The 52345-nt window shown below is 39.7% G+C and overlaps 1 protein-coding gene across 1 annotated transcript; it reads left to right on the forward strand.

Annotated features, from left to right (window-relative positions):
• Positions 1-2732: 2732 nt before the first annotated feature.
• Positions 2733-49849, forward strand: LOC113448505 (rho guanine nucleotide exchange factor 40). Its single transcript, XM_026719222.2, has 19 exons — positions 2733-3223; positions 12706-12903; positions 14404-16135; positions 22749-22869; positions 24480-24585; positions 25492-25590; positions 26975-27091; positions 27392-27490; positions 34471-34598; positions 37506-37623; positions 38312-38919; positions 40801-41047; positions 43077-43163; positions 43526-43750; positions 45550-45711; positions 46000-46162; positions 46990-47142; positions 47229-47335; positions 48740-49849. The coding sequence occupies exons 1-19, from the start codon at positions 3221-3223 to the stop codon at positions 48833-48835; spliced, it is 4569 nt and encodes a 1522-aa protein (XP_026575007.1). The 5' UTR covers positions 2733-3220; the 3' UTR covers positions 48836-49849.
• Positions 49850-52345: the final 2496 nt, after the last annotated feature.

The raw sequence follows: 52345 nt of genomic DNA on the forward strand, positions 1-52345 counted from the left end.
TATCATTGCCAAATATTTAGGATAAACAAAAAATAAATTTATAGACAATCTGGAGAGAGGCAGATGGCAACTATTAGGACTAAATGCCTGGTTAAAAGAAACCCCTGCCTTCGTCCTTCAGGGTTGATGCTTTGTATGTTACCTAGGTATCAATAGTTCTGGTATAAATACAACAAATATGATTATGGATTTGTAAATGTGCATTAAATCCACTTAATCAAAGTGTAACATATATCAAACATCCTGTAACTGTGGTCTAAATAAACAGTTAACAAAAGTGGATTCCAGCCAATTAAACACCATTCCACAGATTTTTTGCCTTTAAGGTTTTTTTCCCCACCCACAAATAAGTAACGATTGTGCACTTCTTTCCATCCCTTCCATTTTTAAAGACCCTTTAAAACTAAATCATTCCTTGAAAATTATTTATTTACCAATTGAATTATTTTATGTACTTCATGCCACTGTATTACTATTATTCATCTACTACTAGATTATAATAACACTTCCTAGTACCTATCTTCCCACTTATGACTATAACCATGTTACTTGTATCTTTACAATTTATATTGTTTTATTTGTTTCCAATATGGCTTGATTGCTTATTAGTAACTTATGACTATCACTAAGTGTTGCATTTTATGATTCTTTACATTTTTTTTCCTTTATGTACACTGACAGCATATGCACCAAATTCCTTATGTCCAATCACACTTGGCCAATAAATAATTCTATTCTATCCTATCCTATCCTATCCTATCCTATCCTATCCTATCCTATTCTATTCTATTCTATTCTATTCTATTCTATTCTATTGTTAATTCTTAACACAGATTTGCTGGCTGGAGCGCAAAAGGCCTTGCAACAAGAAATCCCAATTTCTCATAAAAGCCAATTTTTAGACATTTATCACAGTACCTCCCAGTTTGATTTTTCTTTGTGGGATTATTCTATGGGATTACACCTGGGACAACACAGTCAAGATCTGTTCAGTACTTCAGTTTTCTAAATATTAGTAAGGTAGCTACTAGCACTGTTCTGTTTTATTGAGCCACTTTTAAAGCCATGATCCATTTTTCACAAACCAATTGAACTGCTGGGCACCTAAGGAGGGAGAGTTTGAGAGGTCCATAGGGGTGATCTAAAAATCAGCATGGTGATTGTAACTGCACTATTGAATACTGTTTAGCTAAAAGCAAGGTAGGACTTTGACTGCAGTTGTGTGGGTGTGTGTGTGTGTGTGTGTGTGTTTACCCTGACACCTTTGTGAATGGGTCCTATCCAGCTGCCTCTTGGCATGTGCAGATTTATGAGTGAGCAACTAGTGAGCAAGCCAACCATCTGGTTCACTTCCCCAGACCCCTGGTCCCTAATAGTTCTTTGGAAATCCCTACTTTGATAATTTGAAGATTGCCCCATTTTATGATCTTTCTTCCCAGTTGTTAAGTGAATCAATGCAGTTATTAAGTTAATCACAGAGTTGTTAAGTGAATCTGACTTCTCCTTTGACTTTGCTTGTCAGAAGTTTACAAAAACTAATCACATGACGCCAGGGCACTGCAACTGTCATAAATATGAGTCAGTTGCCAAGTGTTCAAATTTTGGTCACATGACCATGGGGATGCTGCAACGGTTATAAGTGTGATAAACGGTCATATGTCACCTTTTTTAGTGCCACTGTAATTTTGAACAGACACTAAATGAATGTTGTAACTCGAGGACTCACTGTATTGTCCAGTTTTAGTAATGAAACTGATAAATAGGATTAGGGATTAAATAATTGTGGTAGTGGTTATTGATACTGTATTTTAAAAGAAGACAAATTACATTTTTGTTTAAGTAGATGGTCCCCAGCATGCTTCTTGTTGCTAAGAAGTAAATCCTGGTTTGCACACTCCGGCATCAACCTCATTTAGCATGCACGTTAAAGTGTTCCTGTTTTTTTTACACAACTATTAGAGGTGCAGTAACCTGTCCTTTTTTACATGCTGCCCAGTCTTCTAACAACTGTAACCAAGGAGACAGCCACCTCTGGCTTACAGTAATTCAAATACTACCTAAAAGCAACATGAACCAGCAATTTTCAAAGTTGCTCCACTTAAGAACATTTCTTTATGATTACGTTTATATTTCATCTCTCTTCCAATAATGAAATATAGAATACACAATGCTGGTCTCTGCTATATCCTCTCAACATCTTTGCAAAGTACAATAGATTGGACTGAAAGATGTTGGTTTTGTTACACAATAATCTAAATCATGGTTTTGCTGGTATTTACAACAAAAACTGTTCATATCACACATCTTAACAATAGAAAGACTGGGTTCAAACTAAGTTCTCAACCATAGTTTGTTGTCTGGATTTTGCTCACAACCAGCTGATATAAAGGCCTGGCTGCTGCTTTAGAGCAGCTATATGTGTGCCTTTCAGATGTTTTAATTATTCAGGTTGAGTTTGGCTTGAGTTAAATTACGATTCATTGCAGAAACCCACAAATGAATTAAGTAACCAGGTTAAGTTGTTGTGAGTCCAGTCACTGACAGCATCAAGGTGATTTGGTTTCCCCTCCTAATTCAATCCTCTAATTACTGCATCGCACTGACTCTCCAAAGATACGATTTATTTAAAACGTTTTTTTTAATATATTTCTTTCACAGAGAAAACAAAGTTTGGGTTTCAAAAAAATGCCAGAATGCAATCTACCTGGCGTGATACAGACAGTTGTTTTAACTTTGCTTGCCGAACACGGAGGTATGGATTATCGTTTTCTTTGATTCAAGAGAAATACACTCTGCACAAGCTCAGAAGCACTTCCCTAACTACTTCCGATGCAATATAAAGCGCCGAGTGAACCGTCTGGAGGGGCGACTCCCAATCGAGCTGAGATATTCTCGAAGGACTCGCGGCTCTCTTCTCAAGGGTACTTGTAGGAGGCGGAGAGCAAAAGCGACGTCCGAGTCTGTTTTCCCCCTCCTCTCCTTTCCCCATTCACTCAGTGCTGCCGCAGTCGCTTCTCCACGTGCCCTTACCCGGGCTCCAGCGGGGACTGCAGCTATAGGCAGCCGCGGTGTCGGGGGCCGGGATTTTTGCCAGGGGGTGGCTCCAGGCTGGGCTAGCAGGCCGAGGCGGGGAAGGGGACGCAACGCGCGGAATCTCGACTGGAGGCGGCAGCCACAGATAGGCGAGCCCGTCCCGTCTGTGCGTCCGCCTGACTGCGCCATGGTGAGTTGAGCTTTTGCGCGGTTTTCCTGGGCAGAGGGGGAGTGCGGGTGGGGGGAAGGTAACGCGGTCTGCTGGCTATCGTAAAGAGGTGGACATTGTGATGCCTTGTGGGGAGAGCAGCTATGGGAAAGGAATTCCGCCCGGTCACCTTCAAGGACTAAGATGAGCGCTGGACAAGAACTGTGGGACATCGTTGGTGGAATGAAGACGCCGGGCGAGTGTTCTAGGCTCGGCACCTATAAGAAACCATTAGCTCCTAAAGGAATTGGATGGAGTTATTATCTTGGGGCAATATACCGCCGAAGGTTAATTAACCATGTTTAATTGTAGGTAAGTAAGGACTAGTGATGGGACTGACTCAAGCGGATGGTAGCAATTCAGCTTTTTCATCAAAATAAACATCAGAGTAGGCTTATGTGAATGAAAAGATGAAGCTCAGACTATCTTGTAGTTCTGAATAGGGAACTAGAAATTACCACGGATTAATTAACCAGCAATACAGAAGTATAATTTTTGAGTTAGGTTGAAGCCTTTTCTTCACACTGGTGATTTGCAAGCAATATCTCTCTGTTTGTACATCTTTAATATCAGATGAAATCAGATATTACCTATATTATTTGTCTGTTGGCTTTATTTATATTCTGCCTGTACTTTGGAAGCTCAAGTGGTATGCTTTAGGCCTTTTTATCCCCCCCAACAATAACCCTATGAGGTAGATTGACCTGAAAGATAATGACTGTCTTCAGACCAGTGAGCTCATGGATCTTGAGCTTGTTTCTCCCCCTTTAAACAACACCAGGCTGTCTAATTTGATTTAATGCTGGGTTTTGCTTTTGTGTTTTCCTCCACTGTTTCTTAACCTCCTTAAGTTTATTGATTGCACTCATGAAGAAAAAATACTTTTCTGTTTTGGAGTGGGGTAAATCAAGCATTTGAAAAGCTGGATTTAGGAGAGAGGGGATCTCACCACTGAGTCTTGACCAGGCTATTCTTTTAGTTGAACTACAGTTGGATGGTTTAAACAGAATAGTTTTAAACCCTTTGGGATGTAGATAAACTGTTTGATTCAGGGGAAGGTTGAAAACTGAAGTCATGTTGAAAAAAATTACAAGAAGATTGATATGGAGTTGGAGTGAATTTTCATTCAGTATTTTCAAAAAAAGAACAAATCTCTGGAAGACATAAATTATTTCAAATGAATACTTTGGAAGCAAAACAAACATTTTTTTCTTCCCTCTCATTTCATACTTCTTTATTACAGATCCCTACCAGCTGTTTTCTCAGTTCTGGGAACTGGAGTGCATGGGTGAGATAATCTTGGGGCCTAATAGTGATGGGAAAGAAAATATTTTGGGGAGAGAGAGCTAGAACCACTGAAATGGTTGGTGGGAAATGGATCAGGAATGTCTTCACTCTGCTTTGTCTCCAGTTTGTACTCCCTTCACCCCAGTATGCATAGACCAAACTGCCTAACTATTGAAGAAGAGCTTTGGTTTTCTTTCACATGTTTGGTAGTGCTTCAGTTGTGGTCCTACTAACCAAATTCTTTTTGGTTAGCCAGGCACAGTTATCTATATTGTGACTTGTGTGCTTAGGCTGTGCTCATAGACTGTTTACAGGACTGCCCCTTGTTTCAATGTTTGAGGTGTCAAAAACAAAAAACAACCTATATAGCAGACCCTATTAGGTCTTGAAGGAAGAAAGGGCCAAGTTGCAACCAAGACGAAAAGGGGCAGAGGATAGAACACATAGAAAAAGCAATATGTATGTATACCTGAGGGTTGAGAGTGCTATTTCAAGTCAGGAAAGACAACACTGAGTAAATTAATAAATAATCTGGGTTAACACATATTTATCCAAAAAGTGATTAGCTTGTTGCATAAGCACAATCACTGGTTTGTATACTATGATATACTGCAGCCTGCCTATTTTGCAAACCATAGGGATTGACTTTATCCAAAATGCTAAATTCAAATTAAACAAAATGTATCATGGCTTATTGTAATGCATGCCCACTATATATTTGTCCAGATATAAAAGAATTTCCAATAATTTTGTGCATATTTTGGTTATTATGGTGGCAGTTCAGATACCCGAAATATCTAAGGGACTGAATTTATTGTGGAGATTTTTTAAGGAAAAAAGCACTACAATTATTCAACTAGGGAAGTTCATAGGTAATTTTTCAAGGTTTCTTTTTCACCATGGAAACCACTTCTGAGTATGCAAATGTTTGAGAAATGTAATCATGATAACCAATGGTGCATGAATACCCCAACCACATATTTGAGTTTAAGGTGATGCTTTCCAAAGATGAGTGAGCCAGAAATATATTTGGAAAGAAAGAGTAATTTAAAGAAAAAATAACAGATCCTGTTGCATTAATAGCAAATGTATTCTTCCTTGGGGATATCTGTTTAATAATATATTAATAACTAAATAATATATTAATAATTAAAAATGAACATGATTTTAGATTTATAAAATTTGTTGCATTCTAAAACATTTACAAAGCAAATTCATGAAATCAAATATGATTTATCAGCAATATGTCTAGCATTCGTAAGAGTAGAAATGAATTGTTTTTACCTGGACATTTGGCTGACAAGCCTACAGTGTTTTTTGAACTCCAGGCCAATGGAGATAAGCAATTTAAATAATTTCTGTTTAGAACAGTAGTCAATATTTATGAATAAGAAGAAAGTTGCCTAAAGTCAGGCTAAGAAGCTAAATCGGCTCTAGTCTGATTTATAGAAAGAATACTTTGCAACTTTTAAATCAAATGAAATATATATTTTGGGTAATACAAATAAAGAGTAAGATACCCACTTGCTCATTCTACTGTCATTCTCTGGGCTTAAGATATTATTTTTAAGAACAAAATGCAGGCGTAGAATCCTGATCTGATGAAAGGTAGTTCTTAAAAAAGATCATGGTTACTGTTCTTATCTAAGAAGGGAGCAAAAGATGATCTGAGAAGTGAAAGATCATCATGCTCTGAGCAGTTTTGCATCATGCTTTGAGCAGTTTTGCACCATCCAGCAAAGTTTACAGTGCTTTGCCCCCATTGAAAATTGTTACTGTGCTTGAAATGACATTAAGCTTGAGAAATGGGTGGTAGCAATGGACCTCTGAGAGAGAATTTATTTGCAGAAACAAAATTGTCTCCGCGTACTTTAAACTACAGTGGACAAAGTTGGAAATAATCAGAAACACATTTTTTTTGGTATGTGGAAGGAAGTTAAACAATTCAGTTCTGTAATCAATTTGTGGACATGAAATTCTTCTTTTTAAATGCATGTGTTTTATACCTGTGTCCTGGGTATTTTTTTAGAAAAAGAAAAGTAAACTTTGCAAATCTGAAGTAATCTCTCTATTTCTTCAACAAACCAGCAGTGCGATTTTTCAATGGTTATTTGTGTGATTTTTCATCAGTGTCAAATGAACACACTGTGTGAAGTCACTGAGGAGGTAAAGTGGTGAACAATAATATGCCCATTATTCAACTAAGTTCACTAGCAAACCATTTTAATTAAGAGGTTCTCTCTCAGCCTCTCCTGCTTATGTGTCATGGGAATAATAATTGAAAAGACTGTTGTGAGGATTGTTGAGGTAATAATGCTTTTGAATATTCTAGGAATGACACTAAAGATGTATCCCTCCTCCTTTTAATATAGTAAAGAGGAAATTGGTTGCAGGTAGTCCTTGACTTATAACCACAATTGAGAGAGGAACTTCTAGTGAGGTGGTCATTAAGTGAGTCACACCTGTTTTTATGAGCTTTTACATGAGAACTAGTTTAAAAACGTGCTGCTTGACTTTGGAGCATTTTGTGGCTGGGCACACTGAGCTGTATAAATCAAAACAACCATAGTTTAACCTAGCAGATTGTGCAATGGCAATCTGTATGATTACTTTCCAGACAAACATGTTATGGAAATCCGGTCCTTTGAATTGGTGAGCAAACCATGGATAAGTTCAATATGGGTAAATATGTTATGCAAACTCAGTGATTGTTTTTCTCTTAGATAAAACTGTCTCCCAGGATGCTATCAAAGAATGTCTGTATGGGGAATGAGGAAAATGTCTTTTTGTCCTTCATTTCAAACAGTAAAATGTCTTTGAACAATCTCCAGCAATTAGGAATCAAGCTTGTAAGTTAAAAGACTAGACTTCAGATCAGTCCTCGTGTCACAGGCGTGTGTGGAGAAGCTAGTTTGACTTACATTAATAATCATACTGACAGAAATATGTATGTCTGTGTGTGGCCATGATTCCAGTATAATTATTCTAAAATAAGACAGTTGCTTTTGGCAAAAGCCATTTTTTTTCATCAAGCATTTCATTTTGTATCTGCCCATTTTATATTTTGTAGCTGCCTTCCTTTCTCCAGGAAGGCAGACAGGATCCTCTGTCATTCAAAAGCTAGTTGCTATAATGACACTATCTTACCCTAATAAAAAATAAAATAAAGTGAGTCTCTGTGGTATAATGGGCGATATCTTGAGTAGGTTCAGAGAAAGCCAGGTTCTCATCCACCATCCTCAGTGATGGAAGTTCATCAGGTTTTTATTTATTTAGTGTATGGCAAATACATACAGTGATTAATGTTCAGTCTACCCAGCCATTCAAGGACAGGGTGGTCTATGTTGAAAAAATCAGACATATGGCCCGTGTAAGCTCTTGATGGACATTCGGACATGGATATTTTGCCAAAGTGCACCACAGTCACACTGAGGGGTAGAGAAAAGCCCCCACTTAAACAATGCATCCTGGCAGATACCATGTTGGTTCAGAGTTCAGAGTTGACCAATGGTGAGGAAGTTCAAAACCTGGCACCTTTTGTGTAGGATCATCTACATAACTGCCTGTATCACCTATTTATCAGATGACTTGGGATCAGAAACATTCTTGGCCCAAACTATCTCTTAGGGTTGTTATAAGGAAAAATGGGTAGTGGTTGAGCTGCGTATATTGCCTTGAGCTCCTGAAGGAAAGGCAGCATAGATATCTAATCAATTGATTAAATCTATTTAATATGTACAGTGGCTCAATTAAGAAATTCACTAGTAGGCTTCCCTCTCCAAAGTTTTATCCAGGATATAAAGAAAAACTCCTTTGAGCATGGCTGTCTGGTGAGATCTGCCATATGGCATATGGATTGCTCCTATGCTCGGAATATTTCGTTCTGTTCTCCTTCTCCAACTTTCTGTTTCCTATCAATGATCCACCAACAATTGGGGCTATTGAGCATACTTAGTCCTAATTTCTTCCCTCCCCCACCTCCACCCCACCAAAATTTTAATCCTGCACATCTTGGGGTTTCACAGAATTTTTCTCCTCTGCAGGGGTAGTATCTTTTGCCTGCCAAGAAATTCACTGGGGGGAATAACCACTGGTAATAGTAGATGGAAATACAGAGCATCTGTTTCTCAGTGTGTGAGTGAAAGGGGGCTGGATATTGGCAGTAATGCTAGGGGAAGATCTGTCTGTGTTTCCAACAGCCACGCTTCTCACGTGGATCTGTCTGCCTTGCACCCCCTCCAGGACTCAGAGCCAAGAAGGGGCCTCCCCACTCTTCCTGCCAGTGTCTGGGTCTGAAGGGGAGGGGAATTGCCTCTTCCTGTCAGGGATATAAAACTCAAGCTTGGCTGACTGCAAGTCGGTATTTTCCTTCCCCTTTGCCAGAAAGTAGCAAAAGAGAGAGGTTTGCGTGTGCATTGGGCTGGGGCTGGAATTGTGGGACCTTTGTGCCCTCCACCTTTTTTACAAAATAGTTTCTTTCGACTCAACTTTCAGTTAAGGGAGGGAGAATCCCAAAAAAGCAATCAGGTTCTTGACTTTGAACTTCCTGGTGGGAAGAATACCACTTGCCTAAGTGTGTGTGTGGGGGGGGGAGGGCTCTTTGGGAGGGACTTTCCTCCCCCCCCATGGCAGAACACCTGTTTTGCATGTAAAAATACTGGAGTATCGCCTTGCCTTCCAGTTAAATAATCTGAAATGGCAGAAGGTTTCTCAAGAGCTTTCTATATCAACAAATGAGCTATCTAATTGGGAACAGCAGACTCTACATCAAGCCAATTCAGGGTTGACAAAATACATTTAGTCAGATAACATATAACAATCAGAGTTGGAAGGGACCTTGTAAGTCATCTAGTCCAAGCCCCTGCCCAAGCGGGTGACCCTATACCATTTCTGACAGATGGCAGTCCAATCTCTTCTTGAAAGTCTCAAATGATGGCGCTCCCACAATTTCCGAGGGCAAGCTGTTCCATTGGTTGATTGTTCTCACTGTCAGAAAGTTTCTCCTTATTTCCAGTTAAATCTCTCCTTGTTCAGTTTCCATCCATTATTCCTTGTCTGGCCTACAGGTGCTTTAGAAAATAGCTTGACCCCTTCCTCCCTGTGGCAGCCGCTCAAATATTGGAAGACTGCTATCATGTCTCCCCTGGTCCTTCCCTTTAGTAGACTAGCCATGCCCAGTTCCTGTAACCGTTCTTCATATGTTTTAGTCTCCAGTCCCCTAATCATCCTGGTTGCTCTTCTCTGTACCTTTTCTAGGGTCTCAACATCTTTTTTTATAATGTGGTGATCAAAACTGGATGCAGTACTATAGGTGTGAACTTACTAAGGCTTTATAGAGTGGTATTAGTACCTCCCTTGATCTTGATTATATCCCTCTGTTAATGCAACTTAGGATTGCATTAGTTTTTCTGGCAGCTGCTGCACACTGCTGGCTCATATTTAGCTGGTTGTCCACTAAGACTCCAAGATTCCTCTCACAGTTACTGCTATTGAACCTGGTTTCATCCAGTCTATATGTGTACTTTTGGTTTTTCTTGCCTAAGTGTAGGACTTTACTTTTCTCTACATTGAATTTCATTTTGTTAGATATGGCTCAGTGTTCTAGTCTGTCAAGATCCATCTGGATCTTGAGCCTATCTTCTTTGATGTTAGCTATTCCTGCCAGCTTATTATCATCTGCAAATTTGGTAAGTTCCCCTTCGATTCGCTCATCTAAGTTGTTAATGAAGATATTGAAGAGTACTGGGCCTAAGATGGAACCTTGTGGCACCCCACTGCTTACTTCCCTCCATGTAGACTTAAAGTTGAGTACAGTTTGTCAGCCAGTTGCGAGTCCATCTAGTGGTGGTGCTATCTATTCCACTTTTTTCTAGCTTAGTAAGAAGTAGGTTGTGGTCTACTTTGTTGAATGCCTTGCTGAAATCTAAATATATTATGTCCACAGTATTTTGCTGGTCTACTAATTTAGTCCCTGACTTAACACTATTCGTTTAGCCATTGTTTGAAGTTTTTACTGAGAAAAGTATGACAGGTTCTCGCACTTACAACTATCACAGCATCCCCACAGACACGCGATCAAAATTGCGATCCTTGGCAACCGTCATGTATTTATGAAGGTTGCAGCATCCCTGGGTCATGTGATTGCCATTTTCAACCTTTCCACATGATTTTTGGCAAGCAAAGTCAATGGGGGAAGCTGTATTCGCTTAATGACCTCACACTCAATGGCTGCATGATTCATTTAATTGATCCCAATTGTGGTTGTACGCTGAGGACTGTAGTGTGTAAATTCTCAGGTCTTCATCAGAAGTTAAAACACCAGGACACCAATAGAACTGGAAGAAAACTTGTAGGTGATGTTTAAGCCATGCCAAAAGTAGGTTATTCCCAGGCTGCATTAAATACCTTCCTGTGCAGACATAGTTTAACTATTGGTCATATTGTTACCTCCAATGTTTTTTAATTACTCTGCCCAATGAAAAAGTTCTTGAACCTTGAAACTTTGCTCATAATTTCTGAACCTTGAGTGAGCTCTAGCATGCTAGTTTGTACAGATTCGATTGGTTTAATAATAAAATATTGCCTTATTACAGATGTTTTCCCTTATGACCAATCTGACTGCATTTGTTTTGGGAATATTACTGGGTTTTCCAGATACCTGAATTATTGGCTTGAATCCATTAAATGTTGTTTTTATTTCTGTATATCCCTGATATACCGTGTACACCTGCCTGTAACTTCTGTAAGCAGAAATTAAGTGGCCTCTATTTATCTCTGATAGATGAAAGGCTGAATTTTAGTTCAACATTTCTTATTTTGGAAAGTGTTGGTATAAAGTACTCCAGTCTCCCATACAAGGCTGGATACTTGCATTTTGCAGCCTAAGACTTAAGAATAATGATGCTTCCTTCCTTCACCAAATAAGGTGCTTAGTTACCCAATAATGGTTGTGTTATTTCTAAAAACATGGCAAAATAATAACTGTTCCTTCTTCCCCCAAACAAAACAGTACATAACAAAAATATTTAAATGAGCTGATTTTTAAAAAAATTCAAATTAGTTGCTTGAAGTTGCTTTCTTACCACTTCCTAATGGCGAAACTAGTTCTACTATTACAATAAAGGACTCTTTAAAATTTTTGTAATTTTTTTAAAGCCTTGCTGATGGATATTAGGTAAGATAGTGGTAAAAGGTGCAAAGTTAGGCAAGATTAACAGTTGTTTTGCTTCCCTCTCTCTAAGGAGCTTTTTGAAGTATAATTGCTACAAAAGACAACCACATCTTTTCAAGCCCTTAGTTTAATAAGATTTTCTTTGTCTAATCACCACATCAAGGTCCAGCTTAACTTTGTAGCATTTGGAATGCTCAAGAACAAAGAAACAATCGGGAAAGATTTAATAAAATTATTTAATCTGGATTCAGAAACAAGGCAAGGATACATAGTTTTTGTGATTTTCCTGCAGCGAGATTTGAATCCAGAATATGCCTGTGGAAAAAAATGATTATGACTGTAGTAAGTACATTGGAAGGTGTAAAAAATATGGCTATTTCTCTTGCTGTTGCCCCTCCTTCTCTCTCTCTCTCTCCCCCCCTTCCCCTATTTCCTTTGCTGGGTGGAGCTGCGGAAGGAATGAGCTCACAGCTGCTAATGTATTCCAGATGGAACCTCCGCTCTCCATACTCCTTGGCGCCTTTCCAAACTGTTTTCATTCTTGCTGCCCCCTCATGCCCTCTGCTCTTTTTTACACACTGCTGGTCTCTGTGCGCATTGCCCTGAGCAATTTCCTGGCTGCCTCTTGTTCCTTTTGACACATCACTAGAGGGCAGTGGTCTTCCTCCAGGCATAAAATATGACCAGTTGCTCATTGCTGCAGGTAACCATAACAACCTGGCTCTTCCCTTTAATTGGCTGAGCAAGGCAACGAAAGGACATCAAATAGAAAAGGTTGAAGGCAAGAGGTCCTAGTCCTAGGACAGCATCACAAGGTATAAGGTATTCAGAAGCCACAAAACTACGCAGAGCATTCACTGCACTTGGGCAAGGAGGGAACAATGCTTTGGGAGTAGATAAAGGAAATTGCACTTGTTTCATTGCATAGTTTCAGGGGGATTGGATGGGCTGGTGAAAGGCTCTTGGAGGCTCATGACCTCCCCTTACATATTCCTTGTTTTTGCAGGAACCTGAGCCTGTGGAAGAATGTGTCCAGAGCACACTGGCTGCCTTGTACCCTCCTTTCGAAGCCACAGCCCCTACCCTTCTGAGTCAGGTCTTCGAAGTGCTGGAGCGGACGTACCAACACGATGCACTGCGCTACACCCTTGACTTCCTTGTTCCTGCCAAGCACATCTTGGCTCGCATCCAGAGTGAAGCCTGTGTGAGCTCCTGCTTCGGTTTGGCTCTCTGTTTGTCTGGAGTACTTCTGAACAGGAAATCTAGCTTGGCAGTGTTGGGCAACAGAGAAATAATCCATGCTGGTGCCAGAATCCCATAGTGGCTCTCTGTATGAGAGTTAGCTAGAACATTGGTAGCCCTCCAGAGGTGTTGAGTTCAATTCCCCCATCAATTCCTATAAATGTTATCCAATACCCAGAGGGCCACAGCTTCTCTAATCTAAATTTAAGTATAGGAAAAAATTTTTTAGCTCCTAGGTATTTTAATTTTTTTTTAACTGTATAGATACACTCGACATACAACCACAGTTAAGCCCAGAATTTTGTTTGTAAATTGTGGTCATAACTTGAGTTTCCATGTGACTAGACTTGATTTTATGATCATTTTAATGATGTTCAGTATGTGAGTCACCATAGTTGCTAAGTGAATCGTGGCTGAACTCTAAATCTAGTTCATTCAATGCTGTAAGCAGCCAAAAAAAAAAGGAAATTATGCTCATATGCTGTAACTGGTTATAAATGTGAGCCTGTTGCCAAGTACCCAAAATACAGTTACAAGACAAGGGGTGGTGTGGCAGTCATAACCTTGAGGACAGTTGTGAGTATCAACTTTATCAAATTTTGCAAATTTATCATAGCTTGCTAAATGACTGATAGTAAGTCAAGGACTTCCTGCATCATGTTCCCACATTTTTTTGTTAGTAACTCCTTCATAAGTAAACTTATATGGCAAATAAGCATTAGCTAAATGGATTTTGGGTGGGATATATAGTTGTCAACATTCTTTGATTGGAGAGTCTTTTAAAAAGGTTGTGTAAATTAGATTCCCCACCCCTTTTTTTCCTTCCCCATATGCACTCTTGTCCTCTTATTTGGCAATTTTAGTTTTTGTGCAGAATTCTAATCGAGTTCTTCATTGTGGTGAAATGCCAGAGTTGAACTAAGTTAGGAGATGCTTTTTGTTTCATGATGGGAAGAAAAAGAATGATATACTACCAATTAATGCAATATTTGTACTGTATACAGATAGTCCTCAACTTATAACCAAAATTGAGCTCCAAATTTCTATTGCTGTGAGAAATTTGTTAACTGAGTTTTGCCCCATTGTATGACTTTTCTTCCCAAATTTATTAAGTGAATCACTGCAGTTGTTAAGTGAATTTGGCTTCCCCATTGACTTTGCTTATCAGAAAGTCACAAAAGGTGATCATACAACCCTGGGACACTGTAATTGTCATAAATATGAACCAGTTGTCAGCCATCTAAATGTAAATTACATAACCCTGGAGATGCTGCAACCAGGTCATAAGTGTGAAAAATGATCATAAGTCACTTTTTTTGGTGCTGTTGTAACTTCAAATAGTCACTAAATGAACTGTTGTAAGTCTAGGATTACCTGTATATAGGTTCCAGTATTCTGTATTTCTTAATATAACGTCTAACTGACTTCCCTTTCTCCTCTTCTCTCTTTCCTTCTTCCTCAGGCTCAGTATAGTGGCTTTGTCTTTTGCCATGAAGGTTGGCCCCTGTGCCTTCATGAAAAAGTCCTTGTCCAGCTGGGCTCCTTGCCTTGGCAACATTTGTGTCCCGGGGATTTCTACTTGCAAGTGGTGCCTCACCGGGAATGTGCTCCCCGCCTAGTCCTGAAATGCCTCTCGCTGGAGAGCCGGGGAGTTCAGGAGTTGCCTGTGTCTCCGGACTCCTATCGATTCCTGTTTACCATTGAATGGCTTAATGGCATCAACAAAGAACGTAGGGTAGGGCGCCTGGAACGCTGCTTGCTGGCAGCTGGAGAAAAAGTGCTGAGCTTGCCCTGGGCTGAGCTTGTGTATCCTCAGTTTGTGCACAAAGATGGATTTATTGTGGGGCAGCACTGCCCTACAGATTTGACTCCTGAGGTACTGGGAGCAAGGAGTCCTGGTGACGGACGCCATTCTGGCGGAGAGAACCGGGAATCGGAGGGGGAATACGTTCACCTTTTGGAGGTCAGCCCCACCTTGCATCAAACACCCAGAATCCTGCAACCTTGCAGTGCCCAGATTCAGACAATGCCTGCTCGCAAGGGACATAGCAAAAATAGGAACCGGCGCCACCGAGCCTGGCTCCATCATAAGTCAGGCTGCGGGGAGAACTTTGCTTTGCGACAGGCTTGCAAAACTGAGGAGGCAGAGAAGTCTAGCCAAGAGAAGGGAATCCAGGATGAGAAAGTAACTCAGCTGAGACCAAACCCTAGCCCAGCTTTAGACCCAGTTATAGAAACTCCCGGAACAGTTGGGAACTTGAATCCCAAGCAACTGGAGGCAACCCTGGATCACCTTGAAACAAAACCACCACCCATTCTGAGTAGTAGTGATGGCATTGCTGAAGACACAGTTCTAGGGAAAGAGGAATTGCTTGAATCCATTCCCCAAGATCCAACTCCTCCTAAGGAAGACAGCAAGGAAAGCCATGCTCCAGCTTTAGCAACCCCAAAACGTACCACCAAGGGAAACCGGAGAAAAAAGAAAGGTGCTGGGAAAGGAGCTGGTGGTCGGATTAAACAGGGGACAGATTCTGCTAACCAAGAAACAGAAAGTTCTGATCTTAAAATAGGTGCTGAAAAAGAGGAGGCCTGCACTGGTCCAGGAGAACAGGATTCTGAGACCGGAAGTGTTTATGTTAGTACCAGAGATCCAGACAGCATCAAAGTATCATGTGTTGATATCACGGAGTGTGATGACACTCAAGAAAAAGATAGAATCACAGGAAACCAAAGCCTTGAAACTCAAGGGGAGGGAGCCAACAATAAGGGCTTGACTGTCACCACTGGAGACTGTATTGCTGGTGCTACTGAGCCAGAAGACAGCACAGGAAAATGTACCATTGATGACAATGAAGGCAGCTCTGGAGAAGGAAATATGGAAGGCCCAAAACTTAACACTGAAGAACAAAATGCTAAGCCCATGACTAGTGAACCAAGAATTGATAGTGAGGAGGTGAACATCCAAGAAAAAGAAGCTGACGTTTCTGAAGACCAATGTATGGTGGAGCAGGATCTCAACAGTGACTTGCCAAAGAAGAATGAACCAGCAAGTGTGGATGGGAAAGAAGAGGCCGTAGACATAGCAGCTGATCAGGGTCCTAGGGAAATACAAAATTCTGTTTTACCCACGGTGGCTCGTCTTGGGGAATCTGTAAACTGGAATCTTCTTCAGTCAGGAGTTTTGGCTCTGACAGGTAAGTCATTAAATGATAATCATCTGGAGATGTTAAAGTTGATTTGTTTTTCCTTTCTAATAAATCTTCAAAAAGAAGTATTAGAAAATTTAATCTGGCATAATATGGCATTCCCTGATCTGGATATCTCAATTGTTGGGTCATTCTTCCCAAAGAGTATTTCTAGCCAGTGTGGCCAATAGTTATCTGATTGGGAATTCTGAGAATTCTAATCCAATACATCTGGAGAGTGCTTTGCAGAATCAGAATAAGTTGTGATGGATCCTGAGGCTCGTTTATCACTTTCTCTTGACATGATAGTATTCAGATGTGCAGGACTACACTTAACATTCATCAAACCAACATTGTACACGACTAACTTGGGGAATGATGGGGCCTGTAGTTCACACATCCAAATTGATGATTATTGTAGTGGGTTCCACTAGCAGCATCTGTAAGGGGGTCCAAAGCAGCAAGATGGCAGACAAAGCATTGTTTTGCAGACCCTGATCTCTCGTGCAAGATCAGATGTATGGGGTTTGCATCATGACACTTTGTCTACTATCTTATGATTTTCACATCTCTCAATTCCACAAGTCAGTTAACTAACTAGAAATAGCACTTAGACATATACCGCTTCACAGTGCTTTTACAACCTTCTCTAAGTGGTTTACAAAGTCAGCATATTCTATTGCCTCCAACATTCTGGGTCCTCATTTTACTGATCTTGAAAGGATGGAAGGCTGAATCAACCTTGAGCCTGGTGAGATTTGAACTGCAAATTGCAGTTAGCTGGCAGTCAGCAGAAGTAGCCTGCGGTACTGCATTCTAACCACTGCACCACTGTGGATCTAATTAGCTTTAGGCAAATCAGTGGGGTGTGCAGTGCTTTGGATTCAGAGGATAGATAGATGCTTCAGAGTGTGTGAGACTCTCAGCAGTTCCTTCCTAATGGATGTTGGGTTTACATCATCTCTACACTAAATAGCACAGCATCACTCTGCATTTGCTGTTTAGAAAGTATTAATGCCTTTCCCTAACAAGTATCCACACTTTTTTCATTATTTTTTTTTGCCCACTTTTGATGTTGTGTATTTCAAATACTGACAGTTTTTGTCCTCAATATGCTTATTTTCTTTGACTTTTCAAGGCAAAGCAACCTTCTGCTGTCTGCCCCTCTGCTCCATTATGTAGGGTTGAACTAGATGTCACAATTAAGCAACATTAACCAACTGGAGAGAAATTAATTGGAGATAATGGGTGAAGACAATGGAGAAACAGATTTTGGATGTCATTAATCATAGATGGCTCAGGTGCAATATACAGAGGGTAACTACTTCTGTAATGGTGCAATCGCCCATTTGTATTTTCCATCGTGAGCAGTAAAATAATGTGGGGCAATCCAGGTTGCAATTCCAGCAATATGATTTAACCATAAAATATACTTAGCTCAACAAACCATGGCCTCAGATTGCAGCCCAAAACTTTCCTATGAATATCAACATTACAAAATGAGTCTCTGCAGGCTCTTCCAACAAACTTGTCCTTTAACCAACATTTTTGCCATCTTACTAAACATCATGAGGACTGAGTGAGGCAAGCCTCGGTCTTCGCCACATCACAACAGTCTGCAGGAACCACTCTCTTCCCTCAAGCCACCAAACAACCCAGAATGACACCAGTGCCTGATCATGTTACTGAAGGCCTCTGGGCTTTCAAAACAGGAGGCAGGCCTCCCTAGAAACACATAGAAAGTGTAAACAAAAAGAGATTTGGAAATAAGGGGAAAATAAGAGAATAGAAGAACACTTGAAAAGAAAGCACCGGATTGGTGAATCTATTTTCAAAAAAATGTCACCTATTAGAATGTTTCAGTTTTATGAACATCACCTCTAAAACCTGGATATACATGTAGTCCTCATTTAAACAATAGTAATTGAGTTCAGAGTTTACATCACTAAGTCACAGAATCTTAAAGTATGACATTACGTGACCATGCTGCTTTTGGCAGTGGAAATTCTAGCACTTCCTGTTGGCATTATTAAACAAATCACTGTAGGTTGTTAAGTGATGATGTCACATGGTCACCTTTTCTAAATTCTTGCTGGCATCCTCATTGATTCTGCTTGTAACAAGTTGGCAAGAATAATAAGAATGTGAGCAAGTAACCTTGGGAGCACTGCAGCTGCCATAAATATGAGGACTGGTTGTAACTAACACTCATTCAACCCTTGTAGTTGTTAAATGAAGATCATCTGTAGTCTCTAGAAGGCCCACAAGCAAAATTCCTGTTCATTGCTCCCTGGATCAACTTGCCAGAGAGGCCACATTTGTGAGATATGGAGATTCTGATAGCCATTATTTTCTGCAGAATTTTCCAATTCTTTTCATCCTTTTCATTTTCATGCCATAGCAATTCCAAAAACATCCCAGTTAGAACAAACTAATGCTTGATTTGGTTCAGTGTTCTGTTGCCAGTGTTCCAATCATTTGGATGCCTCGTTGACTAATGGAATAGCTTTCCTTCAGAAGTTTGGGATGCTCTATCATTGGAGATTTTAAGAGACTGGACAGCCACTTGTCTGGAATGATACAGGGTCTACTGCTTGAGCAGACAATTGAACTAGAAGACTTCCAAAGTCCCTTCCAACTCTGTTATTCTGTTAAGTGATTAAGTTAGGCCCTGCTTGAGTGACTATTTATGAATCAGTGCAAAAGGGAAACTATTCAGGTTTAGAACAAACTAGTTTATATGGACATACCACACCTTAATGTACTACAATAAGGGACATTAGGTCATCTAAGCTTTGTATTTCTTACGTCTAGAAACTAACAGTTGATATTAGCTAAGTCTCAATCTTTTGTCTGCATGCTTTTTCACACATCTTCTTTCTGATACAACAGGCTTTTGGTGTCTTCCAGATGTATTTGAATTACCTTCCCTACAATTTCCTTTGCAATTGAAGGACACCTGTTTGGAAATGATTCAGTTAGATGATAGTGTTGATTAAATAAATGGAAGGTCTACATTAGAAGTCATAGTTAACAGTAATCCTCAGAATCTGCTATTCAAAAGAACAGCACATAATGGAGATGATATTTAGTTACCAATGATTATAACCCCCAGTTGACCTGTTTTCCATAATACCTTTTAAGAACCTTCTAAATTGGAGAGGGAAATGCCATTTCCTTTCAACTGAAGTGTTTGAGACATTTGGGATTAGATCCAAAGGTTGACTTCCTCTGACAAAAGGATCTTTTCTATCAGTGGAAGACTCTTTCCATTGGAGGAAGGAACCTTTGGATGTAATTCTTGGATTGCCCCTGTGAATGTACCTTTTTTTTTCTCCCTGTGAAATACTGCAGTCATTTGAAAAGAGTTGATGCATACTGTTTATGTAAATTACAAGCAAACAATGTTGCCTTGTTTTAGAATTTAGTTCCCATTTGTTGTAACCTATATGTTCAATTCAAAAGGATTGTGGGTGGTTGCTTCTTCCAGCATAGGGTAATTTCAGAACAGACGAAAGGAAAAAGGATAGCATGGATCCCTAGTGGCACTTGAAACTACTGAGGCATTATTTAAAAAAAAAAAAAACCTGCAGAAGAGAGCTATCCTATTTCTCCATAAATTGTAGCTCTGATATCAGATTAGAAGCGACATCTGAGTACATATCTCAAAGGAGCTTTTTTTAAAAGGCAACTAGTTTTTTTCCCTTGAGGAAGATGTTTCACTTCTCATCCAATAAACTAGAGAATGGATTTATATCCCTTGCAGTCATCTGGTCATTAGAACGTTCTGAGAGTAGTTGAGACCACTTGGAAGTTTATCTGTGCCTCAAGTTGCCTCAACCACTCTTAAAAATAATGCTAATGACCAAATGACTGCAAGGCATATAAATCCTTGCATTCTCCACCATTCAGTTAGAACTGAAGAAGCTTTTTGGATGAGAAGTGAAACATCTTCCTCAAGGAATAACCTAACTGAACCAAAATCAAGTTGCCTTTTGAAAAAGCACCTTTGAGACAACTATGACCTGGATGACTGAGAATCTCCACAGATATCTGTGTATATAGTGTAGATTTCTGTGCTGTAGAGATCATTGTATTTAGTTGCATATGTGTTGATTTGCTTGCAAGCCTGAAATTGTACAAAGTTTAAGCACGCACACCTGTAAGTGTGAAGATTTTTTGCAGATGTCTATCTTTAGTTGTCATCAGAAACCCAATCTGTGAGGAGAGTAGTGAACTTTTCTGCTACTCATATGATAATTCTACACGGTTTAGATTGATCTCAAACTCACAATATGCTTATCCTGAATGCCAGAATAACTCACAAAATCATGAGTCATAAAACACATAAACATGCTAGGCTGCACAACATAATTAGTTATGACATTTTGCTCAGGTTAACTAATTACATTTTTTTGAAAGACAGAGATGCCCTTGAGTTAAGCTTGATTTGTGGTAACTACATGAAAGTACAACATTTCCTTAGCAATAGTATAGAAGTGCTTTTGCTTTCTTCCTGAATGTTTTCTATTTGTCATTGTCTTGCAAACAGCCCTTCAGTGCCCACCCATATATAAATATATGTAAAGTGCATATCCAAGTCTTTATTTAACCTGGTTAAGAATTCATACATCATAATGGATAGCTGAACTGAGATTATATTTATCTAATTGGTTTTGTTGAGGTGAAGTCTATATGTCAACAGAAGATGAAGTTGATGTCAACTGTGGTGGAATGTCAGTTTTCTGTCTCTTTTGCAATGAAGGAAAGATTTGCTGCTGTTAAATTTGAATGCTTTTAGAAAGTTTATGAGATTAAACCAAGGACACATGCAGACCTGAAGGGGGTGGAAAAGTAGAAATGAAGTGTCTTGTCAACAGCCTTAATTTTAATCAAATGATCATGATATGATTCCCTCGCAATCCAATTACAAATGACAAGAATAGCACATAAACAATACTTGCAAGTCATCTTTCCAGATAACCACTCTTTCCCAATTGTACACAAGCAGATTTGTGTTTTAATCATTGAATCTGCTGACTAGGAATGATGGAATCTAATCCATCACAATGGGAAAAGACCTTTTGGGATTGAAACGACAGTCTTATGGAAGTTAATGGGAAGATATCCATCTTATCCTCTCCCCTGTAACCCTTCTTCCCACAAAAACTTGGTAACAAAACTTTCATCTATATTGATGAGCTACTTTAGCATTAAATGGGATTCTGATTCTGCTTCCTGCTCCCCCCCTCCCATTCTTTATCCCTGATTGTCTCTCATTTTCTCCTGAAACTTTTAGGATTTACAATTGGCTACAGGCAGAAAGAAAAGATGGGGAATTTTCCCTCTGTAAATGACCTTATGTTAACTTTTCCCAGGCTCCAAATTTATGTATTTTGTATTTGCTGCAACATGATATGTTGTAGGAAATGGAATACTGGATCTGTGAGGGGAAGTTTCAGTGTTTTTCCAGCAACATACCATTTGGAAGATGAAGCAGTTTTTGTTTTTTTTAATGGAGAAAATGAGCTCAGATGTTCTTCCTGTAGAACACGCACACAGACACACACATGCAGACACAATCTATTTTGGTCTGATAGGTTGGTGTAGCTTATGAACTCCAGTGGTCTGCCCTCAGATCTGTCTTCCACATCTGCTTTGTATCTGCGTAAATAAAAATTCCAACCTCGGTTTCTTTTTGAAAGTAATTGCATTTCAACTTTCCATATGCTTATAAAATGCTGGTGCTGCAATTAGTATTGACTTTGTTATGGAAACCAGGGGTTTATATTATTCATGGAATATAAGCTTAATACATATTTTAAGACAGACTTAAAGTAGTCATGAGGTTGGGAATTTTAGCCCAATGTCAGAATGTCATGGGATATTCACATTGATCGTATTCCATGCCACAGAACTTGGAAGTCTCTCTGTTTTACTTTTCTAGCCAAGGCAGGAGAAAACAAATCAAGAGAAATGTTAATTTAAGAAAGTTGCATAAATTACTCAAATGGAATTCATTGTTTTTTACTTTGGAGAGTTCAACTATGTTATTAATGGAGTATGATAGATATACATTACACTTTTTATAAGGTGGTAACCCAAGTCATCTAAATAAATTCTAAATCTAAATAATAAATAAAATATAAATAAATTCATGGTGTGCACTGGAGATGGTGTTTGATTTCATTGTATGAGGTGCAGTGACAATAAAGTAAACTAAACTAAACTAAATGGCCATGTGGTGCCGTTTCAATTCTTTTTGTGGTTTGCAGCAATCTGATGAAATTGCAGATGCACCTAGTGAAGACAATTTCTGGAGAATTAAAGTCCTACAAGTGTGTTTAAATCTTAGAAAGCACCAAAGATCATAATTCACCAAGTGTGATTGGTAGGAAAGTGGTTCTTGTCCATGCACCCTTTTGTTGCAAATTCTGAATGTCTGGGACTGGTCATGTGAATGGCTGCTGATCTCAGACTGATTTGGCCCTATCTATGAGATTTGGTAGCTGAGAAGCCAACTCATGTTTTGTTTTTATTGGAGTACAGGCCAGAAGCATTGCAAGGTAAATAAAGTTATGACTTATAGCTCATATTTTCCTTCTGTTTCTCTCCACACCAGGAGGAATAGACAAGGCTGGCCATTCCTTGCTGACCATAGTGCCCCAGCCTCTTCAGGATGAGTTGCCTCCGGGACAAGAGGATCTGGTTAATACCTTAAGATACATGCACTCACTTCTCAGGTAACCTGTTATTTAGACTAGGGGATCTTCAAAGTTGACATTTCAGATTTGTGGACTTCAACTCCCAGAATTCCTCCTCCAGTCATGTTAGCTCAGGAATCCTGAGAGTTGAAATCCACAAGTCTTAAATTGCCAAGTTTGAAGACCCTTGATTTACACAAAATGAGATAACAGCCTCAAAGAACAATTGCTGGGATGCTGCTGTCTTCCTCCAGAACTGCTCCTCCTGAGTCTTGGTGATGGCGACTATTGCAATCTGGCTCTATTAACCTTTTCTTGTTATCATTGCCTGTGTCAGAGTTTAGAAATGAAAGTAGTTCAAGGCACACGTATCACTGACAAGATGCTCACAATATACTTTGATCTGCTTCTGCTATGTTCTAGCATTTGCTGAGCCAGAGATGGTAGCGTGGTAAATGAGCAATGCCTAGATATATGGCGTAAAAGGCTGCTGCTGTGTATTACATAGTTGCTTGTCTTAAGGTTTTTAGTTGTGACTTATAACTAAGAGATAAACTTAGCTCCTTACTTAGTCAGAATGCTGTTTGTCCCTTGTCTCAGGCAGCAAAGTTGACTAGTTTATTAAAGAAAGTGCCTTGCCAAAATCCAGCTAAAAATCCACTAGATTAGCCTGATGCAATAGCTGTACTGTATATCAAAGTGCCTTCAGATGAAGCAGTCAAGGCTCCCTTCCAAAAGACTAATTAATTGAGGCAGGTGAAGAATTCAGGAAATTCTTCTCATAAAATCAGAACTTCAGGAAGCTGCCATGGGAAGCCATTAAGAATCCAATTAGTTTAAAAGCATTTTGTTTGCAAAGGTTGGTTGTTTTGACCCCAAATACTAAAAATGTCTTTGAGCTTTCTTATTTGAAAAAGGTTATTCATAATCTAGTAGAATATAGCAGTTGTGGAAATGAGCTAAATCTTCTCCCATTGCATAGATTGCTCCACAATCTTTAATTAATTAAAAAAAACCTGGAGTTTTAATTTTTATTTATGTATTTCTTAGCAGATTGTGTTGCATAATATAGTATAATAGGCAGTCATTTAATTTTTCAAATAAACATTGAATTAATAATATCCACAGTATAGATATAGTAATAATAATATTCAAGGTTATTTTAAATTTTAGGGACTGTACTGGCTACCATATTTGTTACTGGAGTGAAAATTCTAATTTGTTGTGATTTACTCCATATTTGTTACATTTATTATCATTCTTATTATAATTCTATATCCAATTGTTAATTTTGCACTTTGTAACAGGTTTGATAATTACACTTCCTATTTAGCGACTACCTCAGTTAGAAGCCATTTAGAAATACAGTGGTAATAAATGATAATAAAATTCATTTTCGGACCATTGTATGCATTTATGATAAAATTTTATACACATGATAAAACGTTACCGAGTGAGAATCTCTCTCTCTTCCCCCCCCCTCACTCACTCACTCTCAGAAAAGCTCTTAGAGATGCCTCCAAGCAAACTATTTTGCCCAATTTTCCTATGATTTGGCCTCTTTGGTAAATGTTACATTAAGCCAATCTGGCAAACCTGATGCTGAAAAGGCAACTCTACATCTCTTGTTTTTTGCACCTATGTTCTAGGCAAGAGCTAAAGATTCTTGGACTGACAGTGCTGTTGGACCTAAGCCATGTGGATGACTGGGCCTTCCAGGCCCCCGTATTGCTGCCAGCTTTAAGAGCATTCCAGGTATCATCCTGACTCAAGTTGCCTTTCCCTTCTCCCTGTAATTCTAATTGAGGATGATGGGAAATGCAATCCAATACATATGAATGACATGGAAGTTGGAAAAGTGAACCTGAAGTTTTTTTCCTTGACCCTCAATAAGCAGCCTGAAGGTCTATTTACTATTTTAATAAAATAGTACATTTCTAATAACCTCAAAATATGAACATAAAGACCAAAGTTTATGCAAATTGGCACTAAATCTCATATTCTGGAGGAAAGGGAGATAAACTGTATACATTAGTGTGATTTTGACATGATTTATATAATCAAAATAAGGAACAAAATGGTGCTAGTTGAACACCCCCCCCCCTCAAGTTTTCATTGTTTTATAATGAAAACCATGGCCAAGCCTTAGATCAGTGGTCTCCAACTTTTGCAGCTTGGCATCCCGGCTGGGTTGGGATAAGGGAACTAGGCCTTGAAAGTGGTGGGCTGGTACATATGCATACACAACTCAACTTACATGAGCAGTGGCCCAGCGTACATACATGTGCACATGCATGCATGCCATTCCATTGCTCGTATGAATTGAACTGCATGCATACTGGTCCGCTGCTTACGTGAGGTAAGCTGTGCGTGCACATGCTTATGCCAGCCTGCTCAGCTCACATGGCTCAGTTTTGAATAGGCCATGATCCGATAGTGGGCCACGGCCCAGGAGTTGGGGATCCCTGCCTTTGATTGACTCTGGACCCTGACAAAAGTATTTTGTTGTAACTTTTTTTGTTTCTCATATATTGGAAAACAAGGTAGCTCTGCTACCTTTCTATGCCTCACTTTCTGGGCCTGTAGAACTCTCTCCCTTTGCTTCTGATTATTGAATGCAACTTTTATGAGCCTGTGAAGCAAAACCTTTTATTTATTTAGGAGACTGCACCAACTCCCATCAGTCAGCTGCTGGTGATCTTACCTTCTGATGATCGTTTTGTACCCCATGAAGAAGAATTGACCTTAGAACCTGTTGTGGTAAGAACTCTGAGTTTCTACTGCAAACTATTTCCTGGAGGAATGTTTGCTGAAGAAGAAGGGAGAATAAGGGCAGGTGGAGTGAGATATCTAGGTCATGGTTAGAGACATGAGAGAGTCCTGATCAAAATCAAGATAGCAGTCACAACTCAGTGATTGAAGCTTTGCTCCTTTTATACATGTATCAATATCACATGGGATGGTCATTTAATAACAGAGGGTGGGTATAAACATCTTGTTAAACTGTGATATGGTTTGATTGGATTTTAGTTTAGAGTTTGGTACAAACAGTGGCTAATGGTTTACTACAGTGGTCCCCAACTTTCCAGCTTTGCGGATTAGTGGTAGCAGCAGAAGGGAGAGAGGATGGTTCTGCAGGAGCGGTGCGCCAGTGCATGTATGTAGCTCCATTTGCGCAAGCAGCAGGTGCCTACCGCTCATGCAAATAGAACTTTGCGCACTTGCCCCCAGTTTGTACAAGTGGACCTACTTGCAAGTGCATACTCGCTTGCCACTTCCACAACCTGGTTCCGAATGGGCCGTGTCCCAGTATCAGATTATGGCCCAGGGCTTGGCTACACCTGGTTTATAGGTTGTGCATCCCAGCTAACTATAGTTTATTTAATAATTCTGTTTAATGCATGCTTTGGCATGGTGTGAATCCATCTATGTGTTAACTGGAGGCAAGTCCACTACAGAAAAACCGGACTGATAACAGAAACTTATTAATTTTTGGCCATTTGAGATGCCGTTTACTGTTTATTTAGCTCTACCTTTCTATCCAGTTGAGACATTAGTCAATAATGCTTTTATCTGATAATGAAGAAAAAGATATACAATGTATTGTTTTCTCCTTTAGGGCTGGTAAATTTTTGGCAGAACATTGAAACCTAATGATATGGGAAGGAGGTAGCTTATAATTATGTGATTACATAAACCTCTGGGCATTCTCTAAACTGAAGTGTATGAGCTGGATGTTATTAACCAAATTTAGCTCATTTATAATTTATTTAATACACAGAAAATCAATGGATTGGTAGAGTTATGTATCTAATTCCTTAAACAATTTGGAGGATATAGCAAAAATGTATGCATGCAAATAATATTAGAATATTAAGAGTTAGGGATGAGGAGAAAAAATTATTGTTTCTATCATGCAAGTTGTTGCACAAAAAAAGACATTTTTTTCGGACAAAATAAACATTTCATTGTGTATTTTTGTCCTTCAGAGATTGTGATGAGTTACTATTTCTAACATCAGTTTAGGTCTAGCCATGACCTAGGGTTCATGGCTGAGGTAAGGAAGAGGGATGACAAGATATTGGATATTATTGAAAAGAATTTGGGAACTCTTTGTATCTGATTCAGTCCCCTTATCCTGCAGGAAATCCGGCTTCTTTTGCTGCATGAACTTCCACATTATGTAGCCTTGGATCAGTTGACCCCAGCACTAGGTGGGACTCTGAGCTACTCACCACCCAAATGGGTTAGAGAACATCAGGTATGGGAAAATAGTCATGAATGGACCTTATATTAACACAAAGAATTGATCCAGAGAATTGAAGTTTCCTTCAAGAAACTTTCCTGCCTTTTTCCTTCAAGAATACATAGTTAATGTTTCTGTGAGATAGCTTTTATAGTATAGATGCTTTAGATGTCAGCACATACCTTATATTTACAGGAATCATCCACTTCAGATGTAGTTCTAACTTGGACATTCTTATAATGTAAGTTCTTCATTAAAATATATTGTAACTCTCTGCTTTTGTAACACAATGCACCTTCCCCCATGTCTATTCAGGCTCTTGAACAACTACAAGATCTCTGTTGTGCTGTTCTCCAGACTGTATGTGAAGCCAGTGACCACCTCAACACAGTGGGAACAGCATCAAATCAGGAGGTAAATGCGTATGATACTTATACAGAAATTATGAGGTTATGCAATTGAATTATGCAATGAGAAGTAGATTTTCCTCTTGCTAGTACTTGGAAAAGAGTTGCAGCAATAGTCATCATGGGATAACAGTTTTCACTCTTGCTTCTGTCTCTGATTAATCCCCCAGTTGAGGGAGTTCATTAGACACTAATAGTGAAAGTAAGGGCTAGAGAATTGAGTTAGTTGGACAAAAAGCACCTCCCAGCACCAGAGTATTTACCAACACTCTATCTTTTTTTACTTTTTTTTTTATGCAGTGGATCAGCCTCTTCTTTTGGAATAAGTGTAATATAAGCCTCTGACCAAGTTTTAGGTATCATCTTCTTTGACATAGCTTCATTCATGACTTCTAACAATGGAGTGCTCAATGATTCTTGTAATATTTTGTAGAATTCTGCCGGAAGCCCATCCGGACCTGGTGCTTTCCCATTATTTTGTTTCTTAAGTGCTTCACTTAATTCTATCATTGTTATATTACTTTCTAGCATTTCTTCAGCCTCTTTGGATTTCTTAGGTAGGTTAGCATTCTGTAAGTACTGTTTGACTTTTTCCTCATCAATATTCTCTTTCTTGTATAGTTGTCCATAAAAATCTCGAATAATTTCCTTTTTCTCCTTATTACCATAACAAACTTGGCCTTGGTCATCTATTAACTGCGATATTTTCCTTGACTCTTTCTCCTTTCTGAATTTATATGCTAGCCATCTACCTGGCTTATTTGCATCTTCAAAATAATTCTGTTTAGCATTCCTAATTTTCTGTGCCAGTTCTTCTTTCTCTATTAAGCCCATTTTATGTTTAGTTATGTCCAATTTCAGTTTAATATCTTTTTTCTGTGGCATTTTCTGTAATTCTTTTTCAAGTCTTTTATACTCATCTTCCAAGGCTTTTGTGGCTTGCCTTTTCCTAATATTCTTTTTTCTTATGTAGTCTATTATCAATCCTCTAGCATATGCCTTCATTGTATCCCAAACATTCTGCGCTGAAGTATCTTCTTTTTTATTTTCTTTAAAGAAAAAAGCCAGTTCTTTCTCGATCCATTGTATAAAATCTTTCTCCTTTAAAATAGTATTATTTAACGTCCATCTCGATCTTTTTTTTTTTGTCCCTTCCATTTAATTGTCATTGGGTTATGGTCTGCCCAAGTACTTGTTTCAATATTTGTTTCTTGAACACTAGATATTAATTCTGTTGAGATCCAAATCATATCTAATCTGGACTATGATAAATGTCCATTTGAATAGAAAGTATATTGTTTGGTTTTAGCATTTCTTTCTCTCCATATATCTTTTAAAGTTAATTCATCTGTCATTTTAAAAAAGGATTTAGGAAGAATCTTTCTATTGTGCTTTGCTGTTGTTGCTATATAGTCCAGTTTATTATCCACAATTCCATTAAAGTCTCCCATCATAATTATATTAGCATAGTCCAGTCCAGTCATTTTCATGTGTAATTTTTTATAGAATTCTTCTTGTTTATCATTCGGAGCATAGATTGCAATCAAGAGTATTTTTATATTATTGTCCATTATTTCCACCATTAATATTCTTCCATCTTCATCAGTGTAAATCAATTTTGCTGGGGTGGCCTCTTTAATATATAAAACCATTCCTCTTTTCTTACATTGGGTCAAAGAAGTAAATATTTTCCCTAATTTTGGCTGTACTAACAATTGTTCATGTTGTTTTTTAATGTGTACTTCTTGTAAACAAATTATGTCAAATTTTAATATCCCTAATTTATGAAAAATCTTCCTTCTCTTAGCAGCTGAGTTCAGTCCATTTATATTCATTGTAATCAGTTTTTTCTCTTCCATGATTATATTTTATATTTAGGTTTGGCAGCTCTCGTAGATCTTGGTTCACGTTGGTCTTTGATATCCATCTGTCCATCTACTGCGCCTTCTTCTTTTTCAATCTCCATTTGTTCCTCTTGGAATTCAATTAATGAGACCTCTTTTTCTGCCTCCTCCTCTCTCCTTCCAAAAAATTCTGCGTAAAAAAGTTCTGCTTTCTCGATTGAATCAATTCTGTGTCTCTGTTCTTGCCATGTAAACATCAGTCCTTCTGGAATCAGCCATCTGTAATTCACCTCCTTTTTCAATAGCACTTTGGTCAAAAATTGATATTCTCTTCTCATCTCTCTCACTCTTCTGGGTATTTGTTTTAAGACCAGGATTTCTTTGCCTTTATATTTCAACATCTTCTCTCTTGCCGCTTGTAAAATTTGTATTTTGATGGATTTTTTAATAAATCTGATGTGAACTTCTCTGGGTAGATTATTTCTCATCGCATATCTTGTAAAAACTCGGTATATCTCATCTACTCCATCCATCATCTTTTCCTCTGTTATTTCCAAAGCATCAGCCAGAATTTCTATCATTATCACAGTCAAATCTTGTCCTTTTTCTTCCTCTATGTTTTGAAATCTGAGATAGAATTCTGACCTCTCCATCTCCCACTTCAGCATCCCACTTTTATCTTGTTCAACCACTGTTAGTCTGCTATCAATATTTCCAATCTTCTCCTCTCTTCGTTTACCTTCTTCTTCGATTTTTTGGAGTCTCTCATCATACTTCACCATCATTTGTTGAATATTTTCCACTTTTTCATCAGTCTTCCCTGTTCTTTGTTCAGTGGTGTCTGTTTTTATCTTAAGATCTTGGATTCCTTGCATAATCATCTGTAAAGTTACTTTTTCTTGTTTTTTGTCTTGCTTTAACATTGCCTGAATTAAACATTGTCCTCCAGATGGTGGGGAGGCAGAAGTAGATGTAGAAGCACCTGGAGGTATGAGTTTCCTACTCATTTTAAATGGTTCAAAATCTTCAAATTCTTTCAAGTTTTAATCCAATTAGTAAGGTAGGCAATTATAATCCAAAATGGAAACGTCCAATGGTAAAAAGCCCAATAGTAAAGGAGAAAAAAGAAAAAAGAAAAGATTCTTCAGGTTCTTCCAGACCCTAATCCAATTATGAAATAATCCACAATAAAGAATAAAAAGGAGAAGGAGAAAACCCAATAATAATAATAATAAAAAAGAACAGAGCAAAAGAAAGATTTCTTCAGGATCTTCATACCTTAACCCAATTAGAAAATCTCAATTAAAAAAAAGGGGAACCAAAATAATCCAAGAGCATAGATGGAAAGAGCAAAAATCCCAATGAAAAAGGGAAAAAAAATAAAAATAAAAATGAGAAATTCTAAGGCTTCCCCTTTAAAATAAAAGGTAAGAATAAAAACATTGCTAAAATAAAAGTTTACAGTAATGCTGGTAAGGAGGGGTAGCGGAACTAAAAAAAGATTAAAAAAAAAAAGAAACAACACACTGCACTTCGTTTAATTGTCCAAGGCTCTTGTTATGACTCTCTTCTCTTCCCCACAAGCTTCAAAGCCAAACCTCAGATATTTAATTGTTGATAGAAATCCAAAAGAGCACCTGTATTCTGCTGCGCTCTTCCCTCTATCTTATCAAGTTAAAATGTCCTTGAGAAGAGGTCTTTCATAGTTCTCTCCACTTCAAGTAAAATATTTCCAAGCCTCTAGTTGGCAGTGTTACAAAGTTTCTTAATTCTCACTTTCCCCCCTCCTCCCAGAAAAGCGTAATTGGGGTTAAAAAGAACAGAAGATGTATACATATATATATATATATATATATATATATATATATATATATATATATATATATATATATATATATATATATATATATATATATATATATATATATATATATATATATATATATATATATATATATATACAAAAGAAAAATAACCAAGGGAGCCTCTCTCTCTCTATATATATATGGATCTTTGGTTATTCGGGTTTTCTCCCACGTAAGATTGGCAGTATCTAGGCAACGTTTCGATGAAGTCTCATTCATCATCTTCAGGCTTCTTTCTTCGGCTCTGTGCTTCTCAGAGTGATGTGAGATTGCAGCTGCTGCTTCCTTTTAACTGCTAGTGGGGGTGTGACTTGATTGGGTGGGGGCTTGGCTGTGTTCTGATTGGGTGGGGGTGTGTTCTCATTGGTAGGGGGTTTGGCTGTATTCTGATTGGTTGGGAGGTTGGCCGTGTTCTGATTGGCTGGAGGCATGTTCTGTTCAGGTGGGGGCTTGGTTGTGCTCAGGTTAGTCTTAGTTGCTGGGGGATTTGAGTTGGTGAGCTGTGATCTTGCTGTTTGGCTTCGAGTTCGTGGTCGTGCTGCATCTTCATAGTGGGTGTCAGTTTGCTTCATGTATGGCTCGGAGGGGTTTGAAGTGGGTAGTGATGCAGCTGCAGTGCGGCTTCTGGTCCGTGGTCGTGGGAGAAAACCCGAATAACCAAAGATCCACATACAAATACCCGCGAGAACCTCAGAAAAATAAAGCCTCGCTTTGACGTCTCCCTTTAAAAAACGCCGCTTATTCAGTTTTGTCAAAAATCTCACAGATTTCTTCTTATAATCAGAGTGTTCTTTCAAGCCTCAAAGTGTTAATAAAAAAAAAAAAGTTTCTCACCCAGCCGACACACTTTCTCTTTCAGCCTCTTCCTTTCCGGAGCTGCCCCGACTTCAGCAGCTTTGGGGCTGCCTCTCCGCCGCCGACAAAAGGGACTTCTCCTGGGTCAACCAGGGACTTTGTGGTGTCCCTGGGATCCACAGGGTATACCCCTCAAGATAACCGTCCCTACTGGACGGTTTAGGTCCGTTTGGACCGGCCAGTGGCGAAGATATCGGCTGCAATCTTAGAGCTCGATTGCAAACCGTACCGTCACGACACTAGCTCCTCCCCTCTGGAGTATTTACCAACACTCTAAATAGCTTATGGAATGCCCAGAAATTCAAATAAAACAATGCTACTTTAAAATTTACTGAAATATTATTAAATCAACCCTGAGCAGTTTTCATACCTGAGACCCACCATTTGGACCACTAATATTTTCCAAAATGTTGCTCCAAATGGTATGAGACTTCAGACATTTTGTGGGCATGGACACCATTAGAAGCAGCCTAAGGTAGATTCTTCTGTTTTCTTCTCCAATATACTGTATGAAAATGTATAATGAAAGATTGTTTTAATTCTTTTTGTATTGATACAATAATTAAATATATGAATAGTTGATTTTTAAGCAAAGACGCTTTAGCAGGAGTTTGGGTTATCATTTGAAATCAGCAATATGTGTATTTGTGGCAGGCTGTGTTTTTCGCTAAAAGTAGGCAAAAGTATATGAAAAATAAGAGACAGTACAAATACTCATATTAATATTAATGATGCACAATAAGTTGTATGGATTTCTGAATGTATACATATATCTACTTATGACTTTATGATAAATACCAATAGAGAGAATATTTGTAGATCAGGGTTCAAACTGGGGCTTTCTGAGCTTGGATCTTTTCTTTTTCTGTTTTCATTACCAAACTAGGTAACATCATCAGTGCTAGTAGAGAATAGGGTTTGCTCTTACAAATTCATAAATATATCATAAATTCTTGGTCTTCCAACTGGATTCATATTATCTTAAAGCAAATCATGTTGAGCATCATAATGGACCTCATTTCTGAATAAGATCACACTGTAGCCTATTCTAAATTATTTGGTGCTGTGAGGTATGAGGTCCTAGGAAAACTGTTCTTGAGTCTCACACATAAACGCTTTAGAGCAGCAGTCCCCACTGGGACCAGTTTCATGGAAGATATTTTTTCCACAAATGGCAGGGGGGAATGGTTCCATGTGCAACTTAAACCCTGCGCATGAGCAGATGAAGCTTTACTCTCTCACTTGCTGCTTGAACAACCCATTTCCTAACAGGCCATGGATTGGTACTGGTCCATGGCCTGCGACTTGGGGACACTTGCCTCAGAGAGCACCTTCTTTTTGCTCATTTTATCCTTCTAATACTTTCTTTTCTCCTTCTTCACATTTTATCTATTATTCCATTCCACTTGTTATCAGATTGGTAAATGATATACTGTCTGTGTTGCAGATAACAGACTTGCCTTATCTTGCCACGTGCTATCAGCCTGTTTACTCACATGATAGTTGCAATGAGTATCCAAAACTGGACAGAGCAGATAATTGGAATCTTTCCTAATGATCTTGCACATACTTCACTTATTCTGTATTGAATCCCAATATAAATCTGATGACTCTAAAGAAGCTGCATTTGAAAAAACCTTTTTCCACCAGAAAAAAATCTTTCTAAGATCTTCTAGTCCCTGTAGAACCTCAATGATGTATTTCCACATTCATAAGATCAAAACAGTTCTCACAGAAGTAGTAAAAGAGTGGCTGGTCTGTACCACTTTAGACCACAAGTTTTATTTATCCCTGCACTTATTTATTGTATCCCACCTTTATTATGTTTACAAATAACTCAAGGTAGCAAACATATCCAACACAACTTTCTCTTCCTATTTTCCCCCATAACAATCTTGTGAGGTGGGTTGGGCTGAGAGAGTGAGTGGCCCAAAGTCACCAGGCTGGCTTTTATCATTAAGAATCATGCGGCACATTATTCAGAGAACACAATAAAGATATCTGGCATATAAAATTGTAGTCTTGCAGGTTTTTTAAAGGACTATTTTTATTTATAGTGAAGAGGCAGTCAGTACTAAGAGCCACATTTTCAATTAGAAGTGGTACAAGCCAACTAATGTTTACCATCTCAGTGAAAAATAAACCTTTATTCATAAGAACTAGGTCATTCATTGGAAATAGTTTTCCAAGCAAACAGATGCTCGCTGTTCCCTGTGACCAAAAGAAACAAGCTAAATAATACAAATATAGCAAATTCATTAATCTTTAAAGCATGGAATGTACAAAGCAGTGGGTTTCTTTTAGAGTGGCATGAGGCTTGTTAATTTTCTCTTGTCAGTCTTTGTGGGGGCATACTTCTCATTTTGTTGGCCCTGTCTATTACCCTTTGCTGTGTTATCATCTGTAGCTTTTCATCTTTGCAGGAACTTTCAGCTCAAATCACCTTGCATCAGGACACTATGCAGAAATTGCTTTCAGAGCCTCGTTTACTGGAGCTCCAGTGCCGTGGAGGCTCTTTGCTAGCACGGCTACCTCCATCAGGACCCTGCAGGTGAGGGCCAGTTTGAGAAGATAATACAGGTAGTCCTCGATGTACAACAGTTCATTTAGTGACCATTCAGGGTTACAATGGCACTGAAAAAAGTGACATCATTTTTCACCCTTACGACCGTTGCAGCATCCCCATGGTCACAGAATCAGAATGCTGATGCTTGGCAACTGGTTCATATTTATGATTGATGCAGTGTCCCAGGGTCATGTGATCAACTTTTGTGACCTTCTGATAAGCAAAGTCAGTGGTGAAGCTAGATCCACTTAACAGCCACGTGACTAACTTAACAACTGTAATAATTTACTTTACAACTGTGGCAAGAAAGGTCACAAATGGGGCAAAACTCACTTTACAAATGTTTCATTTAGCAACATAAATTTTGAGCTCAACTATGGTTGTAAGTCAATGACTACTTATACAGATGCTCTTTGCCTATTTTTAAAAACATTCCACATTCCTTTTGGTTATCTAAGGTGTATAAAATTACCTGCGGGTGAAAAAAATCCCAACAATTTTTAAGTTCTGTTCACTGTTTTACAATGAGCTCTCCTGTGAATTTGTATAATAAAGTGACATCAGGAGGTGATTGTATTTGATGCTTTATGTGAAGGCTGGAATAACAGTTTAAAACAATTTCTTGGTTACATGTGTATAACCATAGTAAGGTGGCTGAAGTGCTAATTATACACTGCTCAAAAAAATAAAGGGAACACTTAAACAACACAATGTAACTCCAAGTCAATCACACTTCTGTGAAATCAAACTGTCCACTTAGGTAGCAACACTGATTGACAATCAATTTCACATGCTGTTCAAATGGAATAGACAACAGGTGGAAAGCATAGACAGTTAGCAAGACATCCCCAATAAAGGAGTGGTTCTGCAAGTGGTGACCACAGACCACTTCTCAGTTCCTATGCTTTCTGGCTGATGGTTTGGTCACTTTTGCATGCTGGCGGTGCTTTCATTCTAGTGGTAGCATGAGACGGAGTCTACAAGCCACACAAGTGGCTCAGGTAGTGCATGTCATCCAGGATGGCACATCAATGCGAGCTGTGGCAAGAAGGTTTGCTGTGTCTGTCAGTGTAGTGTCCAGAGCATGGAGGTGCTACCAGGAGACAGGCCAGTACATCAGGAGACGTGGAGGAGGCCATAGGAGGGCAACAACCCAGCATCAGGACCGCTACCACCGCCTTTGTGCAAGGAGGGACAGGAGGAGCACTGCCAGAGCCCTGTAAAATGACGTCCAGCAGGACACAAATGTGCATGTGGCTGCTCAAACGGTCAGAAACAGATTCCATGAGGGTGGCATGAGAGCCCGACGTCCACAGGTGGGGGTTGTGCTTACAGCCCAACACCGTGCAGGATGTTTGGCATTTGCCAGAGAACACCAAGATTGGCAAATTCGCCACTGGTGCCCTGTGCTCTTCACAGATGAAAGCAGGTTCACACTGAGCACATGTGACAGACGTGACAGGGTCTGGAGACGCCGTGGAGAACGTTCTGCTGCCTGCAACATCCTCCAGCATGACCGGTTTGGCAGTGGGTCAGTAATGGTGTGGGGTGGCATTTCTTTAGGGGGCCGCACAGCCCTTGATGTGCTCGCCAGAGGTAGCCTGACTGCCATTAGGTACCGAGATGAGATCCTCAGACCCCTTGTGAGACCATATGCTGGTGCAGTTGGCCCTGGGTTCCTCCTAATGCATGACAATGCTAGACCTCATGTGGCTGGAGTGTGTCAGCAGTTCCTGCAAGACGAAGGCATTGATGCTATGGACTGGCCCGCCCGTTCTCGAGACCTGAATCCAATTGAGCACATCTGGGACATTGTGTCTCGCTCCATCCAGCAACGCCACATTGCACCACAGACTGTCCAGGAGTTGGGGGATGCTTTAGTCCAGGTGTGGCAGGAGATCCCTCAGGAGACCATCTGCCACCTTATCAGGATCATGTCCAGGCATTGTAGGGAGGTCATACAGGCACGTGGAGGCCACACACATTACTGAGCCTCATTTTGACTTGTTTTAAGGACATTACATCAAAGTTGGATCAACCTGTAGTGTTATTTTCCACTTTAATTTTGAATGTAACTCCAAATCCAGACCTCCATGGATTGCTAAATTTGATTTCCATTGATAATTTTTGTGTGATTTTGTTGTCAGCACATTCAACTATGTAATGAACAAAGTATTTAATAAGAATATTTCATTCATTCAGATCTAGGATGTCTTATTTTTGTGTTCCCTTTATTTTTTTTGAGCAGTGTTTTATCTGAATTTTTCTACATCTATGTCTCTTTGTGGGTTATATTCCTTTGCCTTTGCTTTTAATCTTAAAAAGGGCAGTCACAAAAATCTTTTTCCCATAAAAAACAAGAATTTTTTTGAAAGTCCATTAAGAAGGTATTGTATGCATTAGCAGATGACAACAGTTTGTTCCTAAAACTTAAGAAGGGAAGTGGGGAGGCAATTACATTTGCCTTGTTTTAAACCATCAGAAAAACAAAAACAAAAAAAACTACAAAACACCCTTGTAAGCACCTCAGCCTAGAAATATGTTAAATTTCAAGCCAATTCCTTCTCCTTGGTCTTTGTTTTTCATAGATAATGAAGAAATATTTAGATAATTCTTGTTAGATGTTTATCTAAATGCTTTTCTAAAAACATTTGCCCTTTAAAACACAAGCAGTGGGCAGTTGGTGTCCCTCCACCCAACTGTTCATGAACTGTAATTCTTAGGATACATTGGAGACTCTGGTGAGAACTGCTGGGAATTGTAGTTCATCAGCATTTGGAAATTAATTCATTATGTCCAAGTGGGTCCTCTCTGAGATTAATTTTTCCCTTTTGAGCAAATATTCTTTTTTATGTTGTGCTTCCCCAAAGTAATATTTTCCCCATCTTGTAGTATGCAAGCTATGGATGCCACAAGACTGTATCAAGAGGTGGATGAAGCCCTTCATGGACTTGTCCAACTCAGCAACCGGTGTCTTGAGTTATTGCAGCAGGAGAAGAAGAACATACAGGTAATTAATTTCTAAGATTTGTTCCTCTGGGAAGAATTGGCTGTAGTGAGTGTCATTAAGCAAAGGGAATAATTAGACTTAAAGTTCGTACCCAATATAGGAGCTTTAAAAATGAAGCTAGGCAGTTATCCTATCCAAATGGAATGGACAAATTCCAGGAACAAAGCTTTCCTTTCCTCATTTTTTTTTATCTTGGTAATACACTCATGAGCAGTCAAGACTTATGATTTCTTGAAATCCTGAGTCTTCTTGCTAGGGATTGTTGAATGAGATGAATGGCTGTGGAGACTGTTGCCTCAGAAGCCCAATTTTCTTTAGACTTGAGATGAGTGGGAGGTAAAGTGGCTCTGAGGAATTGGGAGTTAGCTGACTGAAGTGAGAAAAAAAAACTGCGTAGGAGTTACTGAATGAGGATAGGTGTTCCCAGTGATGGCAGAAATGCCATAATGATAGAATGTAATGAATTCATCCTTCCTCAAAAGCTGAAAAAAGTTTAAATCAGCCTTTCCTAATTCTAGCCATTGCTAACTATCCTGGAAAATGCAGACCACAAAGCTGGAAGGCTCCTGGTTTTCTAAACCATATTTCAGTGGATTAGTAAAGTGGCTAAAAGAAACAGTGAAGGCAGCATCTGGGATTGACCAAGGGTGCCTTTACCTTTTTCCTCTAATCTCTCTTTTTTCCATAGGTTCAGCAGGAAGGCAAAACATGCCTTCAGTCTGGTGATAGCAGTGTAGAAAAGAAGAGAGAGGGTGAGAGACCAGCTGAGGGACTAGCTGAAAGAACATCCTTGGAGAAAAAACTGTTACAAAACCCTAGATCTTCAGGGAAGTCACAGGTCACGCCTGAAGACAGTTCTGTTCCCCGAGCCCGAGCCCGGGCATGCAGCATCAGTGCTGCTGCTGCTGCTTCTTCATCAAAGCATGGCTTGTTGCTTGGGTCCAAATTTGGTTCCTCTTGCAGTTTAACTTCTCTCTTCCAGCCACTTACCAGCCCCAAAGGCTCCCCTTTTTGTTCTCCTGCCCGAAGCAATGCCCTAGACGGCAAGAAGAAAAGCCAGGGGCCCCTCATCACTTCCAAAACACCTGCATCTCCAGCTAATAACCTGGCATTACGAGCCTTGAGTGATCCGGGTCGCCCTAGTGTGCATATACGTGGCCTGGAAGTAAGCAGCCGGGAACTGGCAGACAGGAGCTGTTCCCCCCGTGAACATGTGCTGTTGGGACGCAGCAGAACTCATGTTGCTGAAGCACCTTGGGGGGCCACACCTCGCATGGAAAGAAGGCGTTGCCTTGGGTGAGTAGGAGCTCAAGAGAATTTGTGGCTATTCTTTTGCTTAGCTGTTCCACAACAGAATGGTAGGATTAAAAAGTTGTTGATTGCCTGGAGGCTTCATTTAAAAAAAATGTGGATACACAAGGTTTGATTCAAGACATTCTGCTACTAGAACAGAAACTTTAAATGGCTTCTTCTCTTCAGGACCTGTTCTTTGTCACCTCAGAGGGTAGTATAATAATGGCATGGAGCAAAATTTGGACTGAATATTAGGGAAAGTTCTCAGACAATAAGAGCAATTCCACAGATCAATTACCTAGACAGCTTCCTTGTACAGGATGTTCTCAGACAGAAGCTTGATAAATATCTGTCGGGGAGGTTTTACTTGGATTCCTGCACTAAGCACTGGAGTTGTCCTTGGTGAGCTAAATAGTTCTTTCCAACTCAATATGAGCATCACTTTGCTTTGTGTTAGTCAGGCTTCAGGTATCGTATCCAACTCTGGGCATGATGCTTTAAGAAACACACACTGGAACCCATTCAGATAAGAGCAATGAGGTTATTTGGGGAATTCAAACAAAATTTTATGAGACATTGAAGGAATTGAAAATGTTTAGCCTTGAGAAGTATGCAGGGGCGGGGGGGAGGGGAGAGTAGAATAGCATGAAATTATAACTTGAAAGGATTATCACACCAAAGAAAACTAAGACCTATTCTTCCTCAGTCCTGAAAGTAGAATGCCAAATAATGAATTCAACTTATAAGGCAGATTCCGATTGAATGCTAGAGGAAAAACTACTTGTAGCAGAAACAATTGCCCACTAATTATGTGCAAGCAAAGGCTAGACAACTATTTTTTTGGGAGGCTTAAATTTGGATTCTAACAGTAAGTAGGGAGTTGGATTTCAAGGCCCAAGTGATTTCTTATACCTTGGTTACTCTGCCATTTACATGGGGCACAGTCCCCTAAAAATTATGCTCTAAAAAGCTCATTGTCATATATTCTGTTAGTAACACATGTTTTTATGGAGAATTGATAATGAGCTGTTCTTGAGAGAAGATAAGCTATCCTTCACTCTGCCAACTCTGTGGTGACCAAAATTCATGATCAATAGCTAATCTGCTAGCACACTGGTCAGCCACATCATAATGTAATAAAATTTACAGTCTTATTCTTTATACTATTTCCTGATTGTTGTGTGTTCCTATTCTGCATTAGGATTATACATGCTTAGAAAATCATTGATGAAAGCAGCATCTCTCTGCTATTGTTTAAAGCAACTAGTTGCATTTTAGATTTCTACCCAAACCTAAAAAAAAGAATGCTGCTACCTTAATGAGCTGACTCATTGCTAATCTTAAAGCAACTGCATCTTTTTCCCAGCCTAGCACAGAAATCTGAAAAATAATGAGCTGTTTTAATGAATAGCAGTAAGGTATTATACTTGTGCAAGATTTGATGTCCCTTCTCTGAATACGCTACTTTGTTATGTAGATGCTTTGATTACATCCCAATGCAATCAAAGACATTTTAAATTTTGCGTAATGCTTGGAGAAACACTACAGAACATCATATGACAAGTGATACATAAATATTTTAAATATATAAAACAACATGGGAACACCTTGAACCAGAATCACACCCAATTAAAATGAAATTATACACTTATAAATCTGTAACATGGTTCAAAACACTGACCAAACGTGTTTTTGTTGTTGTTGTTGTTGTTTTTGGAGGGGAGAGGAGCAGTCTGGGACAGAAGCAGCTGATAACCCTTGTGCTGATGTTCTGTTGCCAGATGTGTTGTAACATTTCTCGCTTCACAGACTTGGCTGTCACCAGATGGTTCAAGTATGGCTGAGTGACTTTGAATGTGACCCTGCTTCCCTCTTTCTCCTCAGGGTCCAACAGCAGCTTTTGGTTGAGCTGCTGGAGTGCGAGCGGGAGTATGTGGGTGCCCTTACCCAGCCCCTTTCTCTGTCTCAGGAGCCTGGGGGACAGGCTTGGACAGCTGAGTTAAGATGCCTGGGCGGTGCCCTCCGGGCCACGCGGGACCGGCTCCTGGCCTTCCATTCCAGCTGCCTCCTGAGCGAGTTGGAGGGGTGCATGAGCCACCCATCACGCATTGGCAGCTGCTTCCTGCGTCACGTGAGTGCTTCCTTTCATTAGTTGCTACTCCACCTGCTGCATGCTGGGACCCATTTCCTGTGTCAGAATTCCACCCCCTTCTTTCCTTCCTTTCTCACCCATCCACTGGCAAAGCTTCCTTAACCACATGACCATCTCTTGGTTCTGAAAAGCTTTTTTAAAAAATATATTCTGGCATATATGAAGTAGCAGTGAAGCAGAGATTTCCTCTGAGCATACAGAGTTGCCTTTTCCTCAACCACTATAACTAGAGTCTGTCGGTGTTATACCAAAGTTTAGGGAAGAGAGAATAGATTTCCAATAGCTTTTGTGTATAAGGCCATTCTTTTAAAAATCAACAATATTTATTTATTTGTGAATTTGCATCCTTCCCCCCTTTGTATAGGAGCTGAAAATAGGGAGTGTAGCATTCCCTCCTCCTGTTTTTCCCACAACTAGTGGCAAATTGGACTGAGGAGAGTCCAGGGTCACCCAGTGAATATTGGTAGCTCAGGGTGGATCTGATGCCAACCCAGTGAATCATCCTGGCTTTCAAAATATCAATACGTAAGTCCTTAATAACAGGTAAAATCTCCATTGAGTAGAGCATGACTCTCAAAAATCCCTGACTTACAACCATTCATTTAGTGACTGTTTGAAGTTACAATGGCACTGAAATAAGTGATTTATGATCATTTTCCACATGACCATTGCAACATTACCATGGTCACATGATAAAAATTTGGATGCTTGGCAACTGGTTCATATTTATGGTGGTTGCAGTGTCCCGGGATCAAGTGATAATCTTTTATGACTTTCTGACAAGCAAAATCAACAGGGAAGCCAGATCCACTTAATAACTGTGTTACTAATTTAACAACTGCAGTGTTCTCTTAACAGCTGTGACAGGAAAGGCTATAAAATGGAGCAAAGCTCACTCAATAACTTCTTTTGTTTAGCAGCAGAAGTTTGGGGCTCAGTTGTGGTTGTAAATTGAAGATTACCTGTACATAAGTAGTTTGCCGATATCACAATGTTGACTGTCATTGTTCTCTCAACTTCTAGCCTTCTTTTTTTCTTTTTTTTTCTTTTGTCTTTAACTTTTTGATAAGGCTACCAGATCTGGGCTGCAAAGCTACAGACAATCACTGGATGATTGCAAAGAAGTACAGAAGACTTCCTCCTTGCTGCTGTGTAGTGGCCATCTTAATTTTTGTATCCAAGATATGGTAGCTCCAACCTTTAGTTGCTTTCTGCATGCAGAGGGAGCTGCTAGAATAAATTAACTCAAATTAATTAAACTAACAACCTCAGTCTCCAATACAGCAGCTGGATAAATAGTTAATATTCCTGAAGATATATCAGTCTGTTTCAAAGTAAATGCATAGCTGTCCATCTTTAAAAAGCTAAGTAAAAGCACCCTCCCTTAAAAAAAAATTGAGGTTATCTTTGTTTTTTAAGGCTATTCAGAAAGCAAAATAATGGCCAAACTGCCTCTCTTTCTGGTCTGTTGTTTGGGAAAGCCTTTCGATCCAAAGCATTGACCTTCTGTTTTGTCAGAATTATACATTCTTGTGTTCTCCATGTTCTTTGTTCTATTATAGGAAACCTTCACCTACATGCCTGCTAAGTTTTTGTTTCTCTCTATTAATAAAAATACCTCTTTTTTTCAAAGAGCCTATCACCTTATTAAAATGTTTTCTCCTGCGCCTTTATAAGTCTGACAGTACAAATTATCAGGACAAGCTATCCTTAGCATGGAAATAAATTGATAAGGAATGTTAATTCCATAATTAATGCATGGAATTGAAAAGCAGCAAGGCTGAGAGAAAGAGACAGCAGTCTTTGTTTTGAGCTTTCTTGAGGTAACATTTGTCTTACAAAGAATGGAGGGAATAAGGGAAAAAACAACATACGTTGTCCAACAAGCTAGAGAGATGATTTTGTTCCAGTAGCCAGTTTTCCTGGAATTTGCCTGACTGTTGCTCCACTGATGAATGAGAGAGTCTCTGTCTCTCTCTGTCTCTCTCTCTCTCTTTCCTACCTTCAGAGAGAAGAGCTGCAACTGTATGCAACCTATGCCAAAGATCACCACAAGTTCCAGGCTGCCCTGGCTTTGCTTCGAAGCACTGGCAAGGTAAATGAGCCGCGGCCACGTGGCAGACAGATGGAATTTCCCTTTTTATCTTGAAAGGCCGGATGAATCGCTTGACTGCTAAAGAAACTGCTTCTGTTCATAAGAGGCCCTTTTTATTCATTAGATCAGGTGTCCCTGAGGTTGGCATATTTATAGTTGCATTGAGAGTCTGATTCTGCACAGCCTGCTGACACCCCCCCACCCCCAAAAGCTTGACTTTGAGGCATTTGTATAGTTTCATTCATTGTAGAGATCTGAATTGTGGGGTTTTTCAGGGAATGTTGGTATAACAGGTAACACCAGAGTGGTTTGTTTCTAGTGTTTGATTCTAGCCTTCTGCTTTTATCATCTTTTTCCTGCAGAAAGGTTTGATGGAGCCACGTGAGGATGGACAAATAGCATACACTTTACAGGTGCCTCTGGAGCAACTGGAGCGGTACCGGCGCTTCCTGGGTGAACTTCTACATGAATGTGAGCTCGAGCAGGGGCCTGACCGCCAAGCCCTACAGGAGGCCCAGCAACTGTTGGAGGCACAGGAGCAGCGAGGCAGAGACTTACTGGCCATAGAGCATATCCGAGGTTGCGAGGTGAGCGCATGGGCACTTCCATCACCTGGTGCTGCATCTTCCCGGCTGCTTACTGTTGTGTGCTATTTCCTCCCATGACACCTGTCTAAACCCATCAGTTTAATCCTTTCTGACACTTGCAAAGTTCTGTGCTGTTGCCAAACTCTTGAGTCCTTGGACTATGCCAGGGGCCTGCAACCTTAAACACGCAAAGAACGTGTTTCCCACAGAAAAGAAAACACCGTGAGCCACAAAACCTTGCTGGGCGTGGCCAATTTGACATCCTTCACCCCCACCCAGTCACATGACCTCCCCAAGCCACACCTATCCAGGTTTTGTGGCTTCTGGTATTTTCTTTTCTCTGGGAAACCTCTCTCTCCCACTCCCTCCCACCGTCCCTCTCTCTCTGTCCCTGTCTCTCTGATCTCTTTTTCTTTCTCTCTCTTTCTCCTTCTCTTTCTCATCTCCGTCTTTCTCTCTCCCTCTCTCATCTCTCTTTCTCCCACATCTCTCTCATTTTTCTCCCTTTCTCTCATCTTTCTTCCCCTTTCTTTCTCTTTGTCCCTCTCATCTCTCTCTGTCCCTCTCTCTCTCATCTCTTTCTCCCTATTTCTCCCTCTCTCATCTCTTTTCTCTTCTCTCTCTCATTTCTTTCTCTCCCTGTTTAATTTCTTTTTCTCTCTTTCATATCTCGTGTGTGTGTGTGTGTGTGTGTGTGTGTATGTGTGTGTTCCCTCTTGAACCATTTCCAAAAATAGGCAGTGGTTGGGTTTTGTTTTTTGTTTTGCGGATGTTCTTCGAGTGCTTTTTATCATATGATTTAAATGAAGTCATTTCAAGTTCCCAAATAAATGAAGCTCTTTTGTCCACCGCTGTGGCTCCCTGTCAGCTGACCCCACCAGTGGCTGGGCCTGCCCCACCCCGCCCCGCTCCTCACCCTCCCCTCCCACTCATTCCTGGCGAAGAGAAGGGTGACGGCAGCAGGTGGAGACTCGCTCCGAATTCCAAAGCGGGAGTGAAGCGCCCCTCTACTTGTCCCTTCTTCCGGCCCTTCTTGCTGCATGTACTGGGGAGGCAACAAAATTTTCTCTCTGCCCCAAGACACTGACTGAGCCAGCTGCAGCTGATGCTCTGCATCATAATGGGCTCCAGGAGCAGGAGGGCATGCTGTATCCCCCATTGTGAAGCATGCTAAATTTAAGTGTGGTGCACAAGGCGCAGCAAGCAGGCCATGGAGATAGCGAGTGGAATATGGGGAGATGTGTGGCTTTTTCTCTGTCCCGAGACACTGGCTGGGCCGGCTGCAGCTGACACCGCTGCTCTCGCCGCCTCCATGGCCTTCTTGCTGCTCTTGCAGCGCCCCTCCTCCTCCTGGAGCCCATTACAACATGGAGCATCGGCTGCAGACAGCCCAGTGTTTCGGGGCAGAAAGAAAGTCATGTGTCTCCCTGGAGTGTGCAGCACCAAGAAAAGCTGGAAGAAGAGGCTAGTAGAGGGTCGCTTCCCTCTTGCTCTGGAATACGGAGTGAGATTCCATTCGCCACCGTCACCCTTCCCTTCTCAGGTGAGGAGTGACTGCGAGTAGAGGGCAAGGGGTGGGGCCAGCCAGTGGTGAGATCATCCAACAGGGAGCCTCAGCAGGTGGCTCTGGAGCCGCACATTGCCAACCCCTGGACTATGCAAAGCTCTAAATACTAAAAACAGCAAACACAAAAATTCTGGTGGGCAAATTGAGGGGGAACTAACACTCTCGCCTCTCCTGAGAACTGGAGGGAATGGCAATCTTAATTTCATATGTACCTTTATCTGCTCCTTTGCAGATAAAACTGTCAGAACAAGGGACATTGCTTCAGCGTGGTGAACTCATTCTGTTGTCTGGACGCCGTAAATGCCAGCGGCATGTTTTCCTATTTGAGCAGTTGCTACTCTTTACCAAATGTAAAGGAGCTGAGGGTGGCTATGTCTGCAAACAGGCCTTGCAGGTGGGTAAAGTGATTATCCTGAATAATATTTTCCCAGGCTTTAGGGGCTGGAAGTATAATTTGGGGTTATTTTAATCCACACTGATGAAATTATTGTCTGGAATGAGATGGCTTTATAAGAGATCTGGTTCATTATAGTGCAGTGAACGATGTGTTTAATAATGATTTATTGCATAAGTTACAACTGATTGCTACTGCAGAACAGTTAAATGAAAACCAGATTACATTGCATCTGACTATGAACTGTGAACACTGCCACATTTTCTATGGCTTCTTCTCCTCATATAGACTGCTTCCATGGGTTTGACTGAGAGCGTGGGTTCTAGTGGGTTACGTTTTGAGCTTTGGTTCGGAAGGGGATCATCCCGGCAGGCCTATACATTGCAAGCAGCCTCTGCTGAAGTCAAGCATCAGTGGACAAATATTATAGCCCAACTGCTCTGGAGACAAGGTATGAGCATGCCTAACTGAGGATGGTCAGCTCAACAGGGGAATGTTTTGCTGCGGTAGGTGGGTTGGGGTTCTTAAAATCTTTTATTCTTGAAAGAAAAGAAAGTGAGAAAAAGTTGCATAAAATCTATGTCAAAGATTAACAATAAATTTATTTTGAAAGACAGTGCAGTTATCTAGTGTCACTATCCCCGTACATTTAAAGAACTAGATCTGTCAGGCAAAATAAATGCTACTTTGTGCGATCAAGGGAGTTTGAAACAAAGGTACACTTTTGATGATGTCATTTGATCCCCAGCATCATCGTGACTGAGGTTTCTAGTTAGGCCTGATCTTGATACATTCCCATTTTTGTTTTGTTGTTTTGTTTTTTTGGGGGAGGAGTTGCACGTCTGTGGATGGGGCCTTACATTTCAAGCAGTTGGCTGCTTCAGAACTGATAAGAAAAAAGCAGTAACAAGCAGACTGGAACAGACAGTGCAGTGATGCATTAACTCTAAGTAAATGTAGCTTTATTGCCTTTACTATACACAAAAGAAGAATTGTATGGAAGAGAAGAGTGTAAATAGATCTCCAAACAATGAAAACTGGTGGATCAATATCAGAACCTTTTTATCTGCAATCAGAAAGCAAAGAGCGAACCAAAATATTTTGGCTGACTTGAGTTTAAGATGGAGAAAGGCCACAAAAAATGTGGTTGAAATAACATTTTCTGTTTGTGAGATGAGAACAAACACTAGAGGGAGAGGTCTTTTCAAGGACAGGGCTGCTGAATCAAAATGCCTTGGATGTTTGTCTCTTTTTTTTCCCTCCTCTCACTTCTCTTAGCTGCCCAGCCAAGTGTCTCAATGAGCTTGTCCTCCTGCCCTTCTCAGCGCTTAGCTCCTCTGGGTCTTGGCCCTGGTCCCCCTCCTGGTTTGTCACTCCCTGGCCACTTTGAGGAAGAGGAATGGGACTTAGATGTCAAGCCCATCCCGAGAGGTAGCATCACTATTCTTCTATCAACCCTCTCAAGAGATCAGTAATTGCTTCTGCTGGTGCTTAACTCTGTTCTGTGTTCCCCTCAGCTCACACCTCTGGGTCAGAGGGAGCCTCCCCAAGCCACCATGAACCACTTAGGCAGGGGAGAAGTTCATTGCCTGGCAGCAGTTCTGCTTTAGGACACCATCAGTCGGTGAGTTTACTTAGTGCTGAAATGTTTTTTGGTGATAGGATTTGTATTTCTTTCATTAACCTGATCATGCCTTTTCCTGACCGTATTATTTCAGGTTTTATGTGGGGAAAGGGAAATGGTGCTGGACTGGCATTCTATTTGAATTAACTTTGCTTTCAAAGACATATAGAGGGAGGGTCTCAACCCAGATGTCTCATTATTATAATCAACAGCCCCTAGAAGTGACCCCCCCCGCTCTCATTCCCTGGGGAAAAGTAACTGCGACCTGAAATACTGTGAATCAGAGAAATTTCTAGCTGTTGAATCTGTTGATTATAGAGATCATTACTAAGGATGTGAGCTGCCCTGAATGAAAGAGTGCCCCGCAAGACTTTTCACCTATCATTGCCATTTCTGTCCCTTCACAAAATTATGAAAGACCCATCTTTGTTACTGGTGGCCATTTGAAGAGTTATGTTTTGTATGCCAAATAGTATGATTCAGCTATTCCACTCCTTCCTCTCCAAGGTTCACTAGGCCATCTCTGATGGCTTGTTTTTTTCTTTATTTGCCAGAGCTTTGGCATTGCCGGCGAACCAGTGACCCCACTCTGAGGTTGGGGCAGCCAGGTACAGCCCACCCCGCCAAACTTTTCTGCCTTTGTGCAACCTCCCACTACGTTCCTGTATCTGCTCCGTGCCACCCCCATTTCCCTAAGCTGCAGCACATAATATTCCCAAGAGCCTTTCTTTCAGTCTATATTACAGGGATACTTCAGGATGTCTGCTTCATCCCTATTAAATGAGTGATTCTGTGTCCAGGTGCTCTTCCTTTTGTGTTCCACCGTCCTATAGCTTCTCTGTCCTGTGTGCCACTGCTATGCAGTTGTCTTTATATCACTATTGCTGTTTAAAAACCTTCTAATATCTATGCAGCTGGCTAACATAATGGCTAACAGTGTGAGCTGAGTTTTCTTGCCCTTCATCTGGATAATGAAACAATATCAACCAAACTTGCAGAGTTGTTGTAACATAGTGAACAACTTGATGCCACCCAGTATTGTAGACTGCAAGTTTCATCATCTCTTGCTGATGCTGATTGGAGCTGATAATAGTAGAAATGGAACGTATCTGCAGGAGATCAAGTTAGAAAGCAACTGAGCTGAAATGCTATGGATAGCATGCTAAAAAAAAAAAAGTGCTACGAAGTGCTGCTTTCTAATTGCATGTTAATTAGTGCTATGTACTATTTAATACATAATGATATTAAGGATTAAACCTCATATTAAATTTCATGTGAGAATGAATAAGATTCAAATATAAAGTATGTGCAGATTAAATACTTAACAGGGAAGAATAGATGTTCAACAGACATATTTACATTTTTTTATGAATTTCTAGAATCTGATTTGCCTTTTCTTTTTAGCGTTGGGTGTGGAGCCTGCATCGGAAACTCTTTTCTTCGGGAAGCCATGGACGGCAAGATTCAGTTCCTAGGGACTCTGGGAACAGGACAGTTTGAGATCCTTGCAAAAACTTGGGAATTGGGACACAAATGGATGGTCATATTCAACAATATTGTGACTTGCTCCTACCCATTTCCTGAAGGCTCTGCTAACACTCCACAGAAGCATCTAGATTGGTTATATCCTACTGTGGGATTTCCATGTCCTGCCTGATTACTACTCATTGAGTGCCTTTTCTGCCATTTTCTTGGATTGTGAATTTCTTGGAGTGTTTTGGTCAACTTCACACTTAAAAGAGGCTATCAAGCAAGGAAGCTCAACCAAGAAACTCCCAGGTTCACCTAAATTAAAAGTTGCTGGGAAAGAGGGAACTTGGTGGGTTGAATCATCTTCTATTGAGGATCAAATGGGGTAACACCCAGAGTGTATGGATCTGTGCATTTATTGGTTGTCCTATCTCTAGTCACGGTTTCAGTCTAGGCTGCAGTTGTTAGGCAACTACAGCATCCATTTCCTGAATTTTCTCCAAGGTAATTCTAAAGTAAAAGGAAGAAAGAGGGGAATTGGGCTACATAGAGGGGTATGTGATTACCATATATAGAAGTACCCCCTTCTAAAATAGGATCAAATATCTTTAGCTGAGTTACTCAAGATCAGACGAGTAATACAACAGTTTGAGAATGAGGTACAGTATGCACAGTGCCATAGACCGTTACAAGACAACACTTTTTCTGGGACTGTGCCACTTTAGAATGCAAAGGAGGTGCTTGTCAATTTAATATTGGGATTTTTTATTTTGCATCTTATTTTGTAGAGTAACAGGCATGGCAAGGAGACTTAAGATATGTTAGTTATCTATTTTATGTTTGTTAATATTTCTATGGAGGGAGTTTTGATGAACAGTACTTGGTTAATGCTATACCCCCACATTCTCGCAGTTTGAAGAAACATAAGAATAATTGTTCCATGATTATCTTGAGCATAAGGAAGAGATGCTGGAACTGCAAATATACATCTTTTATTTTCAAGATTATTTTTGAGATGATTAAATAATATAACCAACCAATCAATTTCCATGTGAAAATATATTGCAGTGTGAGTGAAAATATCAAAGACTGGAGAGAGGGATGTTTGCTTTTCCCTGTAGCATAAAGTTGGCTTACTTGTTTGGTTTTTTTACATGCAGTTTTCTGTAACTAATTGGGGGAAATAATCTATAAAGAAGTACAAATGGTGCTATATATAGAATTGATCAAGAGTTTCTAATTTTTGAGGGGGGGGGAGAAATGTGACTGTACTACTGGATACAGGTTTTTTTTTTCTTATTTGGTAAGTTGAGTTATTTGGCATTTGTCTCTTTTTATATATCCTGTAGTAATTTGATATAGGACTTTCTTTTATGCACACATAGAAAAAGTGATACTGAGGTAGAACCATATTAAGATTCTTGCACTTGTCCCAATGATTTTCAAAGGGCAGTTCAATATTGGTCATATCTATTGTGGTATTATTCTTTCAAAAGCAAACAAATTGTAAGATGCAAGAAGTAATGTAGAATATACATTCGTAACTTTGGTATAATGCACAGAGACTGAACAGTATTAGTAGACATTTGAATACTGCCATAAAAGCCACTAAATATATTGTGCCATGACTTCTCTTCTACTTTTTAAAAATACTGAGTTCCCCTGACTGAAAGGATTGCAATGCGGACCTGTAATAATTTCCCCCTTCTTTGGAGCAGAAGTATTTTTGTTTATAATCACTTTTGGATGGGCCTGCTGCTCATTTGTTTGACCAGCATAAATTATGGTGCTGAAAACTTAAACCTTATTAAAGAGGCATCAATGAAGTTTAATTATCACCATGCTGTCCATAAAGATTTAAGATATATCAGAACTATGCAACTTGAAGAAGCAACTAGATGGGATGCTTAAAACTCTGCCAACTGATTGGTGAGACACATACAAACTGTGTCTTGAAAACTGTTTGTATCTTCTTGTATATTATTTTAGTATGTAGTTTCTTCTTAAAAGGGTCACATTAGAATTACCCCAGTTGCATTCATAACTTTTGTTTTTGTTTTAAGTTGCAGATCGAGCTGACCATAGTAAGTTAAGCTAATTCAGATCTAGTTAGGAAACCTGGAAGGGATTACCAGGAAATGTTAGGGATACAGGTAAGCCTGGGAAGTCAAAAGATTCTGGAAGACCATGGCAAATCACTTGTGTTGTTGCCCTGCTCAAAGCCCTAAACAGATAGGTCTACTAAGTAAATAGGAAACAAGGCATCTTTTTATTGTATATGCACACCTAGTCAATAGAGCCAACATGAAGGAGGTTTACTTTTTTCATGAATTGTAGTCTCAGTGAAAAACATCTATTTCTCAACTCTATTATATAGAGAAAAAGTTTCTCCAGGTAGCAATTGGAACTGTTTCCCTTCTGGCTGTTTGTCTTTCCCTGTGTAATTTAGTCCCAGTGACTCTCTTCCCCCATGCCTCCTGCTAGTATTAAAATACAAACTGTATTTGGGTTATTAATATACAATTAAGAGTAATGCCTATTTTGAATTTTTGAGTAACTCCAGTGGTGGAAGTGATTGATAGTGAATACAGGACAGGATTCAGTATTCTTACCCCAGATTTCTTTTTGCTGCTAAAATCAGATGACGTTCTCTCCCTCTGCCATATTTGGGCCACTCCATGCTTAAATGGAGGGAACTGCAGCATATAATTGAGAAAATTCCTGCTCCCCCTCCTCTAAATAATGCCTAAACAAAATGGGAAACCGAGAAATAAGGTTTTGTTGGGAGTAAAGAACTTTTTAACATCCAGTCATTAATATGTATTTAGCCCAGATTTTTGTGGCATCTACAGCTTTATGCATATACTGGTTTCAAATTCTACGTTAAATTTCAGTGCTACATACTGAGCAACAAATAAGATGGGGACTCATTTGATGAAGATTGTGATTGCTTTGTGGGCTGTAAAGATGGGGAATGCTTTTAATTCTGCTGGTTTTGAAAAATCAGAATGGATAAATCAATATTGGAATGGAATGTTCAGCATTTCCAGGCCCAATTTTCATGGGAAAATAAAATATGGGGATATTATGCACATTTTAATCTATCTGAGAAGTGATTTAGTTATTACAGTACCTACGATAAATGCAAGGCATTGTAAGTACTAAACAGAGAGCTGATATTTCATCAGAGTTGCCTAACAAGATTATACTTCTTAGAATGCTGAAACAATAATCATTTCTGTCCTTCAGCTCTAAAAGCTACAATACTGTATTTTTCTTCACACAAATAGCTTCCAATCTTATTCACTGCAGTTATAACTCTATATTTTCCTTTTACTGTACATAACTCTCTTCTTTCTATATCCTGTCTAATCAAAATAATAAATCATAAGATCATTTTTTCTATTTCGTGTGAAAAGTCTAGTCAACAAGAAACGAATAGTATCTTTTCTCTGATCAAAGTCAATTTAGCATTTTCTTCACATCTTGATTCTCTATCAACTGGAATATAAACAGCCAGGTTCATTTAGTTTGTTCTTA

Source organism: Pseudonaja textilis, chromosome Z, assembly GCF_049901715.1.
Source record: "Pseudonaja textilis isolate UNSWEBS1 chromosome Z, rPseTex1.2, whole genome shotgun sequence".
In the NCBI taxonomy this organism is placed as follows: domain Eukaryota; kingdom Metazoa; phylum Chordata; class Lepidosauria; order Squamata; family Elapidae; genus Pseudonaja; species Pseudonaja textilis.

Excerpts from the sequence above, each read along its gene's own strand:
- LOC113448505 (XM_026719222.2), top strand. Across the intron at positions 22,870-24,479 it reads TACATGCACTCACTTCTCAG|GCAAGAGCTAAAGATTCTTG; the intron begins GTAACCTGTTAT and ends CCTATGTTCTAG. Across the intron at positions 27,491-34,470 it reads GAACAGCATCAAATCAGGAG|GAACTTTCAGCTCAAATCAC; the intron begins GTAAATGCGTAT and ends TCATCTTTGCAG.